Source organism: Capsicum annuum, chromosome 7 (genome assembly GCF_002878395.1).
Source record: "Capsicum annuum cultivar UCD-10X-F1 chromosome 7, UCD10Xv1.1, whole genome shotgun sequence".
Lineage (NCBI taxonomy): Eukaryota > Viridiplantae > Streptophyta > Magnoliopsida > Solanales > Solanaceae > Capsicum > Capsicum annuum.
The window spans coordinates 197,851,036-197,923,124 of NC_061117.1; the positions used below are offsets into that span (position 1 = coordinate 197,851,036).

The window sequence follows — 72,089 nt, forward strand, 5'->3', positions numbered from 1 at the left end:
TCATCTATCATTTGAGTAGACAGAATTATCTAATTAAATTAGGAAAAATACTTATTGACTAAACATAATTAAGTAACATGAACTTTAAATTCAAACACATGGCATGCATGTATTGGCTTGGTGTATACACCAAGTGCATGTAAGTTTTACTCGTTACTACGGAAAAAACTTATACGCACCCGGTGTATACACCAAATTAATAGTTTTTACCATGGTTATCTAATTAAATTAAGTAAAATACATATTGATTAATCATAGTTAAGTAACTGTTAGGTTGTGGAGCCCAATTAATATGTGACATACTTTACCTTTTATTCTCATTCTCTGTGTAATTGTACATACTCCAAATCATTAATATAAATATCTTGTCCGTCGTGGAGGTTACCTACAGGTGTTACCACAAAATTAATTCTCTCTCTCCCTCCTAAAGAACTCTCTCTCTCTAATTTTCTTCATCCTCTCCGTTGATTTAGTGTGTGTGAACTATTAATTGATCCTAACAACTGGTATTAGTGCTTGGGAGATTCATCACGATCACTGAAGATGAAAGGATCGAAGTTTGGAATTGAAAAGTTTGATGGATCCGATTTTGGTTTCTGGAATATGCAGATCGAAGACTATCTGTACCAGAAAGATCTTCACAAACCCTAGATCGGGGTGAAATTAGAATCCATGAAGGAGGAGGACTGGAAGCTTAAGGATCGGCAGGCTCTAGGGCTGATTCGGTTGACTTTGTCGAGAAATGTGGCATTCAACATCGTCAAGGAGAAAACCACATCCGATATGTTGAAGGCATTATCAAATATGTACAAAAAACCATCTGCGGTGAACAAGGTATATTTGATGCGTAGATTGTTCAATTTACAAATGTCTGAGAATGGATCTGTTGCTGATCATATAAACGAGCTCAATATGATTGTTAGTCAACTGTGTTCTGTGGATATTAATTTTGAAGATGAAATTAAAGCACTGATTTTGATGTTATCTCTACCCGAGTCTTGGGATACTATTATTGCTGCGATTAGCAGTTCTCGTGGATCTGAGAAATTGAGTTTTGATGAAATTTGAGATGTTGTTCTTAGCGAAAGCATTCGTAAACGAGAAATTAGAGAATCATTTGGTAGTGCTCGCAGTGTTGACCGAAGGGGGAGAGACCGATTGAGGGGTCAGAATACACATGACAGATCAAAATCGAAGAATTGTAGAAAATCGCCACAAAAATCTAATGTGACATGTTGGAATTGTGGAGAGAAAAGACACTTTTGGACAGAGTGCAAGAAACCCAAGAAGAATAAAAATCGGAAATCTGAAGATAATAATGATTCTGTTAATTCAGCAGAAGACATTGGGGATTCTCTAATCCCTAGTGTGGACAGCCCGGTTGAATCCTGGATATTGGATTCTGGTGCATCTTTTCATTCATCTCCTAGCAAGGAATTGTTCCAAAACTTCAAGTATGGAAATTTTAGAAAGGTGTATCTTGCTGACAACAAGCCATTGGCGATTGAAGAAAAAGGGTATGTCTGCATAAAAACTTTAGCAGAAAACCAGTGGACATTGGAGAATGTCAGATATATTCCTGGTCTCAAGAAGAATCTGATCTCTGTTGGTCAGTTGGATAGCACAGGCTGCATAACAGAGTTTGGGAAAGGTTCATAAAAGATTGTGAAGAGATCTATGGTTGTAGCACATGGCACAAAATCTGAAACTTTGTACACCATTGCAGGGTGTATAAACATGGTTGTTGTTGCTGAGGGTGCTTTCGGTTCATGTCTGTGGTACAACAGACTTGGAATACATGACTGCAAAAGGAATGAAGATGTTGGCTGTAAAAGAAGCTTTAGAGGGGCTGAAATCTGTTGATATAGGTCTTTGTGAGAGTTGTGTTATGGGTAAACAGAAGTGAGTAAGCTTCATGAAGACTGTGCGGTTGGAAATGGTCCATACAGACGTTTAGGGACCATCTCCTATTTCATCACTTGGTAGATCCAGATTCTATGTCACCTTTATTGATGATTTTAGCAGGAAGGTATGGGTTTACTTCTTGAAACATAAGTCAGATGTGTTTGCTACTTTCAAGAGGTGAAAAGCTAAAGTTGAAAATCAAATGCCTGAGGTTTGATAATAGAGGAGAATATGACAAGTCAGAATTTAAACAATTCTGTGCAGTTGAGGGAATCAGATTAATGAGGACAGTTCCCGGGAAGGCAAGGCAGAATGGAGTTGCTGAAAGGATGAACAGAAAATTGAATGAGCGAGCAAGAAGCATGAGGATACATTGTGGGCTGCCTAAGACGTTTTGGGCAGATGCTGTGAGCACAGCTGCATGCTTGATCAACAGGGGACCATCAATTCCTCTGGGGTTCAAGATTCCTGAAGAAGAATGGACAGGAAAAGAGCTCAAGTATTCTCACTTGAGAACCTTTGGTTGCACTGCTTATGTTCATGTTGATCCAGAGAAGAGAGATAAGCTTGATACTAAAGCTATAAAGTGCTACTTTATAGGTTATGGTTCTGACATGTTCGGGTACAGGTTTTGGGATGACAGGAACAAGAAAATCCTAAGACATTGTGATGTGATGTTTGATGAAAACGTCTTATACAAGGACAGAGAGCAAAAGGTTTAAGAAGCTACAAATCAAATGGGAGTTGAGCTTGAGTTGACGAAGAGTACACCCAAAGGTGTTGCAGCAGATACTCAACAAACTCTAGAGACTGTCGTTGAGGAACCAGAGGTGAAATAAGTGACACCTGAGCAGGCTGAGAGGAGATCATCCAGGACCATTAGAGCATCAGTTAGGTATTCACCATTATTACATTATCTGTTGTTAACTAATGAAGGAAAACCAGAGTCTGTTACTGAGGTCCTACAAGTGGAGGATTCAATTAAGTGGGAGCAAGCCATAGATGATGAGATGAGCTCACTTGAGAAGAATAACATGTGGATGTTGACTGAGTTACCTGCAAGGAAGAGAGCCATGTTGAACAAGTGGGTGTTCAGAATCAAGGTAGAACCAGATGGCAAAAGAAGGTTCAAGGCTCAGTTGGTAGTTAAAGGATATCCACAAAGGAAAGGTATTGATTATGCTGAAATATTTTCTCCTGTTGTGAAATTAGCTACTATCCGAATTTTACTGAGCATTGTTGCATCGGAGAATTTGCATCTTGAACAAATGGATGTAAAGACTGCGTTTTTACATGGAGATTTGGACAAGGAAATATATATGCAGTAGCCAGGTGGGTTTGTAGTTCCAGGCAAGGAACACATGGTCTGCAAGCTCAACAGGAGCTTGTATGGGCTGAAGCAAACACCTAAACAGTGGTACAAGAAGTTTGACTCCTTTATAAGCAAGAGTGGCTTTCGCAGGAGTGAAAAGGATCAGTGTTGCTACTTCAAGAAATACACTGATTCTTATGTATTTTTACTCTGGTACGTGGATGATATATTGATTGCAGGATCCAGTATGAAGGAGATAAACTCTCTGAATGCAAGCCTGTCTTCTGAGTTTGAGATAAAAGATTTAGGTGCAGCGAAGCAAATTCTTGAGATGAGGATTTCTCGAGATAGATCTGCTGGCACTTTGAATCTATCCCAAGAGCAATACGTCGAGAAAGTACTGGCCAAATTCAGATTTAAAGATGCTAAACCCAGGACTACTCCATTGACAAATCACATAAAATTATCAAAGGAGCAGTCACCAAAGACAGGTCAGGAGCGGGAACACATGGCACTTTTTTCATATGCTTCTGCTGTTGGGAATTTGATGTATGTTATGGTCTGCACTAGACCTGACATAGCACATACAGTGGGAGTTTTTAGCAGGTACATGAAAAACCCCGGGAAAGAGCATTGGGAAGCTGTGAAGTGGCTTCTAAGATATCTGAAAGGTACATCCAGTACTTCACTTTGTTTTGGCAGTGGTGAAGTGATTCTGCAAGGTTTTGTTGATTCTGATCTTAGTGGGATGTGGACTCAAGCATGACCACTTCCGGATACATTTACACCGTAGGTATTACAACAGTGAGTTGGATGTCCAGGCTTCAGAAGTGCCTTACTCTTTCATCTACTGAGGCTGAGTATGTGGCAATAGCTGAAGCTGGAAAGGAGATGATATGGCTGGCAGATTATCTGGAAGAACTGGGAAAAAACAGCTTAAGAAGATTCTTTACACAGATAGCCAGAGTGTCATACAATTGGTGAAGAACCCGATCTATCATTTGAAGACGAAGTACATTAGAAGACGGTACCATTTCACACGCAAGGCAGTAGAAAAAGGTGATGTGTGTTTGGAAAAGATAGAAGGTGCAAAAAATCCAGCAGACATGTTGACTAAATATGTTGATGTTGGTAAACTAAGGTTGTGCAAAACCTTAGTTGGCTTTCTGTAGTTGTGTCTACAGATGTTGCGGTGTGGCGAACATATTGATGATGGAGGAATATTTTTTATTATTCTTTTAGAATGTAATTCTTGGATGACGGAATTAGTCTCCAAGTGGGAGAATTGTTAGGTTGTGGAACCTGATTAATATGTGACGTACTGTACCTTTTATTCTCTTCTCTGTGTAATTGTACATACTCCAAGTCATTAATATAAATAGTCTGTCTGCCGTGGAGGTTACCTACGGGTGTTACCACGAAATTAATTCTCTCTCTCTCTCCTAAAGAATTCTCTCTAGTTTTCTTCATCCTCTCCATAGATTTAGTGTGTGTGAACTGCTAATCGATCCTAACACATTATGCCCACACATAGATATTGTAATTTTTCTATTATATAGAAGAGAAGGTTTCGACATGTCTGCCTGTGTAGTCTATATCAGCAGCTTCAATCGTTATTTTATTATATCATTACTAATTAATTATTATAGATCATTTATGTATTAAAAATTAGCAATATTTAATTTTTTAAAAAATAAAATAGATATTTATGATATGTCTGTTTCAGCTGCTTCAACCGTGAATTTACTATATCATTCCTAATTAATTATTATAAGTCACTTATGTATTAAAAAATTAATAATATTTAATAAAAAAAATTTATATCTATATCTATAATCTATATCTATAATATATTAAAAGTGTGAAGATCCTTAGAAAAGTGATTTCAACTTTTTGCCCTTCATTAAAAGACTCTTTTTTAGATAAAACTGTCTTTTAACTATTTTTTTAATTTATTATTTAATGATTTTTTTATTATATTAACTAGATTTTCTAAAATATATGATACTCATAAAATATACGGTGGGAGATAATTAATATTTTCCTTTCTACTAGACTTCCTAAAATATATGGTAGTAGAATTAATTAATATTTTCCTTTCTACTGTTCAATTAGAAAAATACTCCAAAAATAGTACTCTATTATGAAAATACTTCTATAAATATTGAGAGGTACGTTAAATTAGAGAACAAATCAGTTTGCCTATTGGGAGGATATGATTGATGCTCATCTAACTTGATTCGATTGCATGTCTAGATTGGTGGATGCTTGATTTTCTAACCCTCAACATGTGTGTGTGTGTATATATATTCTTTGTTTCCATTCAATATCATTTTTTAGGGTCAAAATTTTCGCTCAGACAAGAATTAGTTGGATCAAAATCGAAGCTTTATGATTACTATTATAATTTTTTTATAGTTTACAGGTCGTAGATGAATGTCGGTCATTGTCTTTGAAAACATTCTTGTGTAAAGGTTAGATTTAATTGTATTGTTTTGATATCTTTATTATCTTATTGTTTTATTTAATTTACAGATGCTAGATGAATGTGAGTCAGCTTTGAAATTTTTTTAGGTAAATATTTGGTTTAATTGTATTATCATAATATCTCTAATAGTTTGTTATTTTGTGGTAGTTTACAGTTCGTAGATGAATCTCAATCGTCTGTGAGAAATATTGTGTGTAAAATTTAAGTTTAATTGTATTGTTTTGATATCGCTTTTATCGTATTATTTTGTTGCAGTTTAGAAGTAATGGATAAATGTTGGTCGGCTTTGAGAAATTTTTGTATGTAAAGGTTAGGTTTAATTGTATTATTTTGATATCTCTATTATCGTATTATTTTGTTATTGTTTACATGTGGTAGATGAGTGTCGGACAACTTTGAGAAAAATTGTGCGTAACAATTAGATTTAATTGTATTATTTTGATGTCTCTATCATTGTATTATTTTGTTGCAATTTACAGATAGTAGATGAATGTCGATCGACTTTTTAAAAAAAAATTGGTAAAGATTAGGTTTAATAAATAAATTTTCTATCTTTACGTACTCAAAAGATATTAAATTTAATAATTATATTCATATTTATTATTTAAACAAATATCCTATTTATTGTAATGTTTGAACTCATTAAAGTGAGGTACACGCGCAAGACGCGTACACTTAAACTAGTTTAATAAAAAAAGTAAAATAGACATTTATGACATGTCTGCTTCAACGGTGATTTTACTGTATCACCTCTAGTTAATTATTATAAGTTATTTACGAATTAAAAAATTAATAATATTTAATAAAAAGTAAAATTGACATTTATGACATGTCTGCTTCAGCTGCTTCAATCGTGATTTTACTAAATATCACCCCTAATTAATTATTATAAGTCTTCTAAATATTAAAAAATTAATAATATTTAATAAAAAAGATAAAAGAGATATAAAAATGAAAAATTAATTCTTGATGTTTTAAATTAATTTGATGACTTATATGAGGTCCACTTAAATTTTTTCACAAGTACTTTTATAGTAATTTTGTTATATCACTTCTAATTAGTTGTTGTAAGTTATTTAAGACATGTTTGTTTCGTTGCTTCAATCGTGATTTTACTAGATCACTCCTAATTAATTATTAGAGTCAGTTAAGCATTGCGTCACTTAAATTGAAATAAAAATGTATTATAAATCACAATAATTATAAATTTAAGTTATTTAAAAAATATAATTGACTATCAATGACACAAAAATTTGGACAAGAAGAGTAACATATATTATTTGAAAATTACATAAAAAGTACTATAAATTACAATAGTTAACAAGTTAAAATATCTAAAAATAATTAATCTGTTATATATTTTTTAAAAATACTATAAATCATAATAATTAACAACGTAAAAAAATAAAAGCTATAAAATATTTGGTTGACTTTCAAAATTATATTAGTGTCACTTAAATTGAAATGGAAGAAAAGTATTATAAATCAAAATAATTTAAAACTTCAATTATTTTAAATATATAATTGACCATCAATGCCACAAAAGTTTGGACAAATAGAGTAACGTATATTGTTTGAAAAATACATAAAAAGATTATAAATTACAATAGTTAATAACTTAAAATATCTATAAACATATTAAAAGTATGATTGACTATCTAAATTTTATTTGTGTTACATAAATTGAGACAAAAATTAACATATATTGAGCCCGAGTTAAATCTTGGATGAATCTCAGAATGTATATGCAATCTATTTTTTTTAAAAAAATTATTTAAATATATTAAGATTAAAAAAGTAAGTTCTAATACATCACACCAAACAGTCTATAAAAAATAATGTTAGCATAAATAATATCAGTATTACTAATACAAACATTATTAATGCAAACATTACTAATACATTCTATTCAACATTATTTTTATGCACTCTAACAAACGACTCCTACGTTCCAATGGAAGGAACATATAAAAAAGCAAAGTTCAATAGAACATCTACATAAGTATGTTTTATCGTGTTCTCAAAATCAAATAAAATTAAATTAATATAAAAAATGAAACTTATAGTTTTTTTTTTTATATAATTTTTAAAATAGTTAAAATCTAAAATATTAATTTAATTTAACTTCAAAGAACAAGTTGACAAATAAAAGAGAAGGAGAAAAATGAAAGCAAAGGATATTTATGTCGGTTTAGTAGGGAAATACAATGCAATTTTGGGTTATTAATTGCAAGCCACATGTGATGTAACATGCAATGTAATATGCAATGATTAAATAATTCTTTATTTTTTCAATAATTATTCTCTATTTTATATGACAGGTGTCAAGTCTTATGTATCAATTTTAATCTCGTATTTTTTATTTAATGTAGCAAATCTCACTTATATGATTAAAGAACTAAACTTCAAAATACACCGAATTTTGTTATTTACATGAGTAGGTTATACAAAATTATCTTGAGAGACTTGGTTCCTTGGAAAATGCTATCAAGTAGTTAATACGTTTTATATATTTATATTGTATAATTCATAATTCGAATTCACATCAATCTAATTTATATAAAAATATCTTAATAATCTAATTTATATAAAAATATCTTAATATTGGACTCTTACTGACTCACGTTATGCTCCTTTAGTAAAGTAAGAAAAGAGAAAAGGTGAGCTTAATGTTTTGAATATTTACTTTTTTGAGAGAATTTCATCGTAATAAAAAGAAACATTAGTGTTTAAAAATATGTAACTGACCCCTAAAAATAAAATGGGATATCTTGAAGTAACCTTAGGCCGTGTTCTCCCCTAACCGGAAGTATTATTGAATGACCATTCAAGTTATTCATATTTTACAGACATGAGTTGTGGTGCAGTGGAGCAGGTTGCTCTACTCATAATAAGAAGTCGAGGGTTTAACTAAATTCTGTTGGGAGTGCTACCACCTTAATGGGTCCTACAACGCGTGATCCGCATTAATCGAGGCTCCAATGCCGGCACCAGACATCGAATGGAGAAAAAAAAATGTTATTCATATTTTTTAAAAAAAATAATAATTTATTGAATCGCTAATGGAATACTTTAGTATTTTTTCATGGGATTTTTCTTGCTTAGAGGAAATGTCCTATAAGTAATTGAGAAGTGTAGAATTACTTTCCTCTAAAATTTGAGTAGATGAACCGAAAGTATCATTTCTCGCACCATTTTCATTAATTTATTTTGAGATATGTATTGACTATACGATAGCAAAATGAAACTAGATCTATTTGTTGTCCAATAAATTAGAAGAATAAAAGTTAGAACAGAATCAAAATTAGTTTCGTACCCATAAAATTTACTATATTTACAATTCAAATTATAGAAAATCAGTAAACTCAAATTGACAGAGCAGAGATCAAAATCAAGTGAGCAACGATGATAACACAAGATTTGCTCTGTCAGTGGGACAAAGTTCATTTGTTAAAAAAAATAAAATTATCTTAATTTTCATTTTTCTTATATCTCATTCACACACCAAATTTATAACCCAACATAATTTTAAATAGGTTTTTTTTTTTTTTCATTTTTGCAATTTAACCTATTGATATATAAATACATCCTGCAGCTAGAAAATCCGAACTCATGATAGCCATCTACTTCACAGCATCAAATCATTCGCCTGCGAAAAGAAAAAGAGAAGAACGCAGGGCTGACTCAACATATATGACGGTCTAAAGCAATACCTTCGTGGGTGGCCTTAAGATTTTATTACAAGAAAATTACTAATCACATATTAAATTAAAGTCTATTTTTCTAACTTTTTATATGTGAAATTTAAAAATCCTTTCTATCCCAATTTATATGACATTTTCTCTTTTCGATATTTAATCTGTGCTTAAAGATATAATTTTAAAACTTTTAGTAAATTAGAATATCGCAAATAAATTAAAACAAAAGAGTACTCCCAAGTTCCTAAATAAAATTATGTTTTACCCTCTTCATTTTATTTTAAAAATAAGTGGTGTTTTAGAGGTTCGAGAAGGAATTAGAGTATTCTTTCAAAATTATCCTTGTTTAAATACATGAAATTCTATACCATTAAACTACTTCTTTCTTTAAGACATTCAATTAGGGATAAGTTGATAAAAAACACTTTTTATTTTCTAAAAATATAATTAATCTTTTAAAAAATTTGCTCAAATTAAAAATACCACATATTAGAAAATTTTGAGCATCAGTGACTTTAGTTGCGCTTCACCGGCCTTGGAAGAACGTTAAAAGCATTTTAGTGTAACGACCCTATCTAAATTCTAAAGCCGATTCACCTACTCAACTCAACTTGTCTCGGATTGAGCTATAATTAATTGATTTTTTATTTCAGATTAAGATGCTTATGAAGTCTGCAACTTTCACTAACAGCTTAAATCCTCTGTGGGTTAAGATAATTAACTCAATTTCTCGTCTTTTCTTTTTGTTGGTTGACCATATGTTCCAATATAGGAACAGAGTAAACAACTCCCTCCCCAAATGAATTTAAGTTACACTTGCTCATAACGCTAGAAAAGTTGCACCATAGGTTATTATTCCAACTTTAAAATTGTCACATCAAGCTTCCTATGCAATGGCGGATATATACCACATTCATATGAACTTAGTACTTCCATTCTCAACCCCATCCATAAATTTCATTTGTGAAAAATCAATTATGTTTGCAACAAGTATTATTTCATCTATACTTTTAAAGATACAATAAATTCAATATTAAGAATCTTAAAAGTAAAAATATTGTGAAGTCTTCATAACTTGAAACTTATGTTTTAACTTTTTTGTTTTAATTACTATTTAAATAATGACCATGACTTTTCAAATATTTTCAATTGATAATTATTGATACTTATAATAATTTAGATAGTTTTTAAATATGTAAATTTTACTTTTAAAAAATTTGTATGGAATATTAGTTAATTTGATCATCATAGTTAAACAAATTCAAACAAAGATAGTACCTTCTAGCTCATCATCAGCATCAAGATACTCTTGGTCCTCCTCCGGAAGCGGTGGTAGCTCAGCCTCCGCTGCCGTCTTCTTCTCGACTCCTCCATCGCCATTATCATCTTCTTGTTGTGGATACCTAATAACCACAACAGGACAAATACAGTGATGCACACAGTAATCACTAACACTCCCAAGTTTTCCTTTACAAGCACCAAATCCTCTGCTTCCCATAATCATCACACTCAATCTCAACCTCTCCACTTCCAAGCAAAGCCTTTCTTTCATATCCCTATCTTTCACCACGTGAATTTTGAACGGCACGTTCGCTTCTACCAACGGTAAGGCCAATTGGTTCGCTTTACTGTTGGCGAAATGCTCGTAGTCTCGTTCGATTTTGTGAGCCTGAGAGGTGGTGGTGGTGCCCCAGTCTGCACCGTAGAGGACGGACGTTTGCTGGACGTGGAGGAGGACGACGGCGTCTCCTGGACGGAGGTAGTTTTGAACGGCCCATTTAACGGCGAATGCACTCTCGTCGCTGAGGTCAACGGCAATGGCGACGCGGCGGTGCGCGGCGGAGAGTGAAAGGTGAGGGGAAATAGGAAGGGAAGAATTGGTTAGTTTTGGTAGTTGTTTAGTCATGGAGGATAGTTAAGACTTTGATAGTTTGTTAAGGTTGATTTTTTGAAGAGGGTAGCCAATGAGTTTTAAATTCATGTATTAATAATATTAAGTTCCCCTTGTCTGAGGGTAAAATTAAAAAGAGTAAACAACACGGCTCTTTAGTAGCTAATTAATCGGTGAGACATGAATTTAAAAATTGAAATAATTTGTCGAGTTTTAGAATAGATATATCTGATTTAAAATGTATAATTCGAAACAGTGCGTGCAAGTTTTTTTCTATTTGAGACACATGCAAATCAATGAAACTAAAAGATTTTTTTGTAGCTGAATGCATTAATTTAAGTAAGAATAAGAAGATTTACTAAGTTAATTTCCTTTATTACTTTTTAAAATACACGTTTATAAGGCAAAGGCCGGTGGTGCGCGGTGGAAAATGAAATGAGAAGTGAAAGAGGTTGTTTGGGGTAGAATTGGTTAGTTTTGGCAGTTGTTGAGTCATGGATGGCTAAGATTTTGGTAGTTTTTTCGAGTTTGTTAATGATGATTTTGTTTAAAGAGGGTATCCAATGACACTTAAATTTGCTTATCAATACTATTTTCCTTCGTCTGAGGGTAGAACTAAAACTTACAAAGTAAAAAAAGAATTTTTTCGAAAGTTATGTTATTGGAAATGTTATAGTGCTTGAGTTGCTTCCTTCATTTTAAGTTGTTTATGTAATTTTCAATTCTTTAATTTTAACATTTTATGTAATATGTTTAAGATTGCAACATTCAAAAATTTTATGTTTTTAAAATTAGCTCAGTCAAAATTACATAAACAACTTAAAATGAAGGAGTAATATTTAATGATAGGCCCCAGCTTTTGCTAAAAAAAAATAGCGGCACTTCTATTAAGAGCTCTAGCTTTTGCATGCACAATTTTAGAATGAGAAATCAATAAAAAATCATACAGAAAACGTTTAATTTTCTTTCTTTTTTTTTTCATCATAGAAAAAAATGTTTAATAATAATATTATTATTATTGATGAGCGCAGCCGTACAGTGCCAGTGACGTAGCGGGAAAGGTATTCTTCGACTTCAATCTCCAATAGTCCGATTTAGGTTGTCCACGTATCCGTTTACTTTTGTATGATTATGAATTTTATTTCCAACCTATGAGTAAACCTGTTTTGATTTCTAACCGATTAGCAAATCAAATCATCAATAAAAATAATATCAGATTAACTAATTTCAATTTAACTAAGTTTGTCATAACTTATTTCATATCAAACGATAGTGGCGGAGCTAAATTTTTTGTTAAGGATGTTCATATTTTTTCTTGGGTAAAGAACTATTTAAAAAATAAAAAAAAAATAAAGCACTGCTGCACCTGTCAAAGTTTAAACTCGGGTTGTTGATGCGGAAATGCACTCTTGACCACCAGACTATGTTTTTCTAGCTTGTCAAGGGTGTGCAACAACGTGTATATAACCATAAATGTCTATATTTAACTTATATACTCGAAAAAAATTCTGACGAAGGGTGTTTATCTGACCACCCTTCTTTGATTGTGGCTCCGCCACTGCCAAACGACCCTTACAGTACACTAAGCTAACTTTTGGCCGTAGATTCTCAAATATTTTTTATAAGTCATTTTTAGGTGAAGATTCACAATGTATTTATCCATAGTATTTGAAAACATAATTCAAAAAGTTTTCAAAAAATGAAATTTGGATCAAACGTTAATTCTTTTTAATATACAAGAATTTAAATGATTTATCAAATAATGACAAAATTATATGATCAAATACTATTTATAAAAAAAAAAATTCCAAAAATTATTTGGAAAATCTATGGCCGAAAGCATCCCTAAACAAAGTCTTAAACTTTAGTTGTGAAAGTCAATATTTATTGAGAATATCTTTCAGACATAATCTATAATTTTTGGGGTCCTAAATGATGCAAAGTATATATGAACGTACACTTGTCAGCTTTGGCTGAAGGAAGATTAACTAGAAAAGGACTTTACATTGTGAGATTTATCCATTGTTTCCTATTCTCTCCCAATTGAAATGGACATGAGCGAACTACGTACATTAGGCGTTTGAGAGACTAAATGGGGGATTGGGTCCATCGACCGCAACAGCGGAATCAAAACTTTTACTAAAAAAACTTTAAAATATAATATGTAAAATAGAGATTGATATGAACTCCGTAAAGCTCTTTGCCTTTGGCTTCGCCACGGATGAAATTACTCTCGCCGTTTAAAAAAGAATCACCTACCTTGACTTGACACAAAATTTAAGAAAATAAAAAAAAAAATTGAATCTAGTGACCTTAAATTAAAGTTGTGCCAAATGTATCAAAATGTCCTTTAATCTTGTGGTCCTAAACATGTCATGTGGAAAGTTGAAATTAAAGTATAATCAAAAAAGGAAAGGATCATTCTTTTTTGAAACGCACTAAAAAGGAAAGCAGGTCATTCTTTTTTAAATGGAGAGGCCTCAAACACCGACCCTGGCCTATTTCTAACTCAAGACTCAAGCTTGACCCAACCTCGACCTAGATAAGGGGTAGCGGTCGTTGAGTTTGGGATAAGTAGTCAGGTCACGAGTCGAAATTGAGGCTGGGTCTTGGTTCAAGGTTGGGTCTCGAGTTGGGTCAGATTATTTTGAGTCGGGTCCAGGTTTGGTCCCGAATTGGGTTGAAATTGGGATCCCATTTTAAGGTTGGTAGAGCTATGGGGTTCAGGGGTCAAGTTTCAATTGGGGTTTAAGAGTTGGATCTTGGGATCAAGAGTCGGATTTGGGTCTGTGCTCTAGGTCGAGTGAAGGGTGGTTGAGAATCGAATATTGTGTCAGATTCGCAAGTCGAGTCCCAAATCAAGGTCGAGGTTAGTTCCTAAATCACGGTCAGTAATGGGGTCTTGAGTCGTAGTCGAGAGTTAGGTGCCGAGTTGGAGTCAGTAGTGGTGTCTAGATTTCGGGTCAAGATTAGGAGATAGGGCTCGAGATGGATCTGACAACAAGCACATTAATAGCCTAAAGGGAAAATCGAATGAGAGGCTTAAACTTTAAAAAATAAATTAATACACTTGTTTATGAAATTTATTTTCTAACTCTTTGATATGCAAAGTTGTTGATAACTTTCTTTTAATAATTTTTTTCCCGATTGATATATGGTTAATCCACATCAAACTTTTTTTGAGACAAAACTACAAATAAGTCAAATTTCTTCTAATAAATGTCTCCTTTTATTTATATTTAGAATTCATATCTATAATCTATATCTTCAATAATATATTAAAAGTGTGAAAGGTTTTAAAAATATTGTTTGAACTTTTAGCCTTTCTTTAAATTTTTTGCTTTAAACAAAATTATTTTTTTTACTATTTTTTTTAATATTTAAGAGTTGAAAACTAATTAAATATATTTAAGGTAAAACATTTCCTTATTAGAAGTCGTCAAAATTAATGACAACCAATATTTTTTTTCATTAGTTTAAGAATTGTAAATCAACTAAATTTGATTTTAAGAATATCTGAAACATATAAAAATAAATATAAAAGTACTGGAATAAGAAAAAATTTTAAAATGTTAATTTTTTAAAAGTTTTAAGTATGTAATAAAAATATAATCAACGATTTTATAAAGATTTGACTTTAAAAATAAGAAAAGAGTGAAATGGTTCAAAAAGATTCATGTGCTTCTGGTGTTACATATATTTCGTTAAATTTTAATTTAGTATATAATTTTTAGTGTATAATTTTTTAACATTAACAAACTTTAAGTTATAATTATTCATGATGTTTATTAGATAAATTAAGATGGGTAATTTCTTTATAATTTTCAACTTCCATAGAGTATATAACGTGTAACAATATTTTTTGTTCTTTCAATAATTAGAATAGGAGAATGGAATATTTCTACAATAATCTCATATTATAAACTGAAAGCTTGTCTTGTCATTATATAAAAAAGAACTCTATAAATGATTGTTCGAGTGTGCGTGAATTTTTTTTGAAAGACAATATGTCTAAGGTTCAATATTGAAATAATTTCAGAGGTTGAAAAATTCAAGAAATATTAATTTCGTAATGTACAAATCATATTTTACATCAACCATAATTTATGATGGCAATATATATATATGCTTATACTAAAATATAAGTTTATATCTACATTATTATATTAAAGGATGAAAGATTTTTGAAAAGTGATTTGAATTTTTACACTTTATTAAAAATCTCCACAATAAATAAAATTATTTAATTTTAAATAATTAAATATTACATGTGCAATAAAACTAATATGATAAAATAACGTTTCATATGTATATACTTACTCATATATTATTTAAAATAGGCCAAACCCATTGGTGACCCCCTAAACTTGACACGAACTTTCACTTAGGCACCTCAAGTGAACATTGTTCACTTTTGACACCTCAAGTAGCCATAAGCTGTGTCACTTTGACATGTTAAATTAAAACATGTTCCTTTTGGTTGTAATATTGGTGAAATTTTTTCTTGTGATGCTTACATTTCTGATTCAATGATTGTTGATTCTTATGATTAATGAAATTGTGAAACCTTCCCAAGTGCATTTCTGAAAATTGCTTTACCTTTGCGTGTTTAATGCACGGAACTGCTTTTAAACGACCGTGTTCTTTTCATTTTCCATAAAGAGGTTGCAACCTCCATGGATGCAGAGCTTGAAATAATTATTTGGTCAAAAGCCACGTGTCATTAATTCATTTGACACCTTACAATGTATTTTATTTCTTTTTTTTTTTTTTAAATTATGGATGCATATAATAACGTGGCAATTTAAAATGAGTTGACACAAATTAATTCGTTATTTAATCCATGCTGGATGCGCGTGTAATTCACATACTAGAGTTGGAGTTGAAGGTGTCAAAGTGACACAATTTATGGCTACTTAAGGTGCCAAAAATAAACAACGTTCACTTGATATGCCTAAATAAAAATTCGTGTCAAGTTTAAGGGGTGACCAATGAATTTGACCTTTAAAATATAATTATAACATCAAATGAGGGCCTCAAATTTAGAGAACTAAGACACCTTGGCTTTTGTTTAACCTTTTAAAGTAGTCCTGGATCAAGATCGAGAGTTGAAAGTTTGTTCCTGAGTCTCTGATCGAATTGGATTATGAGGTTGAAAAAGTGTTTTTGAATTTTGTTTCTTACTATAAGTAAGGAAATCCTTTTCTCAAAAAACACTTTTCATAGTACTTTGGTCAATCTGCTTAAAAAAAAAAAAGAAAAGATAAAATATTTAAGCCAATCAAAATGAGAAAATTGGACTCGGTAGCAAACACACAATATAAATTCATGAATTTTCCCTGCAAAAGCCCGCCACCTTTAAAGTTTCAAATCAAAACCCCCGCCAACCAAAATGCCCTTCAATTTCTCATCATTTCTCCCCCCAATCTCCCATTAACATCATCTAGATGATCCCTATATAAGCCTACACGCTCAAAATCGAGAAATTTCCTGCCCGTACCTCGCAGTTATGCAGCAGAACAGAAGGAAACTAGCCAATGCTCGACTACAATAGTTGATACTTGATAGTCCCTGTGTAAGCCAAACCTTCAAATTATGCAGAACAGAGGGAAACTAGCTAGTGCTCGACTGCAATAGTTGATATTCAATCGAAGCAGCAGTACTATGGAGAGTGGAATGGTATCGGTCGATCGTTGGACTGCTGGTAGCCAAGTCTACTTTCTAACTCACCTTCACGCCGATCATTTGTGTGGACTCACTTCGAAATGGTCCCGAGGACCTCTTTACTGTTCACGCATTACTGCTAAGCTCTTTCCTATCAAATTCCCTGACTTCGACCTTTCTCTTCTACGAATTGTTGAAATTGGTCATTGGCATTCGGTTTCTTTACTATCTCCTTCCTGTGGTTCTTACACTGATGTCGATTTCATGGCCATCGATGCTCATCATTGCCCGGGTATTCCACTATTCTTTCCGCTCAATGTGTTGTTATGCTTTCACTTTCTTTACTTCTTTGGACTGTTTTTTATTGAACCGTGGGTTATAAGAAACAGATTGTCTGCCTTTGTGGTAGAGGTAACGTCTACTTACACTCTACCTTTGTGGGAATGCATTGAGTACGTTGTTGTTGTTATGCTCACCACATGTTTGATTTATTTCTTGTGTGATTCAAGTTCTTATGTGATTCAATTATGCAGTTCCCTACTGTAATAAGATTAATGGGTAGTTGAAATTTATGCTTGAATAGATATTTGCACACAATATTAGTTCTAAAAGGCGATTCTTTTTGCTGGATTGACAATCTTAGTCTTTAGTACTGTTATATAGACGATTGAAGTATGTAGCGTTTAGCTAAGAAATGCTTCAGAAATTTGGCCTTTATACTTGCTTGGAATCCCATTCACGTCAACACAGAAACCTCACATCATATCGTGCTTAAACGTAATGTAACATCTAATTATCATGCTTAGATGGCTAGCGGTTGTCTGAGTTCTTCTGATGAGGTGTAAGCACTGATACAGGAGCAGTAATGTATCTGTTTCGTGGTGAATTTGGCTGCACACTCTATACTGGGGATTTCCGTTGGGAGAGCACAAGTGAGAGAGCACAAACTGGAAGGACCATGCTGCTTAAAGCTATGAAGGATGTAAAGCTTGACATGCTTTACTTGGATAATACTTACTGTAACCCCACATATTGTTTTCCTTCACGTGAAGCTGCTGCTAAACAGGTGAATGCTCTTTTTCGTATTTCTATCTTTTCAGGTAGCATATTTGTGTTTAAGACATATTGTTAGTGTGCCATGACCATTTGACTATTTATTTCAATGAATATACCTTTCTTTACTAGTATCATTTCCTTTCATTCTTGAAGCTTTGTTGAACTTTTCTTTAGCATAATCTTCTTATATTCTAGGCAGTACAATTTTAAAAAATCAGCTGCTTTGGTGTGTAGCTTTTCTATGGATTTATCCAGTACTTTACTTATTTTATTGCTGGTATTTTGTAAACATCATCAAGAATCCTGTGTCTTATGCCATGTTATAAATTATAATTTCCTTTTCAGTATGAAACTGCGAAATTCCAACTTGTAGAAGCTGTTTAATAATTTTGCTCATTTTCCGTATGTTACACAGATTCATGAAGTTACAGTATAGAACATTGACAGATCGGCTTAATTTCTGATGAATGATTCCAGGTTTTAAACATCATATCTTCTCATCCTAATCATGATGTTATCATTGCTGTTGACACACTAGGGAAAGAAAATCTTCTGCTATACATATCACGTGTCCTGAAAACAAAGGTACTTTCCTACCTTTACGGCATAATCAGCGCTACAATTTCGTTGGTGAGTCAAGATTATGAGATATCCAAAGTTTACTAACAAGCTTATCTTTATGGTCAGTAGCAATGCAGTTATCCTGGTAATAAGTTTCTACATTCTATTGTTTGGAGTAGACATACTAACTTAGGATACCACTAGATGGCATATCCCCCCATTGTTACATATTTGTTTCTTGCGCTAAAAATGCAATTTCAAGTTACAACCTAGTTAGTAAATCTTCAGATTGTTCTTTCTGGACATTATTGGTACTTGTGTTTAAAACTAAAAATGGTATTCCTTTCATTATTTGCTCTTGGGCACTGCTGACTTATTGGCAAGTATTTGTGCTTGAACTGCTCTTCAACGTCCTGCAGATTTGGGTGTGGCCAGAACGCTTACAGATTATGCATCTTCTTGGGTTCCATGACATCTTTACGACAAAAACTTCAGTGACAAGGATTCGTGCTGTTCCTCGTTACAGTTTTAACATTGAGACTCTGGAGGGACTGAATACAATTCGTCCGACTATAGGGATCATGCCATCTGGTCTCCCTTGGGCACCAAAAGCTTTTAGAGGAAAGGAAAAACTTTCCTCAGAATCTCCTCCAGTGCTCCTTCATAACAGGTGGCCCACAGATGTTACAACTTCTAGTACCTCAAGCAAGCCAAATGGAGGTTCATTAAGTGCAGGGAGAGATGATCATTACATATATACTGTTCCATATTCTGACCATTCATGCTTTCCCGAGTTACAGAAATTTATTGAGTTTGTCATGCCAATTAATATCAAAGGCATCGTATCTTCATCTGCTTCTAATGTTGACCCCCTTTACCACTTTGGAAGCCTTTGTCGAATCCAACAAGCATCAGTGCTCTTATGCCAGAGGCTCAGGAATAAAAGATATGATAAAGTTGGAGTCATTAACATGAGGTCCTCCTTTGGATGCACCGGTACAATGCAATTAGGGAGGAAAAGGAGAAAAAGACAAATTTCTAGTGCAGGCATTCATGTTAGTAGGGTGAGGTTGTTGAGAAGGGAGAGGCAAGGGGTAAAGATTGTGGATACAGATCCTGATTAGCCTACTAGATGACCTTCACAAACTATATCAAATACACAGGTTCTAAAGTCATTCCATTGCGAGTAATGATGTCGAACTTGCTTCCACCATCTCAATAGAAGTAGAAAAGGGAATTAAGTTTAGATTGTAACTTGTATGCTCTAGACCATCTATTCAATCTCAAGAGGTCAAGAGTTCAGTTGCTTACTCGGTTTCCACATGGCTAGTATTATTTTGTTTGTAGAAATTTACTCAAGGATTGTGGATATCTTCTTGTTTTAAGTTATAATCCTAACAGGCCGTAGATTCCTTTTTGTACAAATGCAACATCGTTAGAAGTTAAAAGCAAATTATACTCTTTGACCTGTTCTGTTTGCTACAAACATTTAGTTTGGTATGTAAGATCAGAATGCATAATTTGCTTTTGTTGTCCAGAATTCCTGTGGAAGAGTGTTTACATCCACTCAAAGTATTGTTACTTAAAATATCCTGTAATTTACTTGTTTCAGATAATTTTTTTGATAGATTGCTTCACGGATAATTCACACATCTGAATGTGACTTACTATTTCTTTTTGATAATTTATGCATCTATTCAGAAATTCCTTCCGCTTCAGTGAAGGAACACAGAGATTAAATGTTTGCACTGTTTCTCCATTGAGGAAATAGCTCCTTTCGTTTTTGACTGGTAACATTGGCGATCCTATTCTCTGGATAGATCAATACGATCCACCATGGGTCCATAGTCTCATATATGAGATGTAGGCTAGAGAAAACATATATTTGCTGGATGATAAAATGCGGCATCTCTCTCTCTCTCTTTTTGGGGGAGAGGTTTGAATAGTTTGATGCTGGACGTTTCTAACTCTCTTGCAGTGAAGTTCCATACCTCCAGGAAATGCTAGCCGGTAATTCCAGTTAATGGTGTATCAAGTGGCCACCATGTATGGTTCCTGACAGGATGCTCCGCTAGAATATACAGTATGGGACTTCTAAGGTAACAAAGCATTTTATACCTGTTTTGTCTTTGCGAACTTCTTTAGGCATGCAGTTGTGTTGGTTTGAAGGGAGTTCAGTTGCAGTTCTTTCTTTAGCTGAGTTAAATACTTAAATTACGTTGGGTTGAAGTGCACTCATTTTAGCCTGACAAATAATACTTTTTATGCAATTAACCATCTGATGAAAAAGTTACTAGACTTGGACACATAATTTCTTTTTGTACTTTGCAGCCTGCAAATATCAAATGTGGACGAGAAAGAAAGAAAAGGGCAAAAATATATGATGCGACTATTTAATGTCTGACCGAGTCTTTGGCTTCTAGATGAATTCAGAGTTATAATATTCCAATGTGCAGTTTATGCTGGGGATTGTGGCTTCCAGTCCTTCTGAACCAAAGTATTTTAAGGTTCCAACTTCGAAGGTGCGTTTGTTTTCATTCTTACTGAATTGACATGACTGGTGTTTGTCGCCCATTACTTTGTTATATGAATTTACAGCGTTCTTGTGGGGAAAAAGACACAAGTCTTGAAGTCAACATTGTTGGTTTTTTACTTAGCATCCTGGCTTTGACCTTATTATCTTCCTTAAACAGCTGTTCATGCAGAAAATGGCTTCATTTTTTTTAAGATTAAAATGATCACTTAAAATCCCATTTGTCAGTTGCGTATCCTGTGTTACCTTATTTGCTTAGTGTATATTTCATGTGGAACACATATTGTAGATTATTTGATCAATTAGAGGTAAGTACTGAATTAAAAATAAAACCTATCAAATATTACTCCTCAATTTCGGTGGGGACTTGCTGCAGTGGTACTACTACATAGATTGAAGAGTGGTTAGTTGAACATACATCCTTCATTAAAAAATTATTCGCTGACTTAGACATAAATTACATTGTGTATATAAAAGATGTGTATTCTATCTTAAATACGGTTTTGGTGGAGGCGGAGAGAATTGAAATTATTTACTTTCTAAAGTTGGTAATACCATGAACAAGCCATCAAAAATAAATGGTAAAATGATTCTCACCTTAATGGTTGAATCCAAATTAACGTCTACTAAAATATATACCATTTCCTATTGTCCACTTCATATCTGTGCCCAATTCACACGAAATGTGAAACAGGATGTGAATGGTTGGCCAACGAATTGTGGGAGTATTGTCCATCAGTAGCTTTCTTGCACAATTTATTATTATTACCAGTAATATAAGTATCGATTAAGTCAATACATATTACTATTTTTTTTTTTCTTTTAGCGTTGTTTCTGGAAAAAAATAATCGGTGAATCGGATATTTGGTAAGAGAAAACTACTGGACATCTGGATCCACTTTAGAGGCTATTGGGTTAGCATTTATTTTTCTCCATTAGGAGTTAATGTGGGTAGCTGAGACTTATTTAATTTGATAGTGACTCATCAAATCATGGCTAACGCTAATAGAATTATGGGATTTAGCTAGACTAGGAGTGTGTTTGGTATGAAAAGAAAATATTTTTCATGAAAAAGATGCTTTCTTCAATTTTTTTTTTTAATTTTCTTTAAGGATTTTTGAGAAACTTCTCTATTTCTGAGCTCTGAGGTAAGAGAAATTAGCGTAAACTCTTTCTTTTCAAATTTTATGGTGCGGGACCACATTCGGTATGTTGTTGAAAAATAAGTTTCTTACTTAGTTTATAGTGTTTGGTAAATAAGCAAAAAGAGCAAAAACTATTTCAATTTTTTTTATATAAAGGTAGAGAAATACTATAGGGATGAATTGGAAGAGGAGTGGTCCGAGAGTCATGGGGTGGGATGGTAAGACGTCGGGCAAGGGGAAAACAATGAACTTGAAATGCCATTTATAGATAGGGGGAGGTTAGTCTGTAACAAAAGTATTGAGCAGGAGAAGTTATAGAACAAAAACAATGAAGGAAAATAAAACAGCCGAAAGCTTTTTCTTGAATAGAAAATATGGCAACTGAAATTACAAGAGAAAACAGAGCAACTTTACTCTGTATATATAGACTCCTACTACAAATATAACTTCTAAATTTAACGTTTTATTCCACCTAACTTACTCCTAAAATTACTAACTTTCGGACCACTTTATAAGGTGAACAAACCTCACCTAGTAATTATTTTAACTTGGTAAATGCAGTAAACTAAATAAGACAGTAAGTTGCACTAATTTGTTACACTCCCCCTTAGTGCAAGCTCACGATGAACTACTCCCAGAGCATCTTGAAAGTATTGAAACTTAGACTTCTTCAAAGCTTTAGTGAATATATCCGCAACTTGAGCGTTGGTGCGATGTCAGTTCAATATTTTCACTTAAGACTTTCTCATGAACAAAGTGATGGCGGATCTCAATATGCTTCTTTCGAGCATGAAAAACTGGATTTGACGCAAGTTTGATGGCACTTTCGTTGTCACACTTGATTTGCACAACATAGTCTACTTTCTGGTACATATCATTGATTAACCTTTTCAACCAAATGCACTCTTGTGCAGCCATGGTTGCTGCAATATATTCGCTTCAGTGGTAGACAAAGAAACAACATCTTGCTTCTTGCTGCACCAAGACATCACTGCTAACCCGATACTAAAACAGTAACCTGAAGTTGAGCGACGATCATGTGTATCACCTGCCCAATTTGCATCAGTAAATGCACTTAATAAAAAAGTATCACACCTCTTGTACCAAAGTCCATGACTAAAAGATCCTTTCACATAACGCAAAATCTTCTTTGCGGCATTTAAGTGAGAAGTTGGACTTTGCATAAATTGAGAAACGACACCAACAGAGTAAGATATTTTGGCCTTGTGATAGTCAGATAAATCAAACTTCCAACTAGTTGTCGGAACTTTATCGCATCCTTCAAAGCCTTGCCTTCATCCTTTTTCAACTTGAGATTTGGCTCCATTGGAGTAGCCTTTTCTTTTGACTTCCCCATGATGAAACGTTATAAGAGACTCTCTGCATAACCTTTCTGAGAAACAAAGTAGCCTCGATTTGATTTTTTCATTTCTAGATCAAGAAAACATCCAATTTGCCCCAAATTTTTCTTCTCAAAACGAACAGACAAGTCTTTCCTTAGATTAGAAATTTCTAATTCATTATCTCCAGTTATTATCATATCATCAACGTATAATAATATTAGGAGATATGCATTTGATTCTAATTTTATAAATAAACTAGAATCTGAATCAGATACTCTAAAACCACAAAAGATAAGGTATTGAGCAACTTTACCATACCAAGCTCATGGTGCTTGCTTGAGGCCATATAGAGCTTTCTTCAAACGACAAACATGACTTGGAAACTGCTTAGAGACAAAGCCATGAGGTAGCTCCATAAATACTACTCAATCCAACTCCCCGTACAGAAATGCATTCTTTAAATCAAGTTTCCACAGTTTTCAACTTTTGAAAGAAGCTAGCGAAATAAGTGACCTTACTGTCACCATCTTTGCTACCGGACTAAACGCCTCCTCATAATCCAATCTATCGTTTTAAGAAAACCCACGAGCAACTAAACGAGCTTTAAACCTATCAATAGTACCATCCGATTTTTTCTTCAAGTGAAATACCCATTTGCAAGTGACTGGATTGCATTTTTCTGGTTTGGGTACCAATTCCCAAGTTTCGTTCTTATCTAAAGCGTCAATCTCTTCTTGCATCGCTCTTTCCCAATGTGGACAGCCTTTTGCTTCTTCATAACTTAATGGTTCTTCCGTAGTTAGTGCTTCTGTAAAGAAGCACGAGGTCACGGAATAACTTTTAAGTTTGACCTCATAATCTTTGAGGTAGTTGGGTTTCTTCCTTGTTGACCTTCTTGCTGCTTGTTGTTCACCATTTTCTTCCTTTGAAATTTTCTAACTTGGAGATGCAACTTCTGAAATATTCTGATTTGGAGATACACTTTTTCCCTCTTCACTACAAGGTGATAACACATTTACTTTAGGAAATAATAACTCCATATTATCTTGATCATCACCCAGAACAACAAGCTTTTGAGAAGAAAACAAAGATGACGTTTCATCAAATACCACGTCTCTAAAAATGGTAAACCTGTTTGTCTTTGGATCCATGCATCTCCAGCCCTTCCTATAAGAATCATAACCAACAAATACACATTTTCTTGCTTTTGGATCAAGTTTGGTTCTATTAGTTCTGGGAACATGAACATAACAAGTAGAATCAAAAACCCGAAAATAGTTCACATTTGGCTTCTGACTATATAAAAGTTCAAAAGGTGATTTCTGTGTACCTGGCCAAGGAGGCAACCTATTTGTCACATGGCATCCACATTGAATAGCTTATGCCCAAAACTCTCGAGGAAGATTCTTGTCATGCAGCCATGAAAGACAAACTGAAGTAAAGCAAGCTTTCTTTCCGCAACTCCATTCTGCTGAGGAGTATCTGAACAAATCATTTGACGAAGAATTCTGTTGTCATGACAGTACTGGAAGAGGTCATCTGACATATATTCTCCTCCATTATCACTACGAAGACATTTTATCTTTTTCCCGAACTCATTTGCAACAACATTTTTGAACTTCACAAACTTGGATAATGCTTCACTCTTCTCTTTAAAAAATTTCACCCAAGTGAACCTAGAGTGATTATCCACCAACACCATAACATAGCGATGTCCGCTATAACTTGGTGTTCTTGTTGGTCCCATTAAGTTTGTGTGAACCAATTCAAACAACACATTTCTCCGATTTGATGACCTTTTGAAAGGAAGACGATGAGATTTTCCATATTGACAGCCTTGACAAATCACGTCTTCACGTATATTCTTCAAAGTTGGCATGCCATCTACCAACTTTCTAGAAGAAATCTGTTGCAACATTTGGTAGCCCACACGACCCAATCGAGCCTGCCAAATTGCGGCACTATCAGTTTGGCTTGTTTTCTTTACATAAGCTTCACCTGTTGACATAACAAATAAAGAACCTTTCCTCTCGCCAGTAAAAATAATATCAGCAGATATTTTTTTTACATTTTCAAACACCTTCACATCAATAGGACTAAACAGTACATATTTTCCAGAATCAGTAATTTGAGGAATAGAGACTAGATTTTTCTTCAAACCTGGAACATGATAAACGTCCTGCAATTTGATACTTTTGGATTTATCATCAGCAACCTCAATCGTCACAACTCCTTCTTTTGCTACTGGACATGTCGAGTGATCTGCTGTAATAATGACTCGATCTCCATGATGTTCTCGCATCTCCGAGAATAGAGAATCATCTTCAGTGATATGATGAGGGCACCCTGAATCAACGATCCACTCTTCCCTCTTATTGTTATTAGCATAATTGACAAAATCTTGTGCTGACTTTTGTTCAACAGCTTCGATGCTAAAACATTGTTCCCATTTCATTTGCTCATCTTCATCATTGGTGCACGTAATATTGGCTTTAGAAAGTTTTACTCGACAGTTTTTCTTGATGTGCCCAATTTTTCCACATCTGTAGCACTTCTTGTTATTATGTGAATTTCCACCTTTTTCCGTGGTTGTTCTTCTTCTTTATTTTTGTTCCAAGTTGATGTATTCTTCTTGTTCGACTTCTCTTTAGAAAATAAAACATCATCAGTTTCAAGATTCTTAGCCATTTGTTTAGCTAAAGCTTCTTGATTAGAAAACATGTTCTCCAATTCCTCAACAGATGGTTATTGCGGCCATCCTTGAATGGAAGTGACAAAAGGACCGTACTCCTTTTTCAAGCCACGAATAAGATAGCGTCGTAGACGCGACTCACTAATCTTCTCTTTCGGATTAATCTCTGAAATTTCAGCACAAATACTTTTAAACTCGCAAAAAGTAATCTGAGATAGACATACCTTCCTGTTGTAACATTGCCAACTCATTCTCCAATAGTTGCAGCCTTGCTGTATTTTTCTTGGTAAACAACCTTTCTAGCGTGTCCCAAACTTCTTTTTGAGAGACATTATCACGAACATGATCAATAAACTCCTTGCTGATAAAAATCCTCAAAGCAAAGAGTGCTTTTTCGCACTTGATCTTTCATTTCCTTCGCGATTCAACATTGTCAGGAGTATTGGTTGGGATTATTGAATCAGTTCCTACAATTAAATTCCACAGATCCTGACCTTGAAGGTATGCTTCCATACACATTCTCCAATACTTGTAGTTAGTACCTATAAGTTTTTCTATTCCATATTGAGTTTTTCCCCCGTTTGAGGCCTCCATTGCTACAAACGACAAAAGCTTTCTCTTCACACTTTTCAAACTTCTCCAACAGAGTAAATTGATAGACAAGAAGATAGAAAAGAAAAAAAAATTCCTCCCTTCAACCTTGCTCTGATACCAAATAACAAAAGTATTGAGCAGGAGAAGTTATAGAACAAGAACAGTAAAGGAAAATAAAACAACCGAAAGCTTTTTCTTGAATAAAAAATATGACAATTGCAATTATAAGAGAAAACAGAGCAACTTTACTCTGTATATATAGACTCCTACTACAAATATAACTTCTAAATTTAACGTTTTATTCCACCTAACTTACTCCTAAAATTACTAACTTTCGGGCCACTTTATAAGGTGAACAAACCTCACCTAGTAATTATTTTAACCTGTTAAATGCAGTAAATTAAATAAGATAGTAAGTTGCACTAATTTGTTACATAGTCAGCGCTAAGGAGGTTCATCTGAACTTCCTTCGGTGAAAAATTACATTGTTTAAATATGGTTAACATGATTGTACGTGCATATAATAGATATTGAACCCATTCGACTCTTTCATATGTTCATTTTTTCATATTTTGAATCTTTTTGGTGAAAATTCTGGCTCTGACTTTACTTGTGAAACTTATTTTTCCTTATTTCTATTCAAGAAGTCATTCTAAGCTTATTTTTCTGAAGAATAGGTTTTTCAAAACATTAAGCCAATCAAAACAAGATTGAAAATAATTTCTGTCAAACACACCCTAGGGGACTATTAGTTGTAGCTATTAGTAATCTCAATCGATATATTAGGTGCTACAATGGGCGACCGAAAAATCTTTAGCCTTCAAAGACTTTTCTTCCTCATACATAGCACGTGGGAGGACTTTCTTCCAGCTGTGTTTCCCTCATTTGTTCAGAATTACTAAAATACCCTGAATTATTCATGGTTTAGATTAAAATATAAAGAAATACTATTGTAATTTATTTGTTGCGAAACGAAATCATAAGAAAAAATTGTTCGAATGATAACTATTTTTTATTTCCAATCTTAAGATTGGTACTTCGAATCATCAAGGGAGCAAAAATAATGAGGAAGCTCCTAGAAGGGTTAATAAAAAAGAACGAGAAATGCAAGGACTTGCTGATGGTTGATAGAAGTCATACTTCATGCATCAAAAACATATTCATATTTTAATAGTTGACCCATTTTCATGTATGAAATATTTGTCCAGTTCAGCTATGTCAGAATTGAACTTTAATGTTGTGCCACAAATTTGAATATTTTCCCGGAATATAATGCTATTAGCTCGTCACGTTCCGACATCAAAATATTTCATGTCTGCCATAGACCGTACATTGAGCAAATTCTGATATTCATTCGCACTGTTTGCCTGAGTTGGTCTTATTTTTTTTTTTTTTCCTAATAATTGAATTTATTCTTAGCTGCGGATAATTTGTGTAATACTGTGATGGAGAAATCTAAATTTATGTTTCGCGAAAAAGTTATTAGTCTTGACGAATAAAACTTAAGACTAACGCAAAATGGTGACCCAAATTATTATGCATCAACGATTCTTGTTAATCTCCTGTTATCGCAAAGAAAATACGAACAGCTTGACCAAATATTTTGACTCACTAAACTAATTGGAATTAGGCAACGCAAATATGGTCAATTTTGAATATTTAACCATTATAACATTCAAAATTTGTTTGGACCATGTAAACATTGTACTATTCCTAGTAGAAAAAGAATCATTTTCTTCATTTATTAGTAAAAAATAGTTCGTTTTCCTGCTTAAACAACAACTTTCTCTTTTTTAATTGAATTATTATAACAATAATGACAATATTTTGAGTATAGTCTCATAAGTGGAATCTTATAAAAATAGGAGAAACTAGATCTTAGGCTCAACTAAAGTGAAACTTTTAGGTACTATTATTTCTCTAATTGCTTCTTTATTGTATTTTGAATTTAAGACAGAGGGATTAAGGGTGAAAAAGTCAATTTAACATTAGCCTGTTGGCTTGAAGCCAGACCAAGTAGTTCTGTTTTCCAGCAGTCATATGAAAGTTTATTTGTATCATGACCCATTCTTCAAGAAAATCCCATGAATGTCTTTGGCCTTCTTCTGAAAAGAGATATAAATCTGCTTTGTTCATCACATATCTTTGTCCTCTGCACAAGCTCTTAGCAGCTATGGCCATAAAAATCAATTCTTTTTTCCTCCTTTCTTTGTTGTACTTATGTTTTTCTCTAAAACCCCATCTCTATATTGAAGCAGCTGACACTATTTCTGCAAATCAATCCCTTTCTGGTGACCAAGCAATTATCTCTTCAGGTGGGAAGTTTAAGCTTGGTTTCTTCAAACCAGGTAATTCTTCCAACTACTACATAGGCATGTGGTATGATAAAGTGGTTGAACAAACTGCTGTTTGGGTTGCAAACAGGGAAAAACCAGTTCGTGATAAAAATTCTGCTGAGTTAAAAATCTTGGATGGTAATTTAGTACTGGTTGATGAGTCCAAAACTCCAATTTGGTCCACAAATATCAGCTCCAGTAAGTCAAATTCTGTGGTGGCAGTTCTTCGAGATGATGGTAATTTGATCTTGACTGATGTGGCTAATTCAACCCCGCCACTTTGGCAAAGTCTTAATAATCCTGGCAATACTTGGTTGCCTGGTGCTAAACTTTCTTACAATAATGTTACAAAAACAAAGCAGCTTCTTACATCATGGAAAAGTCCAAATGATCCTGCACCCGGGCTGTATTCACTTGAGTTGGACCCCAATGAGAAGCAGTATATTATAAGGTTCAATAGAACTGAGAAATATTATGATACTGGACCATGGAATGGTCGAATTTTCAGCGGGGTGCCTGAGATGAGTACAAACTATATATACAATTTTAGCTATGAGGAGAACCAGAATGAAAGCTATTTTATATACTCCCTTTATAATGATAAAATCATATCAAGATTCATTATGGATGTCTCAGGACAGATTAAGCAACTCACATGGTTGGATTCTTCAAATCAGTGGAACCTGTTTTGGTCTCAACCTAGACAACAGTGTGAAGTTTATGCTTTTTGTGGACCATTTGCTATTTGTCAGGAAAGCTTGCCTTTCTGCAATTGTTTGGATGGTTTCCAGCATAGTTCAGAGACTGATTGGAATCAAAATGATTATACTGGAGGATGTGAGAGGATAACAAAGTCGCAATGTGGCAACGTGAATGGGGAGAAAGATGAATTTTGGATGCATCCGCAGATGAAAGTACCTGATAATCCTTTAAATGTTTCTGCTGGAAGTGCTGCAGAATGTGAATCTACCTGTCTGAATAATTGCAATTGTACTGCTTATGCTTATGACAGTTCATGCTCAATTTGGGATGGCGATCTCTTGAATATGCAGCAATTCTCACAAAATGATGGCAGGGGCAGGTCGATCTATGTCAGGTTAGCTGCATCTGACATCCCAAAATCCAAGAGTAAAAAGGGAATTCCAATTGGTGTTTCTGTGGGGTCTTCTGTTGCTGTAGTTATCATTCTTGGCCTTCTTTTTGTTGTATACCGGAGAAGGCGTAGGCATAATATTGGAAGTGGGAAAACAGTGGAGGGTTCATTGGTTGCATTTGGTTACAAAGACTTGCAACATGCAACTAAAAATTTCTCAGAGAAGTTAGGAGGTGGAGGTTTTGGTTCTGTTTTCAAAGGGAAACTATCTGATTCATCTGTTATTGCTGTTAAGAGGCTCGATAGCATCAGCCAGGGAGAGAAGCAATTTCGATCAGAAGTCAGCACAATCGGGACAATCCAACATGTTAATCTTGTACGCCTTCGTGGATTTTGCTCTGAAGGTAACAAGAAACTGCTGGTTTACGATTACATGGAAAATGGATCCTTGGATTCACATCTTTTTACCGAGAAGCAGTCAGATGTTATGGATTGGAAAACGAGGTACCAGGTGGCACTGGGGACAGCTAGAGGCTTGACTTATCTCCATGAGAAGTGCAGGGACTGCATCATACATTGTGACATAAAGCCTGAAAACATCCTTCTTGATGCACAATTATGCCCCAAGGTAGCAGATTTTGGCCTAGCAAAACTTGTTGGGCGTGACTTTAGCAGAGTGCTCACTACTATGAGAGGAACAAGAGGTTATCTTGCACCAGAATGGATATCAGGGGTGGCCATTACAGCCAAAGCCGATGTTTATAGCTACGGCATGATGCTTTTGGAAATTGTATCAGGGAGGCGAAATTCGGAGTATTCTCAAGATGGGAAAGTGAAATTCTTCCCTAGCTGGGCTGCACGTGTAGTAGTTGATGAAGGCGATATCCTTAGCCTATTGGACTATAGACTGAACAGAGATGCTAATGTTGAGGAGGTGTCAAAAATATGTAAAGTTGCATTTTGGTGCATCCAAGATGAGGAACTACAAAGACCCTCAATGGGTCAGGTTGTTCAGATCCTTGATGGAATTTTGGAGGTGAATATGCCTCCTATGCCACGCTCTCTTCAGGTTTATGCAGACAATGAGGAGCACATAGTTTTCTTCACTGAGTCATCCTCGAGCCAGACTAGTTCACAAGCTCAGAGCAAGACTTCAAGTACAGCATCTCAATCCAAAAGCACCACAGAGTCGACGAGTTCCAGGTCGTGAAGATGACTTTCAACTACTACATGCAATTTATATCAGTAGTAACTAAATTTGAATTATATATATTTAGCTCTGTAGAATCATTTAATGATTACCCCTAGCATTATCCGTTGAGTTTTCTGGTTCACTAGTTCTATTTTACTTCATACTTTTGGTATTTTGTGGTGATTATATTGTCAATAAATGTCATCTATTAACACTGAAATGGATAGAAGTCAAGTGTCAGTGTAAAGCTTCTCTTATGTCATGCTTCTTCTCCATGAAGTTTCGTCAAAGTAAATGAAAACTTGAAAAGATTTCCAAGTATGGAGTTAAGGTTCTGCCTAGTCTTTGAATTGATATATCTAATTATATCTGATAGTAGAAATGTTAGCAAAAGAGGTAGCTCTGTTGAGATGTGTCACCAGTCTCGGTTAGGTGTCCCATGAATTCTTTCTCCCATTAGGCCTTTATATCCTTGCCCGTCAGTATGGCATTTAAGCGGTTTTACACTTTCTGTCTTATTGGGGGGATGGGCTACAGAAGTATTTCTTGTTTATCCGCTAAGCGTTCTCCCATGACGGAGAGACCCTTTTGGATATTCAATAAGATTTGACCGCCAGTCTCCTAGTGGATCGGTCAAGGTCAAAGTTGACATAATAAAATAAGGCCTCATTCAAGAAAGCACCTTGGTTTAGGTTCTTTTTCATTGGCATGTGATATGGCAGGGCATTCTACCGGTAAGAGTCAGACGGGAAAGACATAGATGGCACCAATCTAATCTCAAGAACTTTGATTCAACCATTTCTGTGTAGTTGACTAGAGTACCCCTGTTTATCTTTTCATGTGTGTATTAAAACTGATTGACAATAAAAGGATTATGCCAGGTAAGTTGTCGTCAAATTTATGGTTTACAATGGAAAGAGAAGCAAGTAAAGGCAAAGAAGAAAGAGTTTTAAGAGTGTTACCTACATGAATTTTCTTAGAAGAGGTACTAAACCATTTCAACTGGTGAATTCAATTTAGCTCACTATCTTTTTGGTGATTAGGAATTTTAATTACTTACAATGAAGTAATAAACCTCTAAAGTTGGACAAAAGGTCCCAACTTTAGTAAACTAGCTTTCTAGAGGCTCACCATACTTCTACTGAATGATACAAACAAGTCCTAGGGATAATACTTCATCTATCTCAACTGCCCAGCTAACTTTATGTTACAATTGCCTCTACCATGAACATCTTGGACTACTAATTTTACCAGAACTTCAGCTAGCTGAATGATAGGCTGAACAAATATGGTGTCAAGATGTCTTGGTGGTAAAATGGTAGACACACGAGACTAAAAATCTTCTGGTATCATTATTCCTCTCTTTGGACAGCAAGGAAGAATGTTGACAGGGATGAACATCCAAGTTTGGTCTACTTTGGTCTTCATTGCAGTTGAAACTTTTCTTTTGTTACCTTCAATTGTTAGTTTGGGTATTTAACTGCATTTCTTAAACAAAATTATCAGTGTTGTTAACTTTAGGTCCACAGAATACTAGTTCATTCTTTTTTGTCATTCCCACACCTGTTTTAATTTGTTCCCAAAACATGCGTGTGTGCCTCACACCAAATAAAACAATATGCTAACTATTTTTGATGTTTGTCTATCAAAAAAATAAATAAGAACATGTTAGTTTGGGAGGTTTAGCACCTGAAAACTATAGTTCGGAGGGGGTTGGAGTTGGGAGGAGGAGTGGAGAGTAATGTAAACTCGACATTGTTTAATTATAAAACTAAGTAATAAAAACGTGATAATTTAGAGGGGTTTAGCACCTAAACTTGTAGGTCAGGAGGATAACATAACTAGACATAGTATGAAAAACATAACTAGACATAGTATGAAACAAATAAAAATGTGATAATTGTGAGGGGTTTCGACAAAATTGACATGTTGAAAAATGAGAAAACCAAAACTATGTTGGTTTAAGATAGTTAAACTAAAAACAAGATTAACATTAGTTTAGAGAACTGACTTATAAATACAAATTTCATTTCTAATATATGTTGAGCCCGACAAATTTCATTTCTAATATATGTTGAGCCCGAATCACCTGTAGCTAACATATTATTTTTTGATATTTGATTTGTCACGATTCGATATCTGAAAAAGTGATGACACCTATTTTATTTCCGTAATATGTAAGCCAACTCAAAAATACACAACATAATATAATAACAAATATGCAAAAAACATTAATCAAACACCATGAGTTTCAACTGCTTTCTCAAAAATCAAACTGATGCTCATTCGTTATTGCAATTGGTGGAAATACATCACCAATTGAGGATTCAATGTTGTAGCAACTTGAAATAGAACTATATTAAATATCTAAATTGTCATATGTTTGACAAACTTCATTTTTGATGAACATTATTTCAAAAAAAAAATAAAAAAATTTAATGAATAGAAATTGGTTTGGAGGGACAAAAAAATGTACATCTACAAAATGTAGATCCATCTTGGTCATACAGACATTTTCCCCCAATATTTGGATGTCCTGTTTGTTCCACACATTTTGTAAAACATCCTTCTCTAGTTCCTACTTTGCATATGTTAAAACCCAAATCAACATTACATCTTTTGGATAATCCATGGACTCCTGAAATATTACTCTCATCTACATTCACAAAGTTTATATAAGAATTAGTAAGAGACAATTTTTATCAAAATTAGTGTTAGTTACGTGCACTTTAACAACAAATTAAGACAAAATTCGAAGCTTGTTCTAATTCTTTTTTTAAGTGAATTGCCACACAAGCAGTTTAGCAAATCGTTTATTTATCATAAACTTCGGTTTAAGCTGGTTGAACAAAGAAATTAGCGTGTTATATTTAACAAACAATGAAATGTGAAAATAATTTTTTATGACAGACTAACAAATTGGATAGAAGAAAATGAATTTTAGTTCTCTTATATATAAAATGAACATCTCTTGTATAATTGACACAAAATTAAAAATAAATTTGCAAGGGACTAAAAAAAATTCCCTAAGAATTTCTAAGTAAATTAACCAAATATATGATACGAATCTATCGGTTAGAGGTTAAAGTTCAAATGTTAGGGAGATTTGATTTTTGTAGCTCTTTACATACCTGTTTCCAATTTTATGTTTCTTATACAAGAGATCTTCATCTGAATAGTCATTTTTTAAAATTTAATTTGTAAGTTACTATAAAAGATCATTAGTAATTTATGTGTTCAAATTCAGTGGTTAGAGTTGAGGAAGTTGAGGAAAATAATTGTTAAAGTTAACAGAAAGTATACTTACGTAAAAGGATAAAAAATATTAATTGTAATTACCTGATACAACAACTAAAACGATGATAAGAATTACAAATGAGCTCAAGAATTTTGCCATGATGTACCTCAAATTAATGAATGATGATTATAATTTACAAAAACCTTCAAGCACATCCTATTTATAATTTATTTCAATGTCAAGAGTTTAATAACATGCTTTTTACACTAGGTATGAAATCTGTATGTCATTATGCATATGAAATTTAACTAATGAGTCCATGATATTCTTGCCTTTACACATTTTTACACCTAACATTTATTACTATATCACTGTGATGAGTTTAAAAATCATTACATAACTTTCCATAATTATAGAATCAAAGATTCAAAATTAGGTATGAAATCTATATATCACGTTACACTTAAAAGATTCAACATTATATATCATATTACACTAAAACGGAAGCTCCTAACTTTGAAGTTGCATTACAATTTTATCCTTGATATAAATTAAAATATTATGTATAAAACATCTAATTATTTAAATATTAAATTATCAAAATATGTAGAATTTGAACAGTTACAAAGATAGTGATGATATCTATCTAATCCATCGATAGATAAGTCATGAACCAACCCGAAAACCACAATTCAACGGTACTAAATAATAGGAGAAACTTAGTGGAATATACCAATATGTCAATAAAAGGGATATAAGCTTCCAAGAAATCTCAAAACTGAAGAACGAAAATAAACAACATTTCTCCCGAAACCAATACAACAATATGTCAATAAAAGGGATACTTCAATGAAATCTCAAAAATGAAGAGCGAAAATAACAATAATTTCTCCCAAAATAAAAAAGTTAATAGTACAAGGCTCTACATGATAGAAATACACTCTACAATACATGATAGAAATACAATTGAAAGAGATCTCAACATCCTAAAATAAGGGAAAAAGACAATGAAAGATAGAAAAAATCGAGAAAAACCTATGGATCTCAATCAACAGCTACCTCACATCCCTGAATAAAAAGCCTCAAATATGGGCGTTGCATCAATGCTTGGGGACAACCATTTTGTATTTGCACACAAGGTGTAGAAAATAAATAAGCGAAAGTATTAATTCACAACTCAACAATGTCTTCGGTTAACTCTAATTCAAAGCGATGGCAAGAGTCTGCCCTATAATACCTAAACTTGCACTCTTAACTCTACAAGCACATAGAATCACAACGATTAACCAAAAATAGTTCAAAACACAAGTGTACGTGGTCTTATCAAGTAGTAAAGTGGCCTTCAGGAAGCCAAGTATCGATCCCACAGAGACTTGATTTAACAACGATTCTATTTCAGTTCACAATTTAGATTCAATTGATGCAAGCGTAACAAAAAAGAGAGTTTGGAATTTGTAAACTGTAGAAAAGTAAACAATGCGAAAATTAAAGATCTTAAGACAATCAATAGGAGAAAACCCAGGGTTGAAGCACTTTGAACAATCATACTACGTTATTGAATTTCATTCGTTAACTCGCTTATCTTGGTTGTAGATTCTTTGAGTTAATTGCGTGATTATGGTTTTCCAACCTCTAATCCTTTATCTAAGTTGAACCTTACAACTACATCGTTGAGCGGGGATGTAATAGTCCACTAAAGTTCTTTTAGCTATCATCCTACGTTTGAATCAAGTTCGGCTCCTAAGTATATTCCTGTCCTCGGTGCTAAGTTCAATTCTTTATTTCATAAAAGAATAAGAACCCAAACTTTGTTCTTCTCCTTATTCCATCCCCTATTCCATCTTCCGAGATCAAAAGGTAGACAATTGATATATTCTAAGAGTCGCGAATCCTTAAAATAGTTAAATCAAAGATGAGCACACAATCAATAATGATAAGCAAAGTTAAACGAACTTAATTCAAAACAAAAGTAATCATGTTCTTGGCTTCAACCCCGGAAAAGGGCATTTAGCCATGCATGGTCATAATCGTAATCACAAGGTTGTAATTAACGACTAAAAACATGAATGAACTAAATTAAAATAATAAAAATCTAATTATGAAGTTGTAGCAGCCCATTGCTTTCCAAAATATGTCCAAAGATATGTAAAAACTGTTGGGTCATGGGCCTTTGTCCCTTCCTATGTGGATAAAATAAAAATCAATTTATTGGACCAACCCACTTTGCCCATAGCCCAATTCTATGGGGCATATATATTGACCTTTTCAGGTCTTATTCACCATTCACAAAATTAAGAGTTCAGCACACAAAAGGAGAGAAAGAGCAGATTTTTGCCCAAAATATTTCAGCCACAGCAGTCATTTTTAAACTGTGATTTTCGCTTTGTTTCTTGTCCGATTGAGTTAATTTTTGGACTGCGTATTTCTCTCATATCGATATTTGATTAGGAACTGGCAGAGCTTGATTTGGTGGTCTATAGATCCTGTTTTTCAGTCCCAAACAGTACCTGTAATTTTGGTATTTGTATTTCTTTACTCTCTTGTTTTGTTGTTGTGGTGTATGTATTGTTGCTTGTTGTTTGGCACTTGTTTGGTGGCCATTTTGGAGGACAATATTGTAACTCTTTGATAATTATAGTGGAGGTTTTGGTCCCGTGGTTTTTACTCTTCACACTGAAGGGTTTTCCACGTAAATCTTGTGTCTCGTGTGGTTGCCTTTATTCTTGTCTTGTTTCATTTGGTTGATTTATTTGCTGTATATTACTCTATTTTGCTTGGGTTTGTTTGTCTCCTCTTGGTTCAAGTTGAAAGAGAAAGTTTAGTCTTGGGTATTTTTCGATGCTACCTTGTCGGGCTCTTTGATTGTGCGCCCGTCTTTCAGGCCAAGGGGGAGAATTATTGGCTTTCGTCCTGACTTTCTTACCATAATTGGGTTTTCCTTTAGGTACCATAATTGAGTTTTCTTTTAGGAAAAGAAAAACATATTCTCCATATTTGGCTAATCCTTATTCTTGTAGAAAAAAGGTTATAAACTCTATAAATAGAGGCTCCTTTCTTCTAGTTTTGTAGCATCCACAATGTAGTCCTAGGGGTTTGAGAGTTTAGTTTTGGGGGAGACTTTGTGAGACATAAGTGTTACGGGATCACTTGTATGGGCCTCTTTTATTCTGAGTGAATTATGTGAGGTTGTCTCTCCTAAAAGTTTGTACTCTTTTTTATATAGTGGATTGCTCATCTCCTTTTGTAGATGTAGGTCGATTGACCGAACCATGTTAAATTATTGTGTCTCTTTTGGTGTATTTCTCATTTGTTTCTTATTTGACGTCTTTCGAGGTTTGCTTTACTAGCTTCCGTATGACACCTAATTATTTCGGTCCTAACAAGTGGTATCAGAGCGAGGTTAAATCGGGTATTCATCTTGGCGAATTTAGTTTTAGTCGCAACCTATTTGACGGTAATGAAGATTTTGGTTTGATAAATTTTATCAGAGTGTTACTTTGTGTAGAGATAAAAATTTAATGGAGGAAATTTTGGGATGGAGATTGAATTTGATGAAGACTATATGAAGAAGGTGGATCAAATTTATTTTATCAGAAATTCAGGTCAAGGGGGAGAATTGTTGGTGTTTGTCCTGACTTTCTTACCATAATTGGGTTTTCCTTTAGGTACCATAATTGAGTTTTCCTTTAGGAAAAGAAAAACCTATATTCTCCATATTTGGCTAATCCTTATTCTTATAGGAAAATGTTATAGACTCTATAAATAGAGGCTCCTTTCTTCTAGTTTATTAGCATCCATAATGTAGTCCTAGGGGTTTGAGAGTTTCATTTGGGGGAGGCTTTGTGAGAAACAAGTGTTGCTGTATCACTTGTGTGAACCTCTTTTTATTCTGAGTGAATTATATAAGGTTGTCTCTCTTGACAGTTTGTACTCTCGTTTATATAGTGGATTGCTCATCTCCTTTTGCGGATGTAGGTTGATTGACTGAACTACGTTAAATTATTGTGTCTCTTTTGATGAATTTTTTGTTTATCTTTTTATGTGGAGTCTTTAGAGGTTTTCTTTGCTAGCTTCCACATGACACCTGATTATTTCGGTCCTAACAAAAATGTGATACAACATGTATTTATAGCATAAGAGTAAGCCAAGTTCGTGTTGGAGTCAATTTAGCATGAAACGCCCAGGGGTGGAGTAGAGCATGCGTCGCACCCTCTATTCCTATGGAATGGATCATGAAATGCACCCTCTATTCCATAGTAATAGAGCATGCGACGCATGCTAATCGCATGGTACTACTGGAAGTTGTCCTCCGAATTTTAGTTAAGTGTTGGTCCTTCCTCCTTTCTTCCCTTATCTTGTGGTGTCTTTCCAATGATTTTCCAGCCTTTATATCATCTATATATCATCACATTAAGCTCAAAAAAGATCCTACAAGAAAACCTTACACTAATTAAAGGTTCAAACAACACAACATCCACCACGACAAATCAAAACAAGAGCTTAGACTAGGCAAATTTTCATGATCTTTCACTCAATGTTTTGACTCTTTCCTTGACTCAATTGAACTTTGTACACTTATAACAAGTTTTTCCACATATAATAACACATTTAAAACCATAAGGAACTCATAGAACACAATAGAATCCAACAAGATAGACTAGACAAGCAACTAGCTCAAACTAGAAAGACTAGTTTTCTCTATTGAACTCTAATTGACTCTTTGAAGTAACAACTTGTAAGAAAACATTTGTGATCATTGTAAACATGTGCTTTAACACTTTGATACATATTTATCTCATTATCAATCCATATATCATAGAATCATCCTCAAAACAAGGCTAAAAAGACTAGAATAGTGATGCTAGAATGCATAATTACACCCAACATCACCACCCCACACTTAAAGCCTTATTCATATTCGAACAACTTTTAACTATAATCATCATCAACTGAGGAGACTCTACACTTCTACTAAATGCAAGACACTCAAGCTAGTACTACAATGACTACACAGAATGCAAGTTACTAGGCTAAGCATGTTATTTACACAACTGAATGCTCATGATCACTACTCTGAAACATCCCAGCCTCAAGAATTGACTCACCTAGTGGCAAACTTATACCTATTTATCAATCAAGGAAATCATACAAATCGCCCACATTCATCAAACATGTGTCATCCACAATAAGAGAGTTACTCATAATCACTCATAATTAAGCAATTTATAACATGAAGGGTACAAGAATCAAATTACGCTCACTCTCACAAGGAATTCACAAGTTACACACAATGAAACATAGGCTTGACCTCAGTGTAATGCTCCACTAATATCAGAATGCAAAGCGTAGGATCAATTAGGACTTTACCGAGTTGTAATATAGGCTAGGGGACGGGTAGAACTATTTTGGGAATAGTGACTAACCTCTCTAAGTACTTTAATACACTACATTAAATATTTAAAACCACTCTCCAAAAACTAAATTTCACCTTTTCACTCCCCAAAATCTTTTGTTTTTGCACCATCTCTTTTAAGCATTTTCACAAACACATGGAAGGCATATTGTTTATTCCTCCAAATTTTTTTTTCCAATCATGGAAATATTTATAACATCATTTTTATCAATCCCAACCACCACACATCAAATATAAACATCAATAACTCTTACCTTGGGGCATCAATTCACCTTTTTCTTCTTCAATTTCTCAAACTCCTTACTAATTTAATTTTTCATTAAAGCACTTAGGAGATTTTTGGATCAAATTATGGTCTATCAAAGAAGGGATTAAGCTACTGATGAGGTTTCCAAAGAAAAGGCTAAAGGCTCAATGAGGGTTAACTAGGATAATACATAAGGGTAGGATAAAGGTATAAAACAAGGCTATCAAAGAAATGCCTATATCATCTCCTAAACCAACATTCTTTACTTCGCTTCACACACACACCGGGCAAGTTCTAGACATCATATGCAACAAGAAATATACAAAAATCTCACACTCACTTGGCACATGTTCAACTTATATAGGATCATCATAGACTCCTAACCAAACAATAGCATAAATTCAAATTTAAGCCAACAAGTACAAGAGTAAACATGTATGAGCCTAAGAGTCTTAACATAGCCATTCATTCAATCAACATGCTTTTACAAACAAACCCACTTGCATCATGTAATCAAATATAGCACCAACAAGAATATCTTCCATATTTTTTTTTTTAAATTGAGCTAAAATTTGGAAATTTCCGAACCCCACACTTAAAAATCTACTTTGTTCCCAAAGTGAATTTAAAGGTAAGAGATAGAAATAATCCTTGAGGCATCTAGGCCTAGCTAGTAGTATCTTTTCACATAAATGAGATCCATGGGATCCCACACTTAGTTTTTGCCTTGCTCTTTAGCTCGAGTTTATGGTACTCAGACTTTCTATTAACCTGCGACTCAGCGAAAAATAAAAAATATGTGAAATAAAAACAAAAAAATGAAAAGAAAACATACCAAATTAACTTGGGTTGCCTCCCAAGCAACGCCTGATTTAGTGTTGCGACACGACCCATCTCAACTTAACCATATTTCTTCACCCTTTTACTCCCTCTTGGGAACCATTTTTTCATTTGTTTCTGACCCCTTGAGTTTGCACTCTCAAGGTCCACATCTCTCCAACCCTTATCATATTGGAAAACAGTGGATTCAACTTGGGCTGCTCAATCAGGTAATCCAAAGAGATCTTTGGTGGATTAACAACCCCACACTTTTTCCTTTCAATCACATTAATCACATATAAATCTTTAATTTGTGATTTTACTATGGGTGTTTTGTAAACATCAAATACCACTTCTTCATCATCTACCCTCATTTTAAGTGTGCCTTCTCTAACATTAATCAAGGCCCCTCCAGTTGCTAAGAACGGATGTCCCAAAATGATTGGTACCTGTTCACCGGCCTCAAAATCAAGAACAAAAAAGTTAGCAGGTATAATGAATTTATCAACCTTTATGACGACATCCTCTATTACTCCTTTCAGATATGTCATAGACCCGTCTGCTAGCTGCATAACCACGGTGGTCGATCTAGGCTTTTCCAAGCCCAATATTTTAAATAGCGAAAGGGGCATCATATTTATGCTACCCCTAAGTCACTCAGTGCATGGACCACTTTACTCCCAATTTGAATAGGGATAGCAAACTTCTCCGGATCTCTTAATTTTTTGAGAATTTTCTATGTCATCACAATGCTACACTCTTCAGTGGGTATTATTGCCCCTACATCCTGCAATTTCACCTTATTAGCCACTATATCCCTCAAGTACTTTGCATACTTGGGCATACTCTGCAAAACATCTAAAAGAGGTAAATTAATATAAAGCTCTCTGAATGTGTCAAAAAACTTTTTGAACATTACGTCCTCCTTCACTTTAAATTGCCTTTGAGGGAAGGGTAATGACAGTGTCTTCTTTACTTCTGGTTTACCAACTTAAAGTTTCAAGTACTCAGACTTTCTTGAATTATCAGCAACTTCTTCGGGAACCTGTTGGGTCGCCACCTCAGCATCTACCTCCTTTGTTGCCTTGGGAGTTTTTTCTTGAAGATCTTTACCACTTCTCAAGGTGATTGCCATAACTTGCTTTGGATTTTTTGTATCTCTGGCAAACCACATTGTGATCTAGTATTCATTGCTTGTGATAATTGGCCCACTTGCAACTCTAAACTTCTTATGGCCACTTGCTGATTTTTTAATTCTATCCGTTGACTTTTCATATCCGTAACTATTTGTGCTTCACCAGCTAAGAGTTATTTTAACATCTCTTCCATGTTGCTCATTGACTGATTCAATTGGGTCTGTGGCTGTGGGGTGTTCCATATCTGATTTAGTGGCTGAGTCAGCCACTTCATGTTGTAGGCATTACCATAATTTGGCCTTTGAGCATTACCTACATGCATCACAGATTCCGGACTTGAAGCACACATGGCCGCTAAATGGCCATTATTTCTGCATACTTCACACCAACCTGCAACTTGTAAGACGGCGTTGACTGTGGTTGTAGGTTGTGCTGCTCTCAACTTCATGCTACTGAACTGAGTGTTGATCAAATTTTATAAGGTAAAAACCTGAGATGATAAGGCCGTGAATTGGTCCACCTCCAATACACTCGCAATTCTTTTCGTGGCACTTCTAGAATTTGAATGCCACTTTGTATTTCCTTGCGCTATGCAATTTAATAATGTGTGTAACTCATCATAAGTCAATTCCAACACTTGACCACCTACGGCTGAATCTAGCAAAATCTTCATATTGTGATCAAGAGCTTCTACAAAAGTATGAGCAAGTACCTCATGGGATTGTTGGTGGTGTGGACAATCCTGAAGAATAGCCTTAAAGCATTCCCAAGCATGATAGAAGTTTTTATCAGGCTTCTATTTGAAGCTCAGTATCTTACTGCGAAATCCTGCGGTTTTGCCTGATGGAAAGAATCTAATGAAGAGCTTTCTGGCTAAGTCATCTTATGATGTGATTGAATTGGTCGGCTCAGTATTCAGCTGCCTTTTAGCTTCCCCCCAAAGTGAAAGGGGAAACAATGTCAGCCTAAAAAAATCTATACTCACCCCAGCCAGAATGAATGTTTCAGTAAGCTCAATGAAAGTCTACAGGTGGACTTGTGGATCCTCGTATGAAAGCCCTGGAAACTATCCACTGCTGATGAGAAGCTGCACTATGTTGTGCTTTAACTCAAAATTTCCCCTAGCAGCCGGTCTTTGAATTGGGGAAGTCAAGTTTATTGGAAGTGGGACTGCCACTTCCCTAACTGTCCTTCGGGCTGGTTGTTGTTCAGCCATTGGAACAGTATACTCTTGGTCTTCTTGGATTTAAGGAATTCTGGAGAGAAAGATTGCTTCTCTCCTGCGTTGGTGAAATTCTTGCTTGGGTTCAGGGCTTGGTTCTACCAACTCCCGATCCCTTGCCAGCTTATCAATCAAAAAACCTGTTTCATGCAATAACAGAACTAAGACCAAGCATAAAAATACCAAATAAATCTAAAAGTAAAACTAAAATAAACAATTGCCAAAATATAAGTCCCCGACAATGGCTTCAAAAACTTGACAGCCCCCAAGCGCACACGCAAGTGTACGTAGTCTTATCAAGTAGTAAAGTGGCCTTCAGGAAGCCAAGTATCGATCCCACAGATACTTGATTTAATAACAATTCTATTTTAGTTCATAATTTAGATTCAAGCGATGCAGGTGTAACCAAAAAGAGAGTTTGAAATTTGTAAACTGTAGAAAAATAAACAATATGGAAATTAAAGATCTTAAGACAATCAATAGGAGAAAACCCAGGGTTGAAGTACTTTGAACAATCATACTATGTTATTGAATTTCATTCGTTAACTTGCTTATCTTGGTTGTAGATTCGTAGGGTTAAATGCGTGATTATGGTTTTCCAACCTCTAATCCTTTACCTAAGTTGAACCTTACAACTATATCGTTGAGCGGGGATGTAATAGTCCACTTAAGTTCTTTTAGCTATCATCCTACGTTTGAATCAAGTTCAGCTCCAAAGTACATACCTGTCCTAGGAACTAATTTCAATTCTTTATTTCATAAAAAAATAAGAACCCAAACTTTGTTCATCTCCTTAGTCTATCCCCTATTTTCTCTCCCGAGATCAAAAAGTAGACAATTGATATATTCTAAGGATCGCAAATCCTTAAAATAGTTAAATTAAAGATGAACACACAACCAATAATGATAATCAAAGTTAACCGAACTTGATTCAAAATAAAAGTAATCATGTTCTTGGCTTCAACCCCAGAAAAGGGCGTTTAGCCACGTATGGTCATAATCGTGATCACAAGGTTGTAATTAATGACTAAAAACATGAATGAACTAAATTAAAATAATAAAAACCTAATTATGAAGTTGTAGCAGTTTCTTGCTCTCCCAAATATGTCCAAAGCTATGTAAAAACGTGACACAACATGTATTTATAGCATAAGGATAAGCCAAGTCCGTGTTGGAGTCGATTTAACATGAAACACCCAGGGGTGGAGTAGAGAATGCGTCGCACCCTCTATTCCTATAGAATGGATCATGCGACACACCCTCTATTCCATAGTAATAGAGCATGTGACGCATGCTAATCGCATGGTACTACTGGAAGTTGTCCTCCGAATTTTGGTTAAGTGTTGGTCCTTCCTCCTTTCTTTCCTTATCTTATGGTGTCTTTCCAATGATTTTTCAGACTTTATATCATCCATATATCATCATATTAATCTCACAAAGGATCCTACAAGAAAACCCCACACTAATTAGAGGTTCAAACAACACAACATCCATCACGACGAATCAAAACAAGAGCTTAGACTAGGCAAATTTTCATGATCTTCCACTCAATGTTTTGACTCTTTCCTTGACTCAATTGAACTTTGTACACTTATAACAAGTTTTTCCACATATAATAACACATTTAAAACCATAAGGAACTCATAGAACACAATAGAATCCAACAAGATAGACTAGACAAGCAACTAGCTCAAGCTAGAAAGAACTAATTGACTCTTTGAAGTACCAACTTGTTAGAAAACACTTGTGGCCATTGTAAACACATGCTTTAACACTTTGATACATATTATCTCATTATCAACCCATATAGCATAGAATCATCCTCAAACAAGGCTAAAAAGACTAGAATAGTGACGCTAGAATGCATAATTACACCCAACATCATATATATTTTTTCTTTTATTAGTTGTATGTATACTTCTACCTTCTTCCCAGCCAGGCCTACCTCTATCTTCCCAGCCCACCTCTCATATTTCGACATGATGATGAAGGGGTTAGACTTGTTTGAAAGTTTCGAAAATCCTCCTTGTGAAGATGGGAAAGCGGCAGATCATGGTTAGGCCTTCTTCAAGATCATCATCTAGTTTCTTATTTTCATGCAGAATTAAGCATGGGCACATATATGAATTTTGCGTATGTTGATGATCACATGTCAGGAAAAATTTATTGTTGTACTGAACGATAGGCTGAATAAATATGGTGTCAAGATGTCTTGGTGGTGAAATGATAGGCTGAATAAATATGGTGTCAAGATGTCTTGGTGGTGAAATGATAGACACGCGGGACTAAAAATCTTGTGGTATCATTAGTCCTCGCTTTGATGATGGACGACAAGAAGGAAGAATGTTGACAAGGATGAACATCCAACATCCAAGTTTGGTGTACTTTGGTCTTCATTGCAATTGAAACTTTTCTTTTGTTACCTTCAATTGTTAGTTTGGGTACTTAACTGCATTTCTTGGATACAATATCAATATTTTTAACTTATGTCTGTAGAATATAAGTTGATGTTTGTCTTTCAAAAAAATAAATAAGAACACGTTAGTTTAGGAGGTTTAGCACCTGAAAACTATAGTTTTTTTTTTGGGGGGGTGGGGGGTGACTATACATAGTTTAAGTATAAAACTAATAAGAAAGTGATAATTTAGGAGGATTTAGCACCTAGAATACTTCAGGAAGATAACATAATTACACATCGTTTAAGTACGAAAAAAAATTAAAAACATAATAATTATGAGGGGTTTCGACAAAGTTGACATGTTGAAAATGAGAAAACCAAAACTATATTGGTTTGAGATGGCTAAACTAAAAACAGGATCAACATTAATTTAGGGAAATGACTTTTTGAAGGAACACATTAGAAACTTATTATATTTGCTATTACCACAATAATGGGGGTCGGCAATTTGAAATAGAACTACAAATATTAAAGAGTATAAATTAAATACTCAATGCAATTTTTTCTTGTTTTTAACAGACATATATAAAGTGATGTTAAAAATATAAAGAAATTATTTATTTATTGGCCTTATATTATTATTTGAGTACCTTACGGACCTAACAGTATCATCATAATTAAAATTTGTTTGTGTTTTAATTAAAAAGTTAAGAACCCAAAATTGAATAGAATATCAAAATGTAAAAATGAAAATAAAAATTGACATAATATAAATAAAAAAAGACATCACTAAAAAATTAAAATATAAATAGAAATTTCATGGCTAATATGTTGTTGAACCCGAATCACTTGTAGCTAATATAATTTTTTTGGTATTTAATTTGTCACCATTCGCTATCTGAAAAAGTGATGGCACCTATTTCATCCCCGAGATATGTAAGCCAACTCAAAAATACACAGCATAATATAATAACAAACACGCAAAAACATTAATAAAACACCATGAATTTCAAACAACTTTCTCACAAATCAAATTGATGCTCATTATTTATTGCAAATGGTTGAATTACATCACCAATGTTGTAGCAACTTGAAATAAAACTATATTAAATATCTAAATATTTGTTGTCATATATTTGACAAACTTCATTTTTGATGAACATTATTTCAAAGAAAAATAAATTTAATGAATAGAAATTGGTTTTGGGGCACAAAAATGTGTACATCGACAAAATGTAGATCCATCTTCGTGAACCATAGATTTTCCTCCAATATTTTGAATTCCTGTTTGTTCCACACATTTTGTAAAACATCCATCTCTAAATGCTACTTTGCATATGTTATATCCCAAATCAATATTACATTTTTTGAATAATCCATGGACTCCTGGTACATTTCTCTCATCTGCATTAACAAAGTTAATATAAGAATTAGTAACATACAAATTTTTATCGCTAAATAACAAAATTGACCATTCACCTTATTTAGAGACAGATTATCAAAAACAGTGTTAGTTACGAGCAATTTAACAACAAAGTAAGAGAAAATTCGTAGCTTGTTCTAATTCTTTTTGGAAGTAAATTGCCACAGGAACAGTTTAGCAAATCATTTATTTATAGTAAACTTTGGTTCAAGTTGGTTGAACAAAGAATTAACGTGTTATATTTAACAAAATGAAATATGAAAATGATTTCTTATGATTACTTACAAACTGAATAGTAGAAAATGAATTTTAGTTCCCTTATGTTTAAAATGAACATCTCTTGTATAATTGGTTAGAGGTTAAAGTTCAAACATTAGAGGAATTTGATTTTATAGCTCTTTACAGACTTATTTTTAATTTTATATATTTTTTTTTTTATAAAAGATCTTCATCTAAATAGTCATTTTTTTAAATTCAATTTTTAAGTGACTATAAAATAATTTGTGTGTTCAAATTCAGTGGTTAGAGTTGATGAAATTAAGGAAAATAATTGTTAAAGTTAACAGAAAGTATATTTAGGTAAAAGGACAAAAAATATTAATTGTAATTACCTGATACAACAACTAGAATGATGATGAGAATTACAAATGAGCTCAAGAACTTTGCCCTGATGTGATTCGAATTAATCAATAGTGACTATAATTTACAAAAACCTTCAAGCACTTCCTATTTTATAATTGGTTTCAATGTCAAGATTTTAGTAACATACTTTTTACACTAGATATGAAATCTGTATATTTTTATCTATATGGTCTTTAATTAGTCAGTCCATGATATTCTTACCTTTACACATTTTTACACTTAACATTTATTACTATATCACTGTGATAAATTTAAAAGTCATTTATGAACTAAAAATTCAACATTATTACGTATATGGACTTCAATTAGTTAGTCCATGATATTCTTACCTTTACACATTTTTACACCTAAGATTTATTACTATATCATTATAATAAGTTTAAAAGCCGTTGCATAATTTTCCATAATTACATAACAAAAAATTCAACATTATTATGTATATGGACTTTAATTAATCAGTCCATGACATTCTTACCTTTACACATTTTTACACCTAACATTTATTACTATATCATTGTGATAAGTTTAAAAGTCTTTTTTTGGGGGTGAATGAGAATAATTATCAAATTAATAATAGTGTTAATAGTTTACACATTTTCCAGAGCTATCAATTTGGATTAATAGCAAAAAATAGGTGGTTCTAATTTACTTGAGTACAGTAAGTGTTTCTAACGCTTCCTTCAAATGTAGTTCCTGGCATGTCTGTCCATAGAGCCCGATGAGCATACAATGGAGGAACTGTTAAAAGCAGAGCTTATTCAAAAACTGCAAAGGCTACCTCATATTTAGTGAGCGCATCTGCCACCATATTTTTCTCCCTGTAACTATGGAGCACCACTAGACATCCCATTCTTCTTAACCTGAACCTGCAATCATCAATAATACCATTATAGGGATGATTTCCCTCTTTAATCATTTTGATAATTTTCCTGCAATCAGTGTTAACTTCCATGGGATAGTAGTTATGATCCTCACTAATTTTTAGACCCTTATGCAAAGCTAACAATTCCATTTGATTATTGGTAGCATTTAGAAAAGTTTTTGGTGAAGCCAAGTATCCAATCACTAGTGTGATTTTTGATAACTTCATTTATGCCTCCCCTTCCAAAATTACCGAAACAAGAGCCATCAATATTCAGCTTGAAGGTACATTTTTTTTTTTGGGGGGGGGGGGGGGGGTTCCATCTGATAGTAATGGAGGTGATCTATTTGAGATTGATTCTAGAGTGATTGGGGTGGGTGTACTCTATAGCTTCTGCATAAGCCCGAGCAAATAAGGCTTTTTGGATTCTTCCGTAGTGTCCAAAGACAAAAAGGAAGAAGTTCCAAGGATAAGGTTGTCAAAGACTTTATTATGAATGCTTTTCCAGGTATACCACCAGTTGGGAGGGAAGAAACTAGAGAGGCATAGAGAAGAAAGCTTCCTAGCTTTTCCTAGAAATTCTTTTCAAAATCCCTCAAAATTGGGCCATTTGAAGAAGAGGTGGTTAGTATCCTCAGAAGAATAATTACAAATTTGACAGTTGGGGTTGGGATTGAGCCTTATCCTGGAGAGATTTAAGTTCTAGGGGAGCCTATTATGTTGCAGAAGTCAAAGGAAAAATTTTACTTTGTTTGGAGTGTGGAGTCTCCAAATCCAAGTGAAGTCCTTTCCATAATTATTTGTATCTTTCTTTCTCTTATTGGCCAGATATGGAAGAAGTTCAGGCCAGAGGATAAGGTTGTCAAAGGCTTTATTGTGAATGTTTTTTTAGGTACATCTTAGTTGGCAGTGGTGGAGCCAGATTTTTTTATCAAGGATGTTCATATTTTTTAAAAAAATTCATTCTTTCTAAGCAAAAGAAAAAAACTGTTGGAGTTGGGGCTTGAACCCCCGCGACTGGAGTGAAACTGCATACCCTTGTCCACTAAGCTATTGTTACTTTCGATGACAAGGTTGTTCAGTTTTTAATAGATATTCAAAAATACTATATTTAACATATATATGCAAAAAAAAATAAAATCCGACAAAGGTTGTTCATTTGACCATGCTTGTAGTAATGTAGCTCCACCCATGAGAGAAGAAACTAGAAAGGCATAGAGTAGAAGGCTTTCTAGATTTTTTCAGAACCTCTTTCCAAAATCCCTGGGAATAGGGGCATTCGAAGAATAGATGGTTGGTATCCTCAGAAGAATGATTACAAATTTGACAGTTAAGGTTGAGATTGAGCCCCATCTTAGAGAGGTTCCAGTTTGAGGGGATCCTATTATTTTGCAAAAGTCAAAGAAATTTTTTTACTTTATTTAAAGTGTGGAGTCTCCAAATCCAGGTGAAGTCCTTCCCATGGTAATTTGTATCTTTCCTTCTTTTGTTGACTAGATATTGGTAAATAGTTTTAGTGGAGAACAGACCATTGCCCTTAAGTCTTCATAAGAGGATATTCTAAGAAAGAATTAGCAATGTTTTACCTTAGATTTTGGGGGACATCAAAAGAGAGGGCCTCAAAGTTCCAAGAATTGTTGTTCCACACATCTGAGAGTATAATGCTCCCCCCCTATGTGTGTGAGAGGGCCATGAATAATTTTCCTCAAGGCAGGGTTATTAGGAATCCATCTTTCCAGCTAGAACCTAACATTTTGGCCATTCTTGGCACTCCAGGTACTAGACTCATCACAAGTTTTTCAACCCTTTAGGAGATTTTTCTAGGTTTTGGAATCTAAGGTAGAGAATTTCATCCCATTAGTGTTGTACTTGGATTTTAACACTCTCACCCAAAAGTTGAAGGGATTACTTATGATTCTCTAGGACAGGCTCATGAACATTAAGTCATCCTTAATGCTAGCCTTTTAGATCCCAAGACCACCCTCCTTTTTTTGGGAGGGTGACTATGTTCCAGGAGATGAGATGCATTTTTATTTTCTCATTGGTAGAGACTCAGATAAAATCTCTTTGGGTTCTTCCAGTGAGTTTCTAGATCTTTTTAGGGATGGTTATGTATTACATAATATGGTTTGGAATGCTATATAGAGAAGCTTTATCAAGAGTAGTTCTGTCTTCCATATTAAGAAATTTAGTTTTCCACCATCCTAACTTGGCATTAAGGTTATCCATAATGAATTAGAAATCGTTAGCATGGGGTTTTTGATGAAATATTGGAAAACACAGGTATTTACCAAAGTTATCTTGGCTTTAATGTCGAGACACTAAGCTAAAAAGTGTCTATCATCCCTAAAGTAGTTTAGAGAGAAAATGACTTTAGCCTTGAAGGAATTGATTCTCTACCCAGAGTAATGACTAAAGCTATTCAGAGTACAACTCTTGCTAATTGAGTAATATCATCAACAAAGAAGAGGTGAGAGATTTTGGACCCTTTGGTATTGATAGAGATGGGGGTCCATTTTGAGAATGTCTACCTTATAGTCAGTTCTTCTAAGAAGATGTTCCATACACATGATGAATATATAAGAGGATATAGGGTCTCCTTGTCTAATACCCCGGGTAGACTTAATGAATTTAGTTTTTTCCTCATTAATCAGGATGGAGATCCTGAAAGAAGAGATATAAGACATAATGAGTTTGGTCATCTTAGTAGAGAAATTGAAGAAATGTAAAGTTTGCCTAATGAATGACCATTCTATTATGTCAAAAGCCTTCTCAAGATTAATTTTGGAAATCATGTTAGCCTTCTTGCCTTTCATCTTAGAGAAATAATTGATATATTTCTAAACAATAATGACATTGTCTAAAGTCCTTCTGTTGAATAGAGAACTGAACTGGCTAGGGATGACAAGTGTGGCCAGATGAAGCATCATTCTATTGGCAATAATCTTCGTGATTATTTTATACTGGGTGTTGCGTAGACCAATATACCTAAAATTTCTTAGGTTGATGGTATTAGTGCTTTTAAAAATTAGATATAGATAAGTAGAGTTTACCTTTTCCTCTATAGTATCAATAGTAAAAGTATCTTTACAAAATTTTACTACAGAGGGGCCTATAATATCACAGTAATTTTGATAAAGGGGGGTGTGAATGTCATAAGGCCTAGGGGCCTTAGTTGTTTTAAAAGAGAAAATCTTCTTGATTTCCCCTCGTTTAGGGATGGCCTCCAACCTAGGGTGATCAGTAGGGCTGATAAGTCCCCTAGAGGAAAGGTTCTTTTGGCATGTAAGAGGGGAGGAAAAGTTCTTAAAAGAGTAGAGATTAAAGTAGAATTTCATGATACTGCCTCTATATTCTTCTTAAGTGTAAACCCAATTAACCAGACCATCTTTGAAAGAAGTAATCACGTTCCTTCTTCTTCTTCTTCTATTAAGAGTAGAAGTATGGAAAACTGGCTGTTATTGTCCCTTTCTATAAGCTAGTTGATTCTAGACTTCAATCTCAAGAATTTTTATTCCTGATTAAGGATCTCATTGTACTCTTTTGTAAGGAGTTGTTCAAGATTTTGGTGGTAAGAGCTATAGGGATAAGTAGAAAATTTGTAAAGCCCAGCTAGCGTGGTTAGGAGATGTTTTTTTCTAAGAAATATATTACCAAAAGTTTCTTTGTTCTAGCTTGAGACGTTAGTTTCAAAGTGAGCAATGGATTGGGTTTGATTAAGGTTGGATTCAATGAAATTTCTAACCATTTTAGGAAAAGGAGAATGTGAGCACTACATGGTCTACATTCTAAAAGGTTTGAGGGAGATCTTGTGATGTTTGTTAAGGTTAATCAAAAGAGGAGAATGAATAGAGTGGGTTCTGGACAAATGAGTGACACTAGCTTCAAGAAACAGATTAATCCATGAGTTATTAGCTAGGCATCTATCTAGTCTCTCTAAGATTAGAGTATGTTTGTTCCTATACCTTTTGTTTGACTAGGTATACCTACTACCCTTAAAGCCTATATCTATAAGACCACTTTGGTTGATGCAAACCCAAAAATGGGATACTTTGTTACAATTGATATAGTTTCCTCCAAATTAATCAGAGGATTTGAGAATCTTATTGAAGTTCCCTCCCACCAGTCAAGTATTGTTAGAAGAGTCTCTAATGGAATCAGTAAAGTTGATGAGCTGATTTCATAGGTTTTTCCTCTCCTTAAAATTGTTTCTAGCATAAATAATACTAAAAAACCAGCAAAGGAGGGGACTGCTAACCTGGACAACAATATGGATCCCTTGTGGGGATATATTGATTATTACATCCTCGAATGTGAGATGAATTGACCTTCTTAATGTTACTGTTTCTGTTCTTTGGACTTTTAGTGAAGCTAGTATTCTCTCCAAATCTTTGTTGCCTCCCCTTAGAGCTTCTAGAGTTTTTTCTCTCTCTAGTATTTTCATGGCTGATGTTTTATCCCTTTTCGACTTCAAAGGGTTGTAAAATATTTGGTTTCGACTATTTAAACTATTTCAAAACTTTAAAGAAAAATTTAGAATAATTTAAAACATTATAGAGTCGCACTTAATTTATTTGAAAAGATATTAAGAAAACTTTTTAAAGAAAGTTCTAAGTCTTAAAATAGAAAAAGAAATAGACTATTTAAAGAAAATCTCAGGTAAGAGATTCTTATTAACATTTTAGGAAGGTTTTTAAGGCACCTAAAATGTCCACTAACTTGCGGTTATCCGGAATATTTGAAAAACCCACCTTTGACTAACTATGAAAATGAGAAGTTGATTTTTGAAAAGAAAGTGAGTAAGGAAAAACTTGTGTAAAATCAATTTTGACGACTTTGTAGGAAATTTAACTAAATCTAAAAAAATAAATAACAAATAAGCATAGAAAGAGGGTAAGGGGCAAAGATCAAGAGATTTAGACCCTTAGGCCCAAATTCATAGAACCTGTCTTAAACTAATTCTTTTGTGCTTTTGGCCAATCTTCACTCGTCCTAATTTAAATATTGGGTTTTTGGCCTATCTTCACCTGTCCTAATCTAAATATTGGGCTTTTGACCCATAACCTGTCCTAAATTAATTTTAGACCTGTAAGGCCCAAAATCTGCTCCACCTGTATTAAATTACAACTTTGACTTTGAGGCCCCAAATGAATGAATAAATAAATAAGTAAATAATATAAAAACAAGGCAATAAAAATTGAGACTTTCGAGTCTCTTAGCAACTTCGTCAAAGAGTTTTGACCCTTTTTTCTTCTTCCGTCTTCTTGCATTGATAAGCCACATAATCAATTTTTGGACTTAGTCTTGAGGCTGACTCGAGGAAATGAGCCCTATTGACCCATTATGAATGCAAAGAAAAGGGAAGTTCACTCGGACCCCGAACAAATTTTCAAACCAAAGAAAAGAGGAGGATTAGAATTCTATCCGTAATAAGAGTAATTAATTCGATAAAATAAATACAAAACCCAATTGATTCAAACCAAAGATAATCTTGAATAAGTTCATAATATACATGGGATTGCTTTTTCATATTTCAAGTAATTAAAAACAAGGTTTGATCTTCTTACTAATCCGCAATACTAACTCGGAGTATTTCACAGCTTAATAAGGCATTTTCAGAAAACAAAAAAGAAGAAATATAGGGAAGGAACTAGAGATAAAGCTAGACATGAAAGTTAATTAAACAATTCATCATTTAAATCATAAAGCAAAACTCGCAAATCAACTTATTCTTTATAGGAGATTGGACATGAATCTTTTCTCTTGACTTGAAATACATTATTTAATATCAAAATAGCATGAAAGCACTCACAAACTCATTAAAATTTTACAATCAAAGCAGTTCTCCTAGAAAACTAGAACCTTTTGTCACACCCCTTTTTTAACCAAAAACAGATTGATTTTATGTTTGAAAGAGTTTTATTAATAAAGTAACAAAAATGAAGATTTGTTTCGAAAAGAATTCATTTCACAATTAAATTCAGAGTCGCCACTTTGCATAGATCGGGTGTGCCAAGTCACCTTTAAAAATCCTTTTTCAAAATAATTTGACTCTTTAAAAACTAGTCCACGAACAAAGATTCCGGTTAAGGAATTCTGTTGACCGAGGAAAAGATGTTAGGCACCCCTCGATCTCGTGGTTCGACCACGGTCGCTTGGTGGAGCATATCGGCTAATTTGAAACCATGAATGTATAAACCACACAAAAACACATAAAACAAACAACAAACAAATCAAACAAAGTTCAAAACCAAAATAATGTCCAGTCCAAGTTATACAGTCTTCGAAATAGAAAAATACGGAAATGTAAATCCTATTCTAAACTAATCCTAGACTTAGCTCCAATGCTTTATCCGATGCCTCGGAACTTCATCACGAACCTTCTTTGAGTACATGATACGTCGAGGTATTCCCCGGTGAATAAATATATACACGTGACCTCGGGGCATTCCTCGGTGAATAAATACATTTGATAAAAATGTGATATAAATAGGAAACTATTTCAAACAAGCATTCACACATTCGTTAATACAGAATCCTAAGGCTTGCATACCCCAAAACCTATAATTTGCCTATTGATTCGATCTATCATGGCATTATCACATTCAATGACATCAATGAATCAAAACAACTAATGCTTCCTTCTTATCAATTTTCAACTTTCGTCCCACTTATTCCAATCACATGATTAATCAATATTGATATGAAATCAAACAATCAAAGTCACAACCACGACGATTAGAATTTCTCAAACACACTTATCAAAATATATCATCAAACACGTAATCACAACAACACATCATATTACGATAAAAATAGAAAAAAATAAAGTTAAAGAATTGGATCTCAATCTTATTTCAAGTGTGAACTACGCGATCGAAATAGAGCTTTGTGAATCCGGAACCTTGCATAAATCCTGGAACTTAAACTAAACCATCCTTTGACTGTTTAACACCATCAAAGGAGAATTCAGGTTTTCGAATGATTTCTAGGTGATGATTCACATGGAAAACGGAGCTGAGTTGTTATGGTTATGTTGCCGGAGCTTCAACGAGCTCAAACGGTGGTGGGAATCAGAGAATGGATCAAATTTTGGTGACAGTGATATTTTTCGGCGAGAATTCTCTAAAAATTCCTTCTCTGCTGTTCCTCTCCTCCTTTCCTCTCTCTTCCAATCTCTTCTCTATTTTCTCTGCTCTCTCAAAATCTTTCTCACTCAATTTTCTCTCTATTTTCTTAATTTTTATCCTTCGATCTCTCTCTCTCACTGGTGTGTGTAGTGTTGTGTATATTAATGTGTGTTTTTGCTCCCCAATTCCTTTGTTTTCTCTATCTGTGTGTGTTGTCTATGTGTTAGTGTGTATGACTGTGAGAGTGACGCTGAAGGAGTGATGTGCGTGTGTGAGTGGAATTGTGAATATATGTATGAGATTGTTTCCCTTCCAGTGAGTTTTTGTGCCTCTACTCCCTTTTTGTGATGTAATGTATGTATATTGTTTGTGCTTCCCTGAAAAAAATAGACCAGTTCCTTAATGGTGAGGGGTGTATGTGAGTATATTCCCCTGTTGGCCCCTGCCTCTATTTGTGACTTGTGAGGTGTGTGTATTGTATATGTGCGTGTATTTCATCCATAGTGTGTATATATGTGTGTTGTGCGTATATAGTCTATTTTTTATTTCCAGTGAGTGTATCCATATGTATTGTGAGTGGGGTGGGGTCTAAGGAGGTATGTGGGGTAGGGGTATAGCGGGTAGGAGTGTGGTTATGATAAGGTGGAGGGTGTCGAAATTTGATTTGTTGAGTGGTTAATTTGTTAGGGTAAGGTGTCAAAGTTGTTAGGAATTTTTTTAGATTTGTTATTATGTGTAAATTATCACATGGGTGAAGGTTTACGGTAAAGTGAGGGTAAATGGGTAAAAACTTAGTCTCGGGAAGAACAAAATTACTTGTCTACATCATGCCCCTCTTTGAATGTAAAGACAAAGTGTTTTTATGCAAAGAAGTAGACAACGAGATAGAATTTTGACCCGACCATTATTCGAAGGATGAAATAGAAGGAGGAAGGACAACCGAGTTGGAAATTCGAGTGAGGTTCTGTTGAGCTCCCGATCCACGACTCTATCATTACGTCAAAAATGATAACTACAAGTTAAAAACATAAATGAAATTACAAAAGTCCTATCTATGCATCTTTCCTTAACTCTTGACTTGCTATTATTCAGGCGGGGATCCTGACTTGCAATTTCTTCAACTTGTTGCTTGATTTTCTATTTCTTCACCCTGTTCTTCAGGCGGGCTCCCGACTTGCTATTTTTCAATCTGTTGACTTTCAATTTCTTTACCTTGTTGCTTGACTTTCAACTTCTTCGCCTTGTTGCTTGACTTTCAACTTCTTTACCTTGTTGCTTGACTTTCCCTTTATTCGTCCTGTTCTTCGGGCGAACTCCTGAAATCACATCAAAACTAGAAAGAAAATTATCCCAAACAAATGTTATTATAAAGAGAGATTCCATTTGCTAGAAAGGTGAAGTTCTAAATAAAAGGAATTAAATTTTTGTCCCAATTTATCATCAGGCGACTTTGTAACAGTCACATCATAACTACTTGAAAAACCCGGACAAAGAAATGCATCTTCTATGGGTTAATTGGAATGATTCAACTAGAAAGTATATTTTTTAGGAGTCAAAGGGAATGACTTGATTAGAAAGTACATTTTCTAGGAATCGAGGGGAATGACTCGACTAAGAAATACATCTTCTAGGAATCAAGGGGGCTGACTCGACCAGAAAGTACATCTTCTAGGAATCAAGGGAAATGACTCGACCAGGAAGTACATCTTCTAGGAATCAAGGAGAATGACTCAAGCATGAAGTACATTTTATAGGAATCAAGGGGAATGACTCAACCATGAAGTACGTCTTCTAGGAATCAAGGGGACTGACTCGACCAGGAAGTACATCTTCTAGGAATCAAGGGGAATGACTCAACCAGGAAGTACATCTTCTAGGAATCAAGGAAAACAAATCGACCGGAAGGTACGTCTTTTAGGAGTCAAGGGGAACGAATCGACCGAAAGGTACGTCTTCTAGGAGTTAAGGGTAACGAATGACCAGAAGGTATGTCTTCTAGGAGTCAAGGGCAACAAATCAACCGAAAGGTGCATCTTCTAGGAGTCAAGGGGAACGACTCAACCGGAAGGTACGTCTTCTAGGAGTCAAGAGGAATGAATTGACTGAAAGGTACGTCTTCTAGGAGTCAAGGAGAATAACTCAATTGGAAGGTACGTCTTCTAGGGGTTAAGCGGAATGAATCGACTGTAAGGTACATCTTTTAGGAGTCAAAGGGAATGAATCAACCCGAAGTCACATCTTCTAGGAGTGAAGGTTCAATTTAAGAAGTGTCTCACCTAGCAATTGAAAACTGAAATAACTGGACAAGGAAGTGTGTCTCCGAGGGATATAGGATGATGAATTTTTATCATGATTTGATTATCAAACCTGCGCAGCAAAATTGCTTCCTGTATTTTTAGAAGTGAGGCATTGCAGCCCTTAATATTTCTGCACTGAAGTCCTTGATTTGAAGGTAACATGTTTTCTGATTTATAAAAGAAAACGTGCGAGTTTAAAACATGGTGGCTGGTTAGTGGCTTTGGCTTTTGAGGCAGTTGCTCTTATGCTGGTCACGTTTAACCTTGCATCTGCCATTAGCATATGTCATTGGCTTGCTGCATCATTGACCCAAACTTAGATTATTAAAAGTGACTCCGAAACAAACACTGTATCTATGCTTTTACATGCTTTTTAGATAAACCCTTTGAACCTTGGTATTTCCATGAGTTCCCAGACTTGTCTGTTGACAAAGCTTTCTGCATGCCGTATTTTGGCTCACAATCATATCTCTTTTATGTGTTGGCTTTTTATTTTGCTTTGTATAATTGAAGAAGCTGGTAGCTAGTTTTGAAATCTTTTCATACTTATTTTGACATGAACTTGACTCACAGACAAGAGAAAAATGAATGATTTTTTATTTGGATAACTGACTCAAGAAAATAAAATAAAAATAAATAGAAGAAAGAAACGATAATGAATGTCCCCATTGAAAACGAGAAAAGAAGAATCTATTTGAAAGTGACAGTCAACTCTAATGATTATGACATGCCTTTTGGATTAAGCTGTCTGATCTTCCATCTGAACTTTCTACCAATTGTTCTTGAGTTAATGGCCCTGAAACTGAGTTATTTCCTTGGGCCAATTGCATTCGGAAACCTCATTCGGTTAGTGACGCCTTGAAGGGTTTTCGCCAACACGCCTCTCTCATTTTTTTCTCACCTCACCATTGACTTAGGGTATCAGAGAGGTTTTTTCACCAATGAGACATTCTTATTTTCATTTCTATTAACTCACATTCGCCTTACGGTGCTCGTGAGGATTTTCACCGATAAAACTCTCTCATTTTTATCTCTCTCAACTTACCATCATCTTACAGTGCCTGTGATGGTTTTCACCGATAAGACGTTTTCATTTTTATCTTTTCCAACTTACCATTATCTTACGTTACCGTGAGGGTTTTTCACCAATAAAACTCTCTCATTTTTATTTATCCTCTGATTCCACTAAGGAGGACAAGTAGTTCCTAAAATGTGTTATCATAGTATTGTCTGCTTAGCCTTATCATTCTCAAAGACTGATCGAAAGGTCTTTCTTTGGTTGTAACTTGGATTTTGGATAAGGTTAGAAAGATGGGATGACATGAGGCCCAAACGACACTTAAAGTGGGGTAGGACTTAAAACTTTTAAAATCGACTCAAACAATGAGGATTAAAGCATGCCCCTATTTCTTGTGGCTGGGTGATTCTAAATTATTTATTTGGGTTGGACCGATCCCCAAGTAGGGCAACCTACGTATCTTACTCCCGAGAGAGGAAAATCAGGTCACACATAGTTCCGATAACTTATTCCTTTGCTTGACTCTGATTTTTTCTTTTTTTCTTTTTTTATTATCTCTTTTTCTCTTTGAAACTTTTTGTGACTCTATTATTCTTGACACACTTCTTTTTCTTTCTTTTTGGACATATTTTTGTCTCTTTTTTTCTTTTTGAAACTTTTTTGACTCTATTATTTTGTTCGACACCTTTTCTTTTGAACCTTGCTGGCTCTATCTTGATTCCAAAAGGGGGTATGAAAGAAAATAGAACTAAAGCTCAAATGGGGTAAATAAAGGATGACACGATGTTTAAAAATGCAAGTATAAAGCATGCACTATGAAAAGAAAAGATGAAGATCATTTGTGACATTTTTTTTACACCAATAACTTTAACTGAGCCTGTGCATCACTACTTCTTCTGCGCTTGTTCAACATATAACTCCACTTTTGTTGTACATTCCTCACATTGAATGACTCATGATTTCGTGGAGCTAATTTCTTTTCTGTTCTTCTTGATATAGAATCACGCATCCACTGTTTGACCTTAATTGAGACTTGCCTTTCAGTTGATGACCAAGTTATTCTTATGATTCTCAAAATAATTGCCTTAATTTTCAGAAAAGGCTTCAACTTATCACCAAATATCTCAGCACTCTACTTATTTTCTCAGATGTTGTTTCAAACTTTAGCCCTCTGATTCAATGTTTTATGGTTAAATTGTATTTTAAGATTTGACTTAAAATTCCATAGGCATGTCATATCGCTAGAATCAACATAAAATGTACCGTATAAAGAAAAAAACAAACAATACATATTTAAAACATAAAGGGAAAGAGACACTTCATTTAGTTGAAATAAAAGATAGAAGGGTTTGAACATAAATGACAAAGGACAAAACAAAATAGATCCCGAACTACAACCCTGAAATAATTTAAATAATAGAAAAGAAAATAAAACAAACTATCAGACCTCTTCCTAGTAGGGAGAGGGGTGACTTCTCAATTGCTCAGCCTGACATCTAAACCACTGGTTTGCATATCAGAATGACTAGAGCTTTCACCACTGTTAAACACATCCCCTTCAACAAATAAGTTCTGGATCCCCATGCTTAACTCATGGCTTCCCTCATATTGTGCAGTACCACGTGTTGGCGAAGAACTCTGTGGGATGGTTGAGGTGCTAATGTTTTACACCACAATCAATTTTTCTTGAATCATTTTCTCTATTTATCTTTTCAAAATACGGCAATCTTCAGTACTGTGACCTTGCATATTAGAATGATAAGCATATCGTTCATTAGGATCAAAATTTTTTGAATGTGGATCGGGAGTATACCCAGGGATAAGAGTAACATTCCCCACTGTCTTAATGTATGGAATAAAATGGTATAGGACTCCTCAATTGGCGTGAAATTATCCTTTACCTTCCTCTTTATTGCGAACTCTGGCCTCGGATGAAACTTATATTTAGAGGTTCCTTGGTAAATTTGGGGGGGTCGAGGGCGATGTTGAGGGACCGATGCATGCAATTGTGGATAAAAAGATGGATGCACATTCTGTTGTGCATTGCTCAAAGGATATTGAGGAAGTGGAATAGAATTCCTTGGATTTTAAAAAGAGAGACCTTGTTGCAGTGAGTAAGTGGAGCTTGGGATTGAGGCTGACAGTGTTAGTGAGTTGGACCTCTCAAACTCTGCTTTGGCCCTGGCACGACAATAGGTGCGTTTCCTTTTTTTTTTTTTCCTTCAGTTTCCCTTCATTGATTGCAATATCGTCCCAAATATTTCATAGAATCCTTCTGTCCATCAGGCTCCCCAAATTTTGATGTCTCACATCTTGGAGGAAGGTTAACAATTGAAAACACGCCTCAGTTTTTATATGAAACATCTTCATAATCCGTAAGTCTCAGGAAACTTTTCATATCATTTTCTACACTCTTTACTTTCCTAACCATTTTCTCTGGCTCTTCTGGCATGCTAGGCTTCTTGGTAAGAAATTTTGACGGTCCATTTAATGTTGCTGTAGGCTCAAGAATATAGCAGTGATCATCAAGAATATTGAACATAGACTCGTTAGCAGATTGGGGAAGCACAATCATTGAGTTGATAGCCAAAGTGGAAGCCTCACTAGAAGTTTGAGCAATAAAAACACAACCAGTATGTGGTGCTGTCAATGTGGTAGATTTATACTGAAGGGTTAGAGAATGAGTGATGGAAGCATTGAGACGCTTTTGGCTTGGAATGGATTCTGAGGCATGCTGTGGTACATCAACAATAGTAGAAAACTGACTTTACAATTGCGATGGAAAACTCAAGATATTTGCGGGGTCAATAGCGGAAAGTGAAGGAGGAGGCAACCCACTGGCCCAAGCTCTGTGCATTTCTATCATTTGTTGCCTTAGTCTCAAGATCTCTTGGTTTAAACTCTCATTTTCCCTACTCTTTGTCTGATCCATGATGTCACTCTTTGTATCCTTGTGTTGACACCCAATTCTGGCTCGCACTTTTTCCTTTAATTATTTTTTCGATGCTCTTGGCCCTAAATAATTTTTAAAAATTAAATAAAAATAAGATTCGTATTTTTGTTTCTATTTCTACAAATTTTTAAAAGGGAAATATTTTTTTTAAATCATATTATAAAAATATTTTAATTAAATGTAATTAAATATTTTAATAAATAAAGTAAAATATCTTTTGGTAATCGCATTCGCATTTTTTTCTAATTTTATTTTTGGGCGATATTGTGACCGTGTATATATATATTTTGTTATATAAAATATATTTTATATTTTTTTGTCATATTCTTGATTTTACACACACACACATATATACGTATATTTTATTAAATCACAAAAGATATTAAATTAGATGCGTAGATAAATTATGCATGTAATTTATATACGTTAAATTAAAAAATAATTTTTAGGATATCAGGAAGCATTGATAAATTTTAATTTCAGCAGAAAAAGAGTATTCGGGCTAACAATAATCCAATTTTATTTTTTTATTTTACCGTAACCCAACTCTTATTTAATGAATTTCAGCCAAGAGCTCGAAAACTAGCTTGAAACTCAGTATAATTCCTGTGTTCGCTCTGCCATTCCACCTCAGCAGATACAATTTAACTTGATCCGTCGATTTATGTTAAATTCGAAAGATCTCAAAATTTTCAGTTATTTTTATATATCTAGGCATATATAATTTATTTTTATTTATTTAATTATCTATTTATTTATATATTTATTTTTTCTCACTTTTCTCTTCTCTTTAAATTAAATTCTAATCGTCTGATCAAATATCGAACGGATAAAAAAAATAGTCGTTTTAAAATCGACTTTTCATTTGTATATACATACATTTTTCTTTTTTCTTATTTTTACCATTATTTTAAGATTAATCTTTTAGGAATAGTCCGATCTTTTGATCGGACGGATTAGAACCACTCCATTTTCAACAATCAGTTATTTACACCTGTTTTCTTCCACTGCCTAACACTAACAATAAATAATGTTGGCTCCGCGTGTTTTCTCCCTTTGCCATTTTACGTTACCAAATTCCCTGTTTCTGTCAATTTCTTCTATTGCCCTGCGTCAGTCATTCACAATCTACATACAAAATTGATGGTTTGGTGACTTGGGTAGATTATTTTCTTCGTTGTTATCACTCTTCTGTGTTTCACCCTGGTTAGTTTTCAATTTGTACTTTACTGTCCTCTGTTGTGTTTTGCTATGATTTATATGATGAAGTATGATGTGGCTTTTAACCTTATTGCCAGCGCACAAATCTGCAATTCACTATTTGTTTTCCAATCTTCAGGTTACTCTTGCTATTCAAGTTTTTGTTTTTCAAAAAGAAAGAAATAATTTTGAAATTTATGGTTTAAATAATAGAGAAACAAGGTGCATGTGACACCCCAACGTAGGAAGAGTCCCACATCGGCAAAACATAGGAGGGATGCTGGGTATATAAGTGATAAAGCCTTACTGCCTAGTGATGCGTTTTTAAGCCGTGCGGGCCTGGGCACAGAGCGGACAATATCACTAGTGGATTGGAGAGTGACAGGGGTAGCTCGCGGGGCCTGTGTGGTTCGGGATGGGGCCTTGGGCCAGGTCGTGACAGTGCATCAAGTAGGATAAAGGGAGTTCGAAAAGTAGAAAGAAGATGCGGAGCTTTTGGTTTCTTCATCGGTGCAACGATTTCGATATTCGTTCTTTCTCTGATCTCTCGTATGGCTTATATTTTAGTGAGTTCTCAAGTTTCTGTTTATTTTTATTCTGCTGGCTTTCTTTTGCTGTAATTTTTTGGGTTTTTTACATACTTGAAGCAGACGATGTTCGATTTGAACATAAAAGGATCTAATTGCAAGAGTAATTCAAGCCATGCGTTAGTAAAATTTATTCTTCTTCATTCAAATGACATTTACTGTGGAATCTCCTGACACTATTTAATAGTGTTCAAGTAATAATTACTTCATGTACAGTGTTATATCCAAAATAAATAAATATTAAAGAGAATGCGAAAGAAGGAAACAAAAATGTGTTGCTATATTACAGAAGAAAAAAGAAAGGTGTGTAGATGCATCATTCTGAATAAGCTTGACCATAGAGCTTGTATATGATAGCTGAGAAGTGCATGTTAAATACTAAGTCACTTGATTTTTTGACAGTTATTAACTTTTAGATTTCTATACAAGATTCAAAAGATTTGGAAATTTTAAAATAGCTTGTTGGTGTATATTTCCTTCTGGAAATATTTCCCATGTTGTAAGAACTGTTATGAGCCCTTTTTATACAACCTATAGCTTTGCTTATCCTCCCAACAATAATAAGTTACTCGATATAATTTCGAAAGTGGATTATGCAGAAGGTAGAGTGTACACAAATCTTAACCCTTCTTCATGGAGGTAGATAGGTTATTTCTGAAAGGCTACTTAGTAATGCTTCTGCCATCACTCCCTCCAAATGTCAAGAGGTCAACTCATCGTAGGCCACATTTGTTTGGTTAGATAGATGAAGTGTCTGTTGATTTTGTTTGTTCTAACTGAAAAAAATGACATCCATGAAGCTACCAAATTAGTTGATGTAGCTAATAAGAAAGTGTGTTAGGAAATGTTGCTTGGACATATTGAAAATCGAATTGGTGTCATTCAGTACGTATAATTCTAATTTGTAAGAAAGGTACATAGCAATAAGTTTTTAATGGATTTCTCAAAATTATTATAGAAATTTCAAGTTTCATATGGCAGCTAAAAGTTGTTTGTTTCATTTCCCAATTGAGGTTGACCATTTTTGCTGGAAATTGTTCTAATGTATTGCTAATTAGCATTTCCAGCTTCTTTTCAATATTTTTATTTGGTATTGAAGAAGCTTGGAGCACATTCTTCATGATAAACTACCAGACTGCATTTTTCATTGATTTAACTGAAGCTGGTGTTAGAGAATATTTAGCTATGGATTGATGGAAAATTTTAGCCATATATGAGCATGTTTCTTGAACTCTCACATCCTTTAACTATCATATGTTTATTGTTCTATGAGAAAATGGATATATTTTGTTTTATGTGGTTAGAAGCAACAAAAACATGCATATACATTTTAAAGTTTTTCTAATTCGTTTCATCTTTCGCTAAATATTTCTGCAAGATGGCAAATATGGTTTTAACAAGTCAAATGTTTATATATAGGAAGTTAATCAATTCATTCATAAGTCAAATGCAGAATCTCAAGCCTTACAATCTTTGTATTTCAATCTTTACCACCCCAAATTAAAGCACATATGCCAGTATCACTTGAACATAAAGGAAGAAATGCATAATTGTTTTCTATCCACTTTAATTTGAAGGATTAAAGTGCCAAATGGCAGGAATTTTCTTTAAAAGACTATAGCCTTGAGGTTGTTTTGGATCTTGAATGGTGTGCAAGAAATTGAGCTACCTACTTATCAGCATACTGTTATTGAGAGCCCTTTGGAGCTCCAAGTCATCAGACCACCATTGTTTTAGCCTATGTGCCTCAAGAAACCTCTGCTTCCCTTTTGACACCATAAAAAGTTTTATATCGGTTAGCCCATTTCCACCAGGTTTTGCTTCTTTCTCCTTAATACCATTGAAACTACTGTTTTGTACTCTATCTCGGTGATTGTAGTAGCAACAGATGTAGTCACTTCTGTTAACATACAAATGAGGCATAGGCAACATTTGCTTGAGCTCTGAAGTGATTCTTTATTCTGTAGCTTCAGCTGCACCCTCAACAACACTCCTGCTTTGATACTCTGAGTTAGAAGGAAGAATTGATTTGAATCTTTTCCACACGAATCCAGCTTTTCCACTCAAGATTCTCAAACTCATGGCCAATGAAATAGATGGTGGATTGAAAAAATGTGCTTTTGCATGAGTTCTTTTAGCAGCTAATGCCTTGTATACCTCCAGAGCAAAACCATCTCCTAATGAGTGTCCTATGATACACATTTTTGCTCCCTTGCAGGTTGAAGAAGAATGATTTTAGAGCCAATAAGATCCTTTCAAATCTGAAGGACCCTTTGAGACTTTCCCACGCCAAGTAACGTAGATCATCCTCGATATCTCTCCTTATTGTGGGGTTCTTGAAGAATGTTCCTCTGATGGCTAATACCACTTTTGGTACACCAATTGGTCTTATGGGTATAAAATCAGCCAGGGCTGCTGTTTGATCCCACTCCAAAATTGCAGCAAATACCAAACCATCTCTTTCATCATCCACAAGGGCTTCAACCAGTTTGTACTTAAAAGATGTCCACTACTGTGGTGCAAGGGCAGTTTCTGTGAGGGTAATCAGATGCGCAGTTTTTATCAAAAAATTATGTTATGTATATAGACTAATGTTACCTATTAAGAGTATATATTTAACTTTTCACACTCTTAACGCAACTGACCTTCACTAAATCTACTTATTTTTAGAGGTTTTTTTCCCTTTTTATTATTTAGATCGTAATGGTGATCTCTATTATGGATATTTTTTCGCTTTCTTATTTTCCTTCACGTTTCGCCCATATGTAATCTCAAATTTCACCAGCTTATATCTGTGATGGACTGGTGGTTGTCTTAGGCATTTATTTTCTCAAGGTTGCTCTTCAATTGAGGGAGGCTTTCGTAATAACTTTTAACAAGGGATGCATTGAGACCGATGACAAGTAGAAGCATGACATCATATCCTCATCCTACTCCAGCAACTTTTTTCATGGGTTCGGATGTCTTCAACAAGGTGCGTGTGATTGCAATATCTTTTTTCTTTACGTACGGGGAGTTCTTTTAAGACTGCATTTCTTTTCTTTTACTCCTATACTAAACAATTACAACAAGTAAGAAATAATCTTCCCTAAAGTTGAATTTCTTTTGCACTTTAATGTTGTCAGTATCTAGTATATATATATAAATATACACCTTTTTATATTTATATATTAAATCTAAATCGTCCGATCATGGATTTTGGTCAATTTTGTCAAGACCTGTGCATTAAATAAAACATCCCATGCGCCGGTTAAGAACCAGAAAATGCGTGTTGTTTGTTTCAGGAAGACCAGCATATGGTCACATCAATTTTCCAAAAACACAACCAAAACAATCCATCCCTTTCCCTTTCTTCTTCCCCATCTGTCCATCTTACCAAAACCAGAACCCTAGCCTCCCTCCATAGCTGTCGCCGTTTGCCACCACTGCAAAGATCCTGCCCCAAATTCGTCATTCCAGCTCACAAATCCGAAAAAGGCAGAAGGCTCATCCCCAAATTTGTGTAAAAAATAGAAAATCTGCAATCCTCCATTAATGGCTTTCAAGTTGGGCGTTTTTCAGAAGTTTGGAGATTCAAATTTTGAATTCCCTCCATGTTTTCTCAAGTTTGTTTCAAATCCGGACTTTGAGGGGTGAGTCTCCTACAAAGGATTATGTGCCCGTTAGGTCTCAATATGATGCAGATAAGCATTACCTAAAGGCTGACCTAAGCTGAGGTTCACTAACAAGGTTGTTCAAGGGAGCGTATGGTTGATAGTGACTGCGATAACTTTCTACCTACTCCATCCACCCAACGGCTCCCTCTCCTAAAATAAAGGTGACTCAACTAGAGGTCTTGTACACACGTGTACTATAGACTTGTTGCAAAAAAAATAACTCGGGTTATGCACATGATGCCAAATATAAAGCGGTAACACATAATAAAAAATGTAAACATTTAGCACATAGATGATCAACAAGTGTAAACCAAATACAAATGATAACACAAACAATGTTTATACATCCATAATGTCAAACTAAGTCGATACAACTTCCAAAATAAGCTCGAATTCTGAAAATTCCCCAGTGGAGTCGTCAGAGCTGTCACACCCCTCTTTTTAACCCAAAAAAGATTGATTTTAAGTTTGAAAGGATTTTATTATTAAAGTGATAAAAATGAAGATTTGTTTCGAAAAAGATTCATTTCACAATTAAATTAAGAGTTGCCACTTGGCATAAATCGGGTGTGCCAAGTCACCACTGGAAATCCTTTTTCAAAACAATTTGACTCTTTAAAACTGGTCCATGTACAAAGATTTCGGTTAAGGAAATCTGTTGACCGAGGGAAATGTGTTAAGACACCCCTCGATCTCGTGGTTCGACTACAGTCGCTTGGTGGAGCATATCGACTAATTTGACACCATAAATATATAAATCACACAAAAACACATAAAACAAGCAACAAACAAATCAAACAAAGTTCAAAACCAAAATAATGTCCAGTCCGAGTTATACAGTCCCAAAAATAGAAAAATACGAAAATGTAAATCCTATTCTAAACTAATCCTAGACTAAGCTCCAATGTTTTACCCGATGCCTTGGGCGTTCATCACGAACCTCCTTTGCGTACATAATACGTTAGGGCATTCCTCGGTGAATAAATATATACACATGACCTCGAGGCATTCTTCGATTAATAAATACATTTGATAAAAATGCGATATAAATAGGAAACCATTTCAAACAAGCATTCACACATTCGTTAATACAGAATCCTAAGGTTTGCCTACCCCAAAACCTATAATTTGCCTATCGATTCGATCTATCATGACATTTTCACATTCAACGACATCAATGAATCAAAACAACTAATGTTTCCTTATCAATTTTCAACTTTCGTTCCACTTATTCTAATCACATGATTAGTCAATATTAGTCACAACTATGACGATTAAAATTTCTCACACACACTTATCAAAATATATCATCAAACACGTAATCACAACATCAACCCATCATATTATGATAAAAATGAAAAAAGATAGAGTTAAAGAATTGGACCTCAATCTTATTTCAATGTGAACTATCCGATCGAAATACAACTTTGTGATTCTGGAACCTCGCACAAATCCTCGAACTCAAACTAAACCATCTGTCGACTGTTTAACACCATCAAAGGAGAATTTAGGTTTTCGAACGATTTCTAGGTGACGATTCAATTGAAAAACGGAGCTGAGTAGTTATGGTTGTGTTGCCGGAGCTTCGGCGAGCTCAAACGGTGGTGGGAGCCTGAGAATGGATCAAATTTCTGATGGCAGTGACGTTTTCCAGCGAGAATTCGTCGGAAATTCCTTCTCCGCTGTTCCTCCCCTCTTTTTCTTTCTCTCCCAATCTCTTCTCTGTTTTCTCCTCTGTCTCTCGAAATCTCTCTCACTCAATTTTCTCTTTGTTTTCTCAATTTTTCTCCTTCGATCTCTCTCTCACTGGTGTGTGTGGTGTTGTGTATATTGATGTGTGTTTTTTCTCCCCAATTCCTCTATTTTCTTTATTTGTGTGTGTCGTCTATGTGTTAGTGTGTGTGGCTGTGAGAGTGACGGTGGGGAGTGATCTCTGTGTGTGAGTGGAATTATGAATATATGTGTGAGATTGTTGCCCTTCCAGTGAGTTTTTGTGCCTCTCCCCCCTTTCTGTGATGTAATGTGTGTATATTGTGTGTGCTCCCCTGAAAAAAAATGGACCAGTTCCTCCTTAATGGTCAGGGTTGTATGTGAGTATATTCCCCTGTGGGCCCTTGCCTCTATTTGTTACTTGTGAGGTGTGTGTATTGTATATGTACGTGTATTTCACCCATAGTGTGTATATCTGTGTGTTGTGCGTATATGGTCTATTTTTTATTTCCAGTGAGTGTATGCGTATGTATTGTGAGTGGGGTGGGATTTAGGGGGTATGTGGGGTAAGAGGTATAGGGGTAGGAGTGTGGTTAGAATAAGGTGGAGGGTGTTGAAATTTGAGTGGTTAATTTGTTAGGATGAGGCGTCAAAGTTGTTAGGAATTTTGTTGAATTTGTTTTTGTGTGTAAATTATCACATGGGTGAAGGTTTATGGTAAAGTGAGGGTAAATGGGTAAAAACACACTCTCGGGAGGGATAAAATTATGTGGCTACACCTTTTATTGTTTCAAGATAAATTCAAAAACGACAATTCGAGTCTAAATCGTAGCAAAAACATAAATAAAAATAAGAACAAGCCAACGCTTTCCTGGAAAACGGAAAATGAAATGAAGGAAAGTAAGAGGTAACTTGTGAACTAACTTATTAAATGAAAACACATAATTTTTGCCAATAAAATAAAGAGCACTTAGATTCAACAGATAAAATAGATAAAACATTCAGTGGAAAAAAGAGTAACAGAGAAGATTTGAGGGGATAACTGGCTAATTTAACTAAACCACCTAATTCCTAAAATGAAGACAGAGATCTACACTATAATTTTACCTAATCGATTCTAGTAACCTACCTGATCAGAAATAAATAACTCTAAGCATACATGAGAGCCGAGCACTTGATGAAAGCAATGAAACTAGAAGAGAACATCTACCTAATAGCTAGAAGAGACGTAACAGTACACTCTGAAAGCAAGTAAGTTATTCAATATTTAACTCATGAATCAAAGAAATAGATATAAAATTAACAGTTTTAAAATATAGCTTCTCCTTCCGACTTTGAGATTTTTAGCTAAAACAAAACAACAGCTGCTATACGTTGTAACACATCTATTGCACCCGACTACAAAACAAACAGTTATTAGACCAACGCAAGCACTTAAATAATTTCAAATATTAAGGAAAAGAGAGCCCTGCCAGTAGGCACTTGAAGATGGAAGCAGACAACTGTGATGTTCTATCCCATCTCCTAACCTTGTTTTCGAAGACGAGAGGACTTTATGACCTCCTTTACTCTAATTAAATCTCAAGTCACAACATGTTCATACTCAATAATATTTTAACATCAATACTAAGTGCATGTATAGATTCTATCATTTATTCCAAACTTTGATTTGGAATTGGATGAACTAATAAAGCTAACTATACTGGAACGAGCATCTTTCACACATCAGACAATTGCCATTGCCAAAGAAGGAAAATGCAAGATCATCCCATTCTAATCTTCATCCTCTTTCGACACTCTTAGAATAGATCTATTAGAGTCAAAAATATTTTTTGTTTAAGAAGTCATTGGACTGGCGACCTTGCCATCCTCTAGTTTCTAACATAAACATTGAAGGCTAAAGAAACTCAAATGGCAGTCTCCATTTAAAACATCACGCTAAAAATAAACTCGACAAGCAAATCTTTCAACTAAGCAGTAGGATAGAAACCATGTTGATAACACTAATCTAAACGCCATTCCAAACAATGTTCAATCAACAGAACCAACCGAGTGAAAGAACCAATAACATGAGCCAAGGATTAAAGCGTAAGATATTCATCTGAAAACAATTACTTGAAACAATATTCAAACTTTAAAGAACCAAGAAGCTAAACTGATTTGCTCAAAACAGCTTTTTCACTCTCTTGAGGCTTGACTATATTTGGCTGACAATGTGCTTACATAGAGGATGAAATTGGGGGATGATTGATGTTTTCATCGATGTAGGATTTTGGGTAAAACACCATATCCCACGGCTATGAATCAATCTCAATAAATGAATGATGATGAGAGGAGTTATCATCCTTAAGTACCATCGACGAATGAAAAGAAAGTAAGTGAAAGTTCTCAGAATATTCTATAGATTCCATATTTTGATTTGATTTTTGAAATTCAAACATTGTTCTTGGGGATTAAGGCAATTGAAGCCACATATTGTACTAGCTTTAGTATGAATTCAGATAGGAATTGGAGATGAATGAATTGACGAACTTTTAGAACCTTCATCGAAGCTGCTGGGGTCGAAGTCGGGTCAAAATTATCGTGGGATGGAGCAGCTGGATTCATGTTTTGGTCGGGTAAAAATTATCGCGGC

The 72,089-nt window shown here is 34.5% G+C and overlaps 3 protein-coding genes and 1 long non-coding RNA gene across 6 annotated transcripts in view; 3 read left to right on the forward strand and 1 right to left on the reverse strand.

Annotated features, from left to right (window-relative positions):
* Positions 1–9,258: 9,258 nt before the first annotated feature.
* Positions 9,259–11,598, reverse strand: LOC107878304 (universal stress protein PHOS34). The gene is made up of 2 exons (XM_016725240.2): positions 10,682–11,598; positions 9,259–9,354 (listed from the first exon to the last, which is right to left on the reverse strand). The coding sequence occupies exons 1-2, from the start codon at positions 11,307–11,309 to the stop codon at positions 9,347–9,349; spliced, it is 636 nt and encodes a 211-aa protein (XP_016580726.2). The 5' UTR covers positions 11,310–11,598; the 3' UTR covers positions 9,259–9,346.
* A 4,804-nt stretch (positions 11,599–16,402) lies between these two features.
* Positions 16,403–19,989, forward strand: LOC107878303 (5' exonuclease Apollo). Its single transcript, XM_016725239.2, has 4 exons — positions 16,403–17,250; positions 17,816–18,024; positions 18,492–18,599; positions 18,995–19,989. Exons 1-4 carry the CDS (start codon positions 16,959–16,961, stop codon positions 19,697–19,699), a joined length of 1,314 nt encoding a protein of 437 aa, XP_016580725.2. The 5' UTR covers positions 16,403–16,958; the 3' UTR covers positions 19,700–19,989.
* An 8,457-nt stretch (positions 19,990–28,446) lies between these two features.
* Positions 28,447–31,760, forward strand: LOC107878302 (G-type lectin S-receptor-like serine/threonine-protein kinase At2g19130). Its single transcript, XM_016725238.2, has one exon. It carries the CDS (start codon positions 28,942–28,944, stop codon positions 31,519–31,521), a length of 2,580 nt encoding a protein of 859 aa, XP_016580724.2. The 5' UTR covers positions 28,447–28,941; the 3' UTR covers positions 31,522–31,760.
* A 31,547-nt stretch (positions 31,761–63,307) lies between these two features.
* Positions 63,308–72,089, forward strand: part of LOC107878301 — a 9,121-nt gene continuing 339 nt past the window's right edge. The window contains exons 1-5 of one of the 3 annotated variants that reach the window (XR_007043064.1): positions 63,308–63,507; positions 63,641–64,067; positions 66,307–66,628; positions 66,907–67,062; positions 71,723–72,089. The exon at positions 71,723–72,089 is cut by the window's right edge and continues 339 nt beyond it. This is a non-coding gene — a long non-coding RNA (uncharacterized LOC107878301). The remainder of the gene's footprint in view (positions 63,508–63,640; positions 64,068–66,306; positions 66,629–66,906; positions 67,063–71,722) is intronic. The other 2 variants (XR_007043065.1, XR_001676812.2) reach the window with 2 other exon arrangements.

Bases quoted from the DNA above. Each gene is read 5' to 3' on its own strand.
- LOC107878302 (XM_016725238.2), top strand. From the start codon at position 28,942: ATGACCCATTCTTCAAGAAAATCCCATGAATGTCTTTGGCCTTCTTCT.
- LOC107878304 (XM_016725240.2), bottom strand. From the start codon at position 11,309: ATGACTAAACAACTACCAAAACTAACCAATTCTTCCCTTCCTATTTCC.
- LOC107878303 (XM_016725239.2), top strand. From the start codon at position 16,959: ATGGAGAGTGGAATGGTATCGGTCGATCGTTGGACTGCTGGTAGCCAA. The intron at 17,251-17,815 runs GTATTCCACTAT...GCACTGATACAG, and splicing joins CGATGCTCATCATTGCCCGG to GAGCAGTAATGTATCTGTTT. The intron at 18,600-18,994 runs GTACTTTCCTAC...AACGTCCTGCAG, and splicing joins CACGTGTCCTGAAAACAAAG to ATTTGGGTGTGGCCAGAACG.